This window comes from Ammospiza caudacuta, chromosome 20 (genome assembly GCF_027887145.1).
Source record: "Ammospiza caudacuta isolate bAmmCau1 chromosome 20, bAmmCau1.pri, whole genome shotgun sequence".
Classification (NCBI taxonomy): Eukaryota; Metazoa; Chordata; class Aves; order Passeriformes; family Passerellidae; genus Ammospiza; species Ammospiza caudacuta.
This window is the reverse complement of record NC_080612.1, coordinates 11,036,070-11,105,642: the sequence shown is the minus strand read 5'-3', so window position 1 is coordinate 11,105,642 and position 69,573 is coordinate 11,036,070. Positions and strand designations below refer to the sequence as shown.

The 69,573-nt window shown below is 51.7% G+C and overlaps 3 protein-coding genes across 7 annotated transcripts; all 3 read right to left on the bottom strand.

Annotated features, from left to right (window-relative positions):
* Positions 1-21,883: 21,883 nt before the first annotated feature.
* Positions 21,884-29,733, bottom strand: MRM1 (mitochondrial rRNA methyltransferase 1). The gene is made up of 5 exons (XM_058817940.1): positions 29,078-29,733; positions 28,234-28,327; positions 27,621-27,741; positions 22,484-22,603; positions 21,884-22,336 (listed from the first exon to the last, which is right to left on the bottom strand). Exons 1-5 carry the CDS (start codon positions 29,731-29,733, stop codon positions 22,287-22,289), a joined length of 1,041 nt encoding a protein of 346 aa, XP_058673923.1. The 3' UTR covers positions 21,884-22,286.
* An 853-nt stretch (positions 29,734-30,586) lies between these two features.
* Positions 30,587-51,241, bottom strand: DHRS11 (dehydrogenase/reductase 11). Its single transcript, XM_058817863.1, has 7 exons — positions 51,110-51,241; positions 41,474-41,683; positions 35,586-35,680; positions 34,958-35,087; positions 34,239-34,331; positions 33,597-33,662; positions 30,587-33,122 (listed from the first exon to the last, which is right to left on the bottom strand). Exons 1-7 carry the CDS (start codon positions 51,239-51,241, stop codon positions 33,081-33,083), a joined length of 768 nt encoding a protein of 255 aa, XP_058673846.1. The 3' UTR covers positions 30,587-33,080.
* Positions 51,242-52,167: 926 nt separating this feature from the next.
* Positions 52,168-69,207, bottom strand: GGNBP2 (gametogenetin binding protein 2). 5 transcript variants are annotated; one of them, XM_058817820.1, is made up of 14 exons: positions 69,133-69,207; positions 68,331-68,458; positions 64,505-64,585; positions 62,585-62,838; positions 61,881-61,979; positions 59,292-59,405; positions 57,515-57,724; positions 56,400-56,574; positions 55,304-55,498; positions 54,669-54,819; positions 54,304-54,429; positions 54,071-54,222; positions 53,441-53,689; positions 52,449-52,792 (listed from the first exon to the last, which is right to left on the bottom strand). In XM_058817820.1, the coding sequence occupies exons 2-14, from the start codon at positions 68,421-68,423 to the stop codon at positions 52,589-52,591; spliced, it is 2,103 nt and encodes a 700-aa protein (XP_058673803.1). In that variant the 5' UTR covers positions 68,424-68,458; positions 69,133-69,207; the 3' UTR covers positions 52,449-52,588. The 5 variants fall into 5 exon arrangements, with proteins under 5 accessions (XP_058673806.1, XP_058673803.1, XP_058673802.1 ...); XM_058817823.1 differs by lacking the exons at positions 52,449-52,792; positions 69,133-69,207 and adding an exon at positions 52,168-52,442 and having other exon boundaries at positions 68,331-68,498; XM_058817819.1 differs by lacking the exon at positions 69,133-69,207 and having other exon boundaries at positions 68,331-68,494.
* Between the last annotated feature and the right edge of the window lie 366 nt (positions 69,208-69,573).

Genomic DNA, 69,573 nt, shown 5'->3' with positions numbered 1-69,573 from the left:
AACTGATCACCTTGCCCCCAGAGGAGGAGGAGGAAAAGGAGGGAGGCGGGAGGTAAAGAAAGGAAGGAAAAACAGTTTAAATAAAACTGGTGAGATTAAATTAACTGATACATACATTCGCAGAGGTAGATCGTTTGCTCTGTAATAAATATGGACTCCTATCTCCCCTCCTCGCAGACAGCAAGGAAAGCAAAATAAAATTAAAAGATATAACAATAAAAATTATAAATGCATTGCGGGCCCGCAGACCAAGAGCCTGTAATGAAGCTGCTGCTGCTGCGAGGGGGGAAGCTCCTTATCTCTGGGGATCATAAACAGGGAGAGGCAGCAGGGTGAGGGGCCAAAATCCCCCTCCCAAACTGCAGGGACACGGGGAAAAGTCAACTCCATCCGTTCCTGTTCTCCTGAAAGTGGAACTCGGGATGAAATTGGTCCCAGCTGTACAATTGGGAAAATCCTGGTGTCTCCCACTGCCCCAGGGATGCTCTAAAGGCAAATTTGCCTCTGGGGAGAGAGAAGAATCTCCTCCTCTCCTCAGGGGCTGTTCCTGACACAAGGACAGCTCAGGAATTCAGGAATTTGGGTGTAAGATTTAGTGCAATACAACATTTGGGAATTGGGGAATTCGGGATTTTGGGAATTGGGGAATTTGGGATTTTGGGAATTCGGGAGATCAAGAATTGGGGAATTCAGGAGTTCAGGAGTTGGAGAATTCAGGATTTTAGGAATTCAGGATTTCAGGAGCTCAGGATTTGGGGAATTCAGGATTTCAGGAGTTGGGGAATTTGGGAATTCCTGTGCCATCTGCCCTCGAGGGCACACAACTTTTCTACCCCTTGCCCTCTATTTCAGTACCAACCAAAACAACGTTTTTGTTTAAAACCAGGCACGTTTGGGGATCCCTGAGGTTGCTTCCCTTTGTTTTGTTGGATTTTTTTTTTTTTTTTTTAATACGGGGAAACCCCCCCACAGAAGATGCTGCTGGTTTTGTCTCTCTCAGATATTCCAAATCCAGGGCTGGAGCAGAGCTGCCACCATCCCAAAGAGTCCCTGAGCCCTTCCCATGAGTGCCCCAAACTTTCCCCTTCCCCTGCTGTGACACCAGAGCCAGCCCAGGCTCCTCATCACTCCCAATTTTGGTAAATTCAGCTTCATTTTGGGTGAGTTTCAGGCACACAAGGAAGCACCAAGGGCAGGAAGGTGCAGGGAGGATTTTCCATGTGCCCACAGTGAGGGGACATGGGGAGGATGTGGCACCAAAACCCCCGAGAGCCCCCAAAACATTGAAATGGGGCTCTGGTGCAGGAACAGAAAGGTTACAGCAAATAAAGCACAAGGTTTGTGCAGAAATGGGAGAAACCCCACAGAATCTGTCACTGCCCAGGGAATTCAGCTCTCAGCCCCCTCTCCATCCTTTCCCTCAACCCCAAATTCACCCCACACAGTCTGAGCTCAGCCTGGAGCCGATTCCTCATTTTCCAGGGGGGTTTTGAGAATCCCACACTGGTCTGGGTTTGGAGGGACCTTAAAACTCCTGGGCAGGAGCACCTTGCACAGGTGACCCAGAGCTGCACCAGCTCTGATGGCCCTGGCACTGCCACCAGCCCCACCCTCCACGGGATTTAATCAATCTGAGGAAAATTATGAAGTGCCATAAAGCCACAGGTCTCATAAAAAGTATAATAAAATTGAGAAAAGCTATTAAGTTATAAATACAACCAATACATGCAGCGTCACTCAGATGGCAGAAACTGGCCATAAAATAAAGTCATTTTAAGCCATTATTCCACAAGTTACCAAGTGTCTTAATTCAGCAGCCACACATCCCTTTATGGCACCCAGTCCCATTGTCTGTACAAAGCTTTACAGCTTCCACCTTCCTGCACAGCTAAAAATGCTCCTGCCCTTATAGGAAATGTAGGAAAAAGGATTTGGGGCCTCTTGCAGGTTCTCAGGGAGAAATTGTGCAGATCACCTGGTGATTTCTCTTATTTAACCAACTCCCAAAGTACCTGGCACAGGCAGAAAACACCTCTGGAGTTATTGCAGGATACAGCAGAAAGAGGGAAATAGAGGGACTCCTGCAGCCAAAATCCTGTGTTTTTACCGAAATCAGTGATGAAATTTGAATTTTGAGCTGCAGCATCAGGCTCCAAATAAATATTTCTTCTTTTAAGCTATTCTAAACACACCTGCATCCATTGAAAACAAATTATCCTCTAATAAGTAAGAGTTGTATTCATTTCCTAAAAATACATAATATATAAAAATAAATAAAAATGTAAATATATGCACCAAGGATTTACAGTGCAGGTGTATTTCATTTTCCTCCCTCAGTTTAAATCTTTGCTTATCACCCTCCCAACTGCTGTAGAACAATTTCCTCTCTTTATTTCCTCTAAGGGTCCTGTACATTATGAATATTCATTGAAATAATTAAGCACCCTGTTCACAGCTTGTTGTGTTTACTGTTAGTGCAATAAAACCCAAACAGGTTAATGATGATCTTTAATTTGGGAATTTAATGTTATTTCACCTCTGTATCTGTGAAAAGTTTAACTTCCCCTTTAAGCCTCATCAATTTAGGGAAAATAAGTAACCACCATAAAAAGCCACTGCAGACTCAGAGGTACAAACTCCTGTGGTTTTGTCTGTTGAATTTCTCATTTTAGCTCCAGCATTGGAGGAAAACTGAGGTGTGGGGTTTTTTATTTTTGTCAGAATTGTTCACATCACAGCGATTTTAGTGCAGCTGGTCAGTGGAAAGCAAAAACACCTTTGGGATGCAGCAGCCACTGGGAAAATGCATTTATCAAAGATCCTGGTGGGGAGCAGTGGAACCCGCGGGTGCAGAGGCTGGGTTCACCCACAGGAGCCTCCCAAGGCAGGGCTGGCACTCCCTAATTAACCCTTAATCAGCCCCATTAGCTGTGCGGAGCAGGAGCCAGGGCCCCGCAGCCAGAGCAGCACAAATCAGGGGGGTTTATGAGGATTGCTCACATTAATTTCATCCTTTATGGGCAATAAACCTTTGCTGCTTCATTACTGGGCACTGCTCTGTTTTAGAGGAGATTTTCAGGGTGCAGGAGGGGACCAGGGCTGGGGCCAGTGTGGGCTGGTGGCACAGGGACGTGGCCAGCACAGCCCTGGCACTGCTCACAGCCTCCTGCACACCCCAGAAATTTTTTTTATATTTTCAGGAAAGGTGAGCTTGCCTGGTGAATCCTCTCCTTTCACCCCAGAGCTGCCACTGCTCCCTGAGCATCTGCACCATTCCCAGGACCCCTGGCTTGTGGCTACCCCACAGACCAGACAAACCTCATTTTATTTATTTATTAATGCTCAAACAGCCAGGAAAAGCAGGCACTGTTAGACCAGACAGAAATTACAGAGCAAAATCTCCAGCTGCAAAAAGGATACAAAAAGAACCAAGGCGGGAAATAAAAGAGAGGGGAGAGCCCTGCCCAGGGCTGAGCAGCACCAGCCCGGCTGGAGCCTCTCCCTTGAACACTGCAGAAATATTGTTCTCAGAGCTACCTGAAGCTTTATTTAATGCAACAAAAGCTCATTTTCAATAGGAATTAGCCCTGGAAGAGATGGCTATTAGGAAATACCAGGTGATGCACAGCTCAGCCCCCTGGACCAGGGAGCTCCCAAACACCTGCACAGCTCCAGGGGGCTGATGCCTCTCTGCCAGAGTGGGGCTTGCTGGGTAAACAATTAACAAAATATCTAATTTAGCCCTGAAATTAACGGGGGGCTCAGTATTTACACCAGCTAAGCAGCATTTCCTCCACTATTCCTGGTTAATCCTCTCCTTTTTCAGGTTTTCACACAGGCCAAGCTCTTTGCCTTTTTCAAACCACTCCAAGGAAATGAGAAACTAAACCCAAACCAAACCCACGTCCCCCACCCCAGCGAAAAGCAGAGGTGTCACCTCCCTTACAGGGCTCCACGAGGCATCTCCTATTAATAGAATTTTAATAAAGTGCAGGAATTCAGGGCAAGGAGAGCAGCTGGAGCCAGGGTCTCAGAGGTATCCCTCCAGTAAAATGGCTTTTTGCAGGAAAAGAGGAGGGAGAAAGAAAAGGGGAAGGCAGTGGAACAAAACCAGGGGAGCAGAGCCCAGCCCTGCCTGCACCAAACCTGGAATTCCCTTCAGGAGGCTCCGAGCTGAGGGCAGGACACCAAATGCAGGAGTGAGCCTGATTTCAGGAGTGAATCTGCATTTCAGGTATTTATAACCCCCACAATCCCCACCTGGAACCCGGCTGGGAATGAGGCTCCCAAGGAAAACTCCCCACTCTGGTAACTGGGAGCAGCTGAGCTTCCTCAGGGGCTCTCAGGGATGGATTCAGGCACCAATTCCTTCAGAAATCTTTGGTTTCTCTGCAGTTTTATTTCACTTTGCAGTGGTTCCAGCACACACCCCCAGCAGCAGCCAGGGCAGATCTTCACAAGCTCCCTGTGATGTTTCTCTCTGTATAATACACAGAATATTTCTCCATATGTGATGGTGAATATCCCTAACCCCACTTCCAGCAGAAAGCAGGGAAAAGGAGGAAAATGGAGTGAACTGCGTTTTGGGGCAGTTTGGGCCGGAATTGGGGTGTTTGGGGCTGCTGGAACATCTCCTCCCACCCAGCTCTGGGCAGGCTCCAAGCTGAAATCCAGAGATCCAGAATGGATGGTGAAAAGTGAAGGAGCCCAGGCAAGCAGCTCCCCTGTGCCATGGAAATGCCAAATCTGCTGTGTTTGTCCTTTTGGGATGCTGCTCCCAATAAATGAGTGAGGGAAAGCTGGGATGGGGCTGGTGGCAGGGACCAGGGCTCCTTGCAAGGACAGTGACACCAGGGCTGTGCCACCCCCTGTCCCCCAGGGCTTCTCTGCCCCTTCCCTGTCAGCTCACAGGGCTCCAAAAGGAGAAACTTCCAGCACCGTTTCCAAACTCTGCACCAGCGCCAGGAGTTTATTCTGCGAGATCCCATTTTGGGAATAATAATTTTTTTTTTATGGGGCAAACAATAACAGCTGTCGCTGCACGAATAAAAACAGTTCCAAACGGAAGAAACCCAGTATAAAACAAAATTACTTTTTTCATTTAGCACTTGAGCTGCTCTCAGGAGGAACAATCCATTTCAGGCAGGAGCAGTTTCGTGCTTTTAAACACCAGCCAGCAGCGTCACCGCCACCCATCCCCAGAAAATAACCCGAGGGGGCATTTCCCCATTTCCTCAGCACCGGGATGTGCCAGGAGAGCCCTGGTCCCTGTGTCACTCACAGGAGGGATGTGGCTGCAGAGATGGGCACAGATGGGTCAGAGATGCGTGCCAGGACAGGAGGGATGTGCCAGGACAGTCCCCGATCCCATTTCCCAGCCCTGCCTGCAGAGATGGCCACAGCTGGGCCATTTTGGACTCTCCAGACTCCTGTGGCTCCCCCAGCTCAGCAGCCAGAGCTGCTCCCATCCCTGCCCAAGGGCTCAGCCCTCTCCCAGTCCTTTTCCAGTGCCCACAGCCACAAACCCCCAGAGCAAAGCGATTTTCCCCAACTCCAACTCTGCCACCCTGGCACTCAGGGTTTCCCCTCCTGCTCCTCCCATCATTTTGTCCTTCCATGGATTCACCCCCCATGCCCAATATCAGAGCTCCATCTAGCGCTGCTCACCCCCTCCAGGGCCAGGGGGAAGGAGGGGGGAAAAGGGAAAGAAAAAAAAAAATTAAATATATTAAAGGTGTTAATAAGCGACTTATTTAAACGGAGTATCACATATTGAACATTAATCACCTTGCAGTAAAAGTGTAATTAAGGAGTCACTCTGCCTTCTGGGGAAGGCTCGCTTGGAAGCCGAGAGAAAATGGTCTCTTTATTAACACAAATTATTTTATTTGGCTAAAGGTAATAATTCTGAGTGGGGTCAGCGGGCCCCGCGCTCACGGCGGCGGAGCCGGGCCCCGGCAGCGTTTCCATGGAGACCGAGCCGAGTTCATCCTCCCGGTGATGGCTCCGCTCTCCCCGCTCCGCCGGGAGGGCAGAAACACGGCCCGGGCTCCCGCAGGGGCTGCGAGCCACGGGGAGAGACCCCCGGCCTTCCTGGGGCTGTGGGGGCACGGTGAGAGGGCGATGGCACTGTCCCCTCCCATGGCACTGTCCCCGCCCATGGCACTGTCCTCACCAATGGCACTGTCACCTCCCATGGCACTGTCCCCTCCCATGGCACTGTCCTCACCAATGGCACTGCACTGTCCCCTCCCATGGCACTGTCCCCTCCCATGGCACTGCACTGTCCCCCGCCCATGGCACTGTCCCCGCCCATGGCACTGTCCTCACCAATGGCACTGCACTGTCCCCTCCCATGGCACTGTCCCCTCCCATGGCACTGCACTGTCCCCTCCCATGGCACTGTCCTCACCAATGGCACTGTCCCCTCCCATGGCACTGCACTGTCCCCTCCCATGGCTCTGTCGCCTCCCATGGCACTGTCCCCTCCCCATGGCACTGTCCCCTCCCATGGCACTGTCCCCTCCCCATGGCACTGTCCCCGCCCATGGCACTGTCCTCACCAATGGCACTGTCCCCTCCCATGGCACTGTCCCCTCCCATGGCACTGTCCTCACCAATGGCACTGTCCCCTCCCATGGCACTGTCCCCTCCCATGGCACTGTCCCCGCCCATGGCACTGTCCTCACCAATGGCACTGTCCCCTCCCATGGCACTGTCCCCTCCCATGGCACTGCACCCTCTGGGGGTACTCCGGGTGGGAATGGAGCTCCAGGAGCAGGAGCAGCACCTGGGGTTGGGTTCTGGCGGGTTTAGGACATCTGCAGGACAGTGGTGAGATGGTTGTAGGGTGGCTGTGAATGCCATCCCCACATGGTCAAGCTGGGGGGATTTTCCCCCATCACCTTCCCCCAGGGCTCTGTGTGGCCTCACCTCTCCAGGAAAGCTGCACAAGCTGCAAACCCACCCCAAAAATGGAGTTTTGTGCCCAGATTTTCCCTGTTTGCCTCCTGGTTTCTGCTCAATGCCCACCCTCAGCATCCTCATGGCAGTGAAACCCCAGAGCCATTCACGGCCAGCAGCAAATTTAAAAACCTCTCTGATGTCATCAAACCAAACTCCAGCACTGGTGAAAACAAGGACAAGCCTCATTTAGGGGTTGGGGCTGGAGCCCCCTTTGTCCCGGGGGGATAGCACACAAGGTGTGTTACTGTGGCTGGCAGGAGGATGCTCTGAGCCCAGCAGGGATTTATTTATTTATCTGCCTCCCATGCCAGGTCACCCTTTAGAGGCAGCCCTGGATGTGGAGTACAGCAGGAACATTTCACTGTTATTCTTACATTTCACTGCTATTCCTACCTTTCCATGCAGAAAGATAAGAGTGGAAATCTGGGAGACAGGGGACGTGGCTGTGGATGCTCCTCCTCCTCTTCCTCCTCTTCCTCCTCCTCTCTCTGCACTCCCAGGCTCCGTGGGGACAATTCCACTGCCCAAATGTGCTCTGATCCTTCTCCAAAAATAAATCCAACCCTTTTAACCAACACCCCTCATGGTCCAACATCCCTCCAGGCCAGGGCTGCAGCCACAAACAGCCTGGCCCCAACTGCTGGCCAGGCCCAGGGAACTTATTAACACCTAGTCAAGATTAATCAAGCAGGGAGAGCTAAAGCAGGGCCCTAATTAGTTGCTGATGATAACTATATTTGTCATCCTCTCCCCAATTAGTCTACTGTACGTTTCGGAGTTTAATTGCACCTTGTTCTTCATTTAAATGTCATCATGTGCATATATTCTCCTCCTTCTTTAGCAAATTTGAGAAAAATTTGACATTAAATATAGATTATCTTTAGATTTTCATAATTAACACAACTGAACTGCCATGAGCCCAAATACATCTCCTCTGCAATAAATCTGCCCTTTCTTGGGTGGGTGCTCCAAAGGGCTGGGGGTGTGGGATGTTCCCCTGGCACTGGTGGCACTGGGGACAGGTGTGGGTGGCACCTCATGCCCAGGACACGGCCTCGAGGTCCCCCTCAGAAGGAAGGGATGGAGCAATCTTTGGGATTTTCTCCCTTTTGGGGTTTCTTTTCCTGGCCGTCACAGCTGATGATGATTGGGAGCGTGGGGTGCAGGCACTGGGTCAGATTGTGCCTGGGGAAGGACGAGGGTGAGGAGATTGTCCCCATGTCCCCTTCCCCAGGGACAGCCCTGCCCAGGCAGCCCCTGAGCCCTCCCCTGCCCCAGCAGGGCCAGCACAGGGAGCTGTGACTGTCCCCAGGCACAGGGGGGCTGTGGCTGTCCCCAGGTCCTCCCCAGTGCCACTGATCCAGATTAGCAGATATTCAATATATCGATGGACAGAGAGAGCTGCAGGGAGTGACCTGTGCCTCTGCATCCCTTTAACCCTTCAGCTGCTGCCCACAGCTCACACAGGACCCTGTGCCACCCGGCAGAGCTGGCCCCAGGGCTGGGGACACCCAGGACCCATGCCAGGGAAGCTCAGGGGCAGCAAACCCTGGGGAATGGTCGATCCTGAGCCATTCCCTGCTGGCACCAGCGAGCCTGGAGCTCCTCTCCTGACACAGCTGATGCTGCCCAGCCCAGCCAGGGCCTGCTGTGCCCCCTGAGCCCCCAGCCCAGCCAGGACCAGACTCAAACTGAGGCTGCTCCCAGCCCCCAGTGCCCACCACAGCCCCCTGCCCACCCTCTGCTGCCTCCTGCAGTGGTTTCCTGCAGGAATTCTGCAGTGTTTTTCACCCAGCCAGCTGATGTGGCCAACAGCTCTGCCCACAGCAGGGCTGGCACTGAAAACACCCAGAGGAGGGGAAGGGGAAAAGCCAACTGGGATGCTCCAGGGACACTCCTTGTTATTCCTTGGTAAAACACAGCCAAAGCTGAGGCAGGGATGGAATAAAGGAATAAAGCCACACTGGTGGTGAACCTCAGCCCTTCCCACAGCCAGCAGCAGGAGCAAAAGCAGCTTTTATGTTGTTTTATGTTGTTACTGCACCTGTTTCCTGAGGAACCTTCCCACAGCTGGAGAATCCAGCTCCACGTCCCATTTTCCAGCCAAAGCTTGGGAACAAGCCCAGTCTGAAAGGGAAGAGGCTGGGAAGCACCCAGGGGTCTGCAGGGCCCCTTGGGGGCATTCACAAGCACACACAGAGCTTTGGGTGCCTCAGATTTTAAAAGATTTATTTATAAACAGATTTATTTATAAACAGATTTATTTCTATGTACATCCCTCCCTGCAGTTTTCACTGTTGACTTTCCAGCCGTCTCTCCTGGCCTTCTGAAGTTGTTTTGGCTTTTTTTTTTTTCCCCTTTAACCTTGAAAATTAACCTAAAACACAGGGTGCTGTACACATGACTTGCTGAAATAAATTGCATCCTTAATTATGAACACCCTGGGCTGCGCTGTGCTCCAGGCCACGCTGCCCCAGCGGACACCCCCCTCCTGATGAGTGCTTATTGAACACGGGAACAACAATCAACACTAATTAAATACTCAGCTGTGGAGAGGAGACAATGTTTATCAAAAAATGCAAGAGGAGGGGAACTCATCCTCTGTTTGCCATAATTAGTCAGCGACGCTCCCCAGGCGCTCTCGGAAATCGAACTCGGGTTTGTTCACATCTGCTTGGCACAGGCACACAAAGGCCAGCCTGGCCCTGTCCCTGAGTGTCCCCCACCCTCCTCTGGGACATTCCAGGGCAGCCAGGCCCTGCTGGCTGCAGGGATGCCATGCTGGGCACTCCAAGGGATGTCCATGGGGTCCCTGTCCCCAAACCCTTGGGCACAGGAGCTGCTGGGGCTCAGAGAGGGGGGAAAGGGAAGGGAGAGGGCACAAGGTGCCCACACAGTGCCCTGCATCCCATCAAACCCAGCCCCTCAGCAGGAGCATCATTTGAATGCAAATTGGTACCTTTTTAATGCTTTGCTGGAATTCTGCAGTGGTTTTCAGCTGGGGAAGGGGCAGGACAGGGCCGTTCCTTTCCCTCTGTTCCTTTCCCTCTGTCTCACGTCATTCCCAGCTCAAGGATCTACCCAGCAGCAGAGGACAGGAGTTAAAATTCCCCTGAAGGAGGGGAATCAGTGGATTACTGGGGGCTGGGGTTGGAATGCTGGGACAGCTCCAGATGAGCAAGCACCAGTTCCAGCTTGTCCATGAATGAAGAACAGGAACAAAACCCCTCTCCATCCCAGTCCATGTTCCAACATCCATCCAAGCACTGCTGAAGGTCCCTGTCCTGTCCATCCACACCCACATTCCCTTCCTGTGTGCTGCTGGGGGGACACACCAGCCCTGTGGTGAAACCTTCATTATTCTTTCAGTGAAAAATTTCTTCCTAATATCCAATCCGTACCTTCCCTAGCTTGGGACTGTGTCCCCTCCTGGAATTAATCCAGGCTGCCTCCCCAGGAGCCAGAGGAGGACTGGAAGCCTCTGCTGAGGATGGCTGGGGAGGGGTGACACCAGGACAGGGCCACAGCAGAAGCTGCTGCTCCTTCCCAGCCCAGCTGTGGCCTCGGCACTCCAGATTAAATAACCAGGCTCAGAAATCAGAGCACTGCCCTTACCCTCCCATCTACCCTAAATACCTACAGCATTTCTGGTAGCAAACAATCTCCAAGACTCATCTCTTGGAGCAGCAGCAGATGGTCAAGAGCATTTCCTGAAATTGAATATTGTAATGAATTTAGGATCGAGAAAATTTACATAATAATCTGGTTTAGATTCTGATAGTGAAGAAACCTACATAGAAACTGCTTCTTTTCAGCTATTTGAATTAAAGTATAAATCTCCAAGTATTTTAATTATAAACAAACTTCTTGGTCTTCCACATCCTTGGAAGAAATTGAAAAATTAACTACCCAGGGAGGCTGAAGGCCACACATCAGGTTCAGCTCAGGTTTGCCTTTCATGAGCCAGGGGCTGGAGGGGGGTGTTTGGGAGCCTGGTGTGCCAGAGGGGACTCACATTTGGCTGATCCTGGTGATCCCTCCTCAAACTGCACCAGCCCAGACTGGGAACCTTGGAGCTGCCCAGGGAAGTCAAAAACTCCTGGGCTGGGGGCTCTGGGTGTGCCCCCACAGCCTGGGATGGATGGGGATATGGGGATGGGGATATGGGAATGGGATGGGGATAGGGATGTGGGGTTGTGGGGATGAGAATATGCAGATATAGGGACATGGGGATGGGGATATGGATATGGGGACCTGGGGATATGAGGATGGGGATACAGGGATATGGGGACATGGGGATGATGGCTCCCATGAGAATCAGCCATTCCCAGATCCCAGTGAAGGATCCAGGATCCCCCATGCTGGGTGCACACACCCCACTCCCCACCCTGCTCAGTGCCACAAGGCACAGGGGGAGGCTGGGAACTCCCTATTCCCTTTTGGGGCCATCTCCTCCCCACCCCTGGCACAGCCCCGTGCCAATCCCATTGCCAGGACACCAGCGCTGGCACAGCCAGGGCTCCCTCCATCCGCATCCTCCCTCTGGACCACAGGAGAATTCCCCTCCCCAGCCTCGTGCCAGGAGATGCAGAGGGCCCTTTCTTCTCAGAAAAGCAAATATTTAGTCTAGATAAAACCCCCCCGAGCGTTTTCCCCAGGTAATACTGGTAACTAAAATAATCACATTCACTTTGCTGCTTTAATTTTATATTTCCATTCCTACCTTATCTTTTTTCTGCAAGCATCATTAAACCACACCATAACAAAAATACATGAACTGTTATTCTTTCCAGAGAAGCCATAAACCACCTCAAAGCTTTTCAAGTTTATTCTTATCTCGTACATCTTCCTCTGGTTGGGGTTTTTTTTCCCCTTCATGCATTTCAGAAAGGTAGTTTTCCCTAATGTTAAGAATAGTTGCATTGAAAATGAGATGCTGCCTCTGAAAAGCCCCTCTGGAGGATTAAATAAGTAAAATACAGCCAGAAAATAACCTGGAACCTCATTAAAATAATTTTGCAAGGAGAAATCCTACCCTACAATAGCTTTTCAATATCACTTAGAAAATTCTTCCAGTCATATATATATATGTTCTTAATTCAGGACCTTCCATTAAAAAAGACATTACAGAGGGAAGTGAAAGGCCATTTAGCACCCTTGTTTATATAAAAATGCATATTAGGCACGGATGCAATATCCAGCAGAAGGTTGGGATGCAGCAGGAATGAGCTGTGCCCGGCTGGGAGGTGCTAATGACAGCTGGCAAAGCTGGGAGGCAGCACCAGCACCTCCTTATCCTGCTAGGGAATTCAGCCACTCCTGCATCCCCCTTTTCCTTACCTGTTCCCACCTCCTGGCCTCCCTGGGCTGTCAGGTGCCCACCCCGAGGTGGGTTTGTGGCACCAACCGGCTCCATGCTCACAGGCAGCGATGAGGCTCTGCCAGAGCTTGGAGCAGGGATGAAAACTGCTCAATTCACCCCAAAATGCTGCTCTGGGATGGAGCTGAGGTGCCAAGAAGGATCCCTGGGGAAAAGGGTGACTGTCAGTCCCAAATCTTGCCGTAAGTGTGCTCTGCTGGGGGACAGGGTGCACCCAGGGGATAGGCACATCACTGCTCAGCTCCTAAACCAGCCAGGTTTAGCTTCCCATCAATTCCCAGCACTTTGTTACAGTTTCAAAGGGTAAAACTCCTGATCAGGGGTGAAGCAATCACTGCTGCTCTGCTGAAAGAAGTGCCAAGAAGCTATCCCTGACCTGGCAGGGAAAAATTCCTGAGGAGGCTCCTCCAAGTGAGGCCCAAAGGCTCTCCAGAACAGAAACGGAACCAATAACAATCTGCTGGCTGTGGAGTGTGGGCTGGAGATGGTTCAGCAACAGGGGCAGCTTGGATTGGTCTCCTGTGCATTGTTTCTACTTGATGACCAATCATGGTCCAGCTGTGTCGGGGCTGTGAGCAGCCCCAGGTTTTTATTATTCATTCCTTTCCAGCTTTCTGATGTCTCCTTGCTCTTTTAGTATACTTCTGATATCTCATTTTCTTTTAATATAATAGAGATCATAACATAATAAATCAACCTTCTGAAAGGTGAAGTCAAGATTCTCATCTCTTCCATTGCCCTGGGGACCCTCAAACACCACCACAAGCACCAGCTTGAGCTGGTCTGGGCAGCACCAAAAAAAATAAAATAATAAGCTTTAAATAAAGAAAAATTAAAAATTAAAATTAAATTTAAAAACTTAAACTTTAAAAAATACTAAATTTAAAAAAACATGGAAAAAAAAATGAAAACCAGGAAGTGCTGTAAAGTGCCATAAAATTTCCATAAAAGTGCCATAAAGTGCAATTGACGTAAAAGGCGCCATAAAGCAGCACTGTCGTAAAAGCTGCCGTAAAGCGCGACTGTCGTAAAAGCTGCCGTAAAGCACGACTGTCGTAAAAGCTGCCGTAAAGCACGACTGTCGTAAAAGCTGCCGTAAAGCAGCACTGTCGTAAAAGCTGCCGTAAAGCACGACTGTCGTAAAAGCTACCGTAAAGCAGCACTGTCGTAAAATCTGCCGTAAAGCAGCACTGTCGTAAAACCTGCCGTAAAGCGCGACTGTCGTAAAAGCTGCCGTAAAGCACGACTGTCGTAAACGCTGCCGTAAAGCGCGGCTGTCGTAAAGCGAGCCGTAAAGCTGCACTGTCGTAAAAGCTGCCGTAAAGCACGACTGTCGTAAAAGCTGCCGTAAAGCGCGACTGTCGTAAAAGCTGCCGTAAAGCGCGACTGTCGTAAAAGCTGCCGTAAAGCACGACTGTCGTAAAAGCTGCCGTAAAGCGCGACTGTCGTAAAAGCTGCCGTAAAGCAGCACTGTCGTAAAAGCTGCCGTAAAGCGCGACTGTCGTAAAAGCTGCCGTAAAGCGCGACTGTCGTAAAACCTGCCGTAAAGCAGCACTGTCGTAAAAGCTGCCGTAAAGCAGCACTGTCGTAAAACCTGCCGTAAAGCGCGACTGTCGTAAAAGCTGCCGTAAAGCACGACTGTCGTAAACGCTGCCGTAAAGCGCGGCTGTCGTAAAGCGAGCCGTAAAGCAGCACTGTCGTAAAAGCTGCCGTAAAGCGCGACTGTCGTAAAAGCTGCCGTAAAGCGCGACTGTCGTAAAACCTGCCGTAAAGCAGCACTGTCGTAAAAGCTGCCGTAAAGCGCGACTGTCGTAAAAGCTGCCGTAAAGCACGACTGTCGTAAAAGCTGCCGTAAAGCACGACTATCGTAAAAGCTGCCGTAAAGCAGCACTGTCGTAAAAGCTGCCGTAAAGCACGACTGTCGTAAAAGCTACCGTAAAGCAGCACTGTCGTAAAATCTGCCGTAAAGCAGCACTGTCGTAAAACCTGCCGTAAAGCGCGACTGTCGTAAAAGCTGCCGTAAAGCACGACTGTCGTAAACGCTGCCGTAAAGCGCGGCTGTCGTAAAGCGAGCCGTAAAGCAGCACTGTCGTAAAAGCTGCCGTAAAGCACGACTGTCGTAAAACCTGCCGTAAAGCGCGACTGTCGTAAAAGCTGCCGTAAAGCGCGACTGTCGTAAAAGCTGCCGTAAAGCACGACTGTCGTAAAACCTGCCGTAAAGCGCGACTGTCGTAAAACCTGCCGTAAAGCAGCACTGTCGTAAAAGCTGCCGTAAAGCAGCACTGTCGTAAAAGCTGCCGTAAAGCAGCGCTGTCGTAAAAGCTGCCGTAAAGCGCGACTGCCGTAAAGCGCGACTGTCGTAAAAGCTGCCGTAAAGCAGCACTGTCGTAAAAGCTGCCGTAAAGCGCGGCTGTCGCAAAACGAGCCGTAAAGCAGCACTGTCGTAAAAGCTGCCGTAAAGCACGACTGTCGTAAAAGCTGCCGTAAAGCGCGACTGTCGTAAAACCTGCCGTAAAGCAGCACTGTCGTAAAACCTGCCGTAAAGCAGCACTGTCGTAAAAGCTGCCGTAAAGCGCGACTGTCGTAAAAGCTGCCGTAAAGCGCGACTGTCGTAAAAGCTGCCGTAAAGCGCGACTGTCGTAAAAGCTGCCGTAAAGCGCGACTGTCGTAAAAGCTGCCGTAAAGCGCGACTGTCGTAAAAGCTGCCGTAAAGCGCGACTGTCGTAAAAGCTGCCGTAAAGCAGCACTGTCGTAAAACCTGCCGTAAAGCAGCACTGTCGTAAAACCTGCCGTAAAGCAGCACTGTCGTAAAAGCTGCCGTAAAGCAGCGCTGTCGTAAAAGCTGCCGTAAAGCGCGACTGCCGTAAAGCAGCACTGTCGTAAAAGCTGCCGTAAAGCAGCACTGTCGTAAAAGCTGCCGTAAAGCACGACTGTCGTAAAGCGCGACTGTCGTAAAGCTGCCGTAAAGCACGACTGACGTGAGGCGAGCCGTAAAGCACCACTGTCGTAAAAGCTGCCGTAAAGCAGCATTGTCGTAAAGGCTGCCGTAAAGCGCGACTGCCGTAAAGCTTGCCGTAAAAGGCGCCGTAAAGCAGCACTGTCGTAAAGTGTGGCATAAGGCAGCACTGTTGGTCCCCGCCGTCCAGGCTACCGTGGGCCCCGCCCCCCACCCCGCCTCTCGGAGCCCGCCCACCGGCATCACTGCGGCCATGCCCCCCCCTCCCCGCGAGTGCGGCCGCTCCTGCCGTTCCCCCACAGTCGCCCTCGCCCCCTTTGCCGGCACAGCGGGGCCGGGGCTGGCCCGAGTCCCGTCACTGCCGCGTCTCTGGAGCCCCGGGCGGCTCCGGCTCTGCGGTGCCGAGCGCGGCCGCGCCGCGCCCCCAGAGCCCTCTGTGCACACTGCCCCCCCCCCCCCCCCCCCCCCGGCGTTCAAGCGCCCGCAGCGCACCCCGAGCCGCCCACGGGCCCCGCGGCAGGGCAGACGCCCATGGTTAACCCTGTCCCTGCCGCCGTTTCGGCGCGATCCCCCGCTCCCGGCACGGTACCGCTTGCGCTGGGACCGGGGCGCCCCAGCCCGCCCAGCCCCCCCGTGCCGGCGGCGCGGCGTCCGCACCGGTGGCTGCGGCCCCTCCCGTGCCGGCGCCGCTCCAGCCCAGCCTCCCGTGCCTGCCGCCCCTGCCCGCCTGGCCGGCAGCCATCCCAGCCCACCATAGCCCGCCACGCTGCCCCCGCGGCAGCCTCCCGCCGCCTCCACGCCGCTCCTCCCGCCTCCCGCCCCCGCGGCCACCCCGCCGCCGCCCGTGGTCGCTTTCCCGTTCCTGCCGCCGCGGCTGCATGGCGGGCCGAGCCGCGCCTTCCCCAGCGCGGCCCCCGCTTCAGAGCTGCTGCATGGCGCGGCTCCGCCGCCTCCCGCAGCCATGGCCGTCCCGTCGCTCCCTTCCACGGCCGCAGCCCCGTTCCCGCGGCTCCGCCGCCTCCCGCAGCCATGGCCGTCCCGTCGCTCCCTTCCGCGGCCGCAGCCCCGTTCCCGTTCCCGTTCCCGCGGCTCCGCCGCCTCCCGCCCGCCACGCGCCCGCCACGCGCTGCCACAGTGACGCAACCGACGCATGCGTAGTCGCTACAACCGCCGCACCATTATCACTCCGCGCCGCCTCATCCAACCACGGCCCTGCTGCCGGGATCAGCCGCACGCATGCGCACTTCTATCTCCACGGCCCCGCCGCCGCCGCCAGCCCCACTGCTTTGGCCGCAGCTTTGGCACAGCCCGGTCCCGGTTCCGAGCCGCTGCATGCCGCTGCCCGGCCACAGCCGAAATGCCCGTGCCCTGGCACGCCGCTTCCGCCGCCACCGGGTCCGTACACGGCACCACAGCAGGCGAAAACTGCAGCGACTTGCATGTATCCTTCCGCGTCTCTCTCTCTGCCGGAACTTGAGGAGCCGGGCACATCACGGAGAGATCCCTCCGCAGCGCGCGCTGCACAACCGTTATCTGAGATCCCTCCGCGTTTTCGCCTTCCGCACTCCTAGCACCGAGCGGGACTACTTTGTGTCACGATTCGTCCGCACAGCCGCATCCACGCACACAAACCGTGTAACGAGGAGGGGGAGGCTGGAATGTGACAGCTGCTTTCATAAATACAGCACAGACAGAGAGTTGTTTTGCCCCTGCAAATGCCAACCCTTTGATCCCAACACAAAAGCATTTCGAAAAAGAACTGTTCCCAAACAGCTCCAGAGTCCCCACAGGGTTTGGGAGAGATTTCTCGACCCAAAAAGAGACACTAAACCCTGAAAATTCGCCAGGATTAATCCCAAATTAGAAAACTCACAAAAATCTTTTGATAATTTTCGACTAAGAGACTGGCATGAAGTCAGAGGCCAGATTTGCAAAGAAGAATAAATCCTCTAGCTATGCCTGTGCTATTCAGCCAGCAAGCCGGTGTTCCTACAACACGGGTGGCTATCCCACCTCATGAGATAAAATTGTGAAAAGCAATAAGGGACAGTGGGATCTGCTTCCCATATTTTAAGCAACTGCTGAAAAGAACCCTGGAAGGACATACACACACACCAAGTAAAAATCTTGCTAGTATAATTCTCACAGACTCAGCTGAGACCCAGGTAATCCAAGCAGCAGAAGGACAATGTGGCGACGATATAGCTCACCCAATAATGATAAGGGATATTATTGAGAATAATGCCAATGCAGAATGTAAAAGAGTTATCAAAGCCCTAGGGAAAGAAAAACCCGCAGTGCCTGAAATGATGGATGCCTCTAACAAAATTGGGAGTCCACAGCAAGTGGCAACTGTCCAGGCAAATGAACTTGGAAAAACTCTAGGAGAAAAAATGGAAAGGGCTCTTACAGCTCAAACAGCACAAACAGAAGCTTTACCTGTAAATCAACCAAAGACGAACGCCTGGGTTGCTTTAGCCAGGTCTGCAGGCTCCCATACCATCTGTCTGTCTGACACAAGCCCTGACAAACCTTTTCCAACCTGTCCACTTGGAGTTCCTTTCCTAAAAGGGTTTGATAATGTTACTCCTGATAAATATTGACCGTACGATTATCACTCATGTCCAACTCCCAGCCAGAAACACCAAAATTATATTGATTATATAAGTTTTTATATTATATATTATTGGTTATATTGGTAATTCTAAAGTTGATAAATCTGACCTCCAAGAGCTAGAACTGCTAGGCTCATTAACTATGGATACCTGTTACTTCTGTCATTTCCTAGCAGAAGATGGCCCTCATTTAAACGTTCCCCATATCACACAGCTGATAGCAATGTGACTCCTTGGCGTAATCAAACTGAGCTTCTTACCTCTGACCAACCTCACGTGTAATTACTGCTCCCTGCCCACTGAAAGCATGAGAACTTCCAGCTCCCATCATGTTGAGCTGAGCCTTGACACAGCTGTAATAATTAGAGGATAATAATAATAATAATAATAATAATAATAATAATAATAATAATAATAATAATAATAATAATAATAATAATAATAATAATAATAGCAGGAGATGGGATGAGATGAGCTCTGAGCTCCCTTCCCAACCCAAACCACTCAGGATTATTCAGGGTGGATACCCCTGAGGCCCAGGGAGGTTAAAGGATCCTGCAGGAACTCCCCTGCACTGACCACCAGATCCCACGCACGTTTGGGCAGGCAGTTTTGTACAGAATAAATATCACACTCCAATTTCATGGTAACTTAGGAGGGTTTGCTGGCAAATACCATGGCTTTTACATGGTTCTACCAATTACTGAGCAATTACATGTCACCTAGATCTGGAGGACACACAGCAGCCTTGTAATGTATTCCTCTCTGCTAGACAAGAAGGCAGTTATAGAAAACACTCTCTATTTTTATTATTATTTTAAACTACAAACCCCTCCACAATATTCCTGTGTGCCATTATTAAAACTCCACGTCGATATCAAACCCAAAGCAAAGGCTGCCATCCCTTTAACACATCACTTGTGGGATGATCGATAAAAATTTACCTTAAACTGCACCATATGTTGCTCCCCACAAAGTTTTATTATTCAGATTCATCAGTTTGTACCTCAACCCCCGTGCAGTTAAATCCCATTTAGCAGCACTGACCTTCTGATGTGAACCCTTCATTCCTGCAGCTGGTTTGGAGTTTTAACAGCACTTTTAAATAAGGGAAATGCAAAATGTCTGGGAATTAATGGAGGGGTGGGGGGAACATTCCATGGGGCAATCCATGGAAAAAAATAAAGGGAAAAAAGCCCCAAAGAGTGCCAGCCCACTTTCCTGTGCTGCAGCCTATTTGTAAACATCGTTAATCACGGATTAGCAGATGGTGATGTTAATTGCACCTGTGGAAGGAACAAGACCTCGAGGTTGATTGCATTCACAAACGGGATCGGGGCTGTGCGTTCTGGGGGTGCCCCGTGGGCAGCAATCCCAGCTCCTGAAGCATTCCCATCCTCAGCAGCATTCCCATCCCCTGCCACCAGCCTGGCCTTTGCAGAGGGAAAGGCGTTTGTTCCCTGTCCTGGAGCCATTCCAGCCTCCAAAACATCACTGGGACCCAGCGCTGAACTGGGGGAATGGGATTTCTCCAGCTGGACTGGGGGGAATGGGATTTCTCCAGTTGTATTGGGTGGAATGGGATCTCTCCAGCTGGATTGGGGGGAATGGGATCTCTCCAGTTGGACTGGGGGGAATGGGATCTCTCCAGGTGTTGGATGGGGTGGAATGGGATCTCTCCAGTTGTATTGGGGGGAATGGGATCTCTCCAGGTGTTGGATGGGGTGGAATGGGATTTCTCCAGTGGTGGGGACACCCTGAGCACAAAAGGCAAACGTGGGGCAGGAGCTGAGCTGCTCTCCCAGCCAGACTCCCAAGGGTGGATTTTGGGAAATGGAAGATTTGTGTTTCCCCTGGCTGAGATAAGGCAGTGCTGGTGCTGAACTCATCCTGTGAATCCAGGACAAATATTTTGCCACTGTGCTTAGAGACACTTTGATTATTGAGAAATCATTCTGGAAGGGCAATTAGTAAATTTTAAAATGGATTTGGTAAATAAGCCTCTGAAAGGAATCCATGACAAGCAGCAGGGAGGGAAGAATTGACTTTCAAATTACACACACGCACTTTATTCATATCTAAATATCAAAGAGACTCTATGTACAAACAGAAGTAATCAGGGAACGTGTTTTGATCTTGCTGATGTACACAAGAAATGACAATGTCCCCCTTTATGATATAAAGCTGGGAGTTTTTTACAGTTACATTACAGGGACGATTATACTCAAGCTTAGGGCTAAAAATAATGAAAGACTATAAAAACTACATTTTAACATTTAAAAATATCCAGGAAATTAACTGGAGAAGCAGGCAATGATCCAATTAATGGATTGCATTTATTAGATCGGGGCAAATGGCACAGCACAGAGCTCCAGCACCAAAGGTGGGAGAGAGCAGAGGTCCCTGAGCTCCTCAGAGCCTCAGGATGGGGCTGGGACAGGAGGACAAAGCATCAGCTCCATCCAAAAGGCACTGCAGGTGGGGAAAATGGGGCTAAAACTCACCAGAGAGGGAAATGGGGTCAGAGGGAACAGCAGAGCCATCCAGAGGGGGACTCAGTGCCCTCACAAGCAGCAAAGTCTGAGCTGCAGCCCGAGTTATGCTCTCAAATCCTGAAATTCAAGCTCAAGCAACCCCCAAAAGCCCTGTCTGCTGCCCCAGTGCCAAAGCAAGGAGTTCCATGGATGCAGGAGTGGGAATTCACAGGAGAGAGGAGATGGAGGTGGCCAAGCAGGAGCTTCTCCTCCCACTCCAGTGCACACAGAGGTCCCAAAGGGTTTTGGGAGCCTTGCAGGAGCAAAGGAGCTGCTGCAGGGCTCCCCAGCTGCCTCCTGGTTGGAGGGGCTGAGCAGATGGCCAGGCACAGCCTGACAGAGCCCAGCTTCCCCAGGCACACAGAGCCAGGAGTGCCTCCCCACTGCGGGGACAAACCTAAAATAGAGAAACAAAACGGGAGAAACAGCAGCTCCTGTGAGACGGGAAATGAATGCACTTAGCTGCAGGTGAGGGCTGGAGAAATGGCTTCACCCTGATCCCTGCTGCTCCAGAGGAAGGATTCAGCCAGCCCAGTGCTGGATCCTGGAATCTTTGCTCTGGAAATGAGCAAATCTGAGCCACGGGCCCCCTCTGCTGGGGCACCCTGGGCTGCTGAGCAGCTCCTCTGGGCCTGCAGCCTTTCCCTCTCAGCTTTAAACCAAAAAAAGGCAAATTCAGCCCCCAAACTGCACCAGCTCTCAGCCACAAGGCGCCAGCTCAGGGCTCTCCTGCTCCCTGTGGGTTTGGTCACACAGCCCTGTTTGGATGATGGGGTCACTTCAGAGGGGTTTGGGATTTGTCCTTTCCTCAGGACACACCCCAGGCACCCTCCTCTCCCTCACAGCCACAGAAGGGAGCCCTGGAGCTCCTGTCCCCCATCCCAGACACCTGCAGTGTTCCCAGTGCCACCAGGGACACAGAAAACACCCCCACACCCCCAGACCAGGGCTTACAGACTTCATTTAGCTCAAAAAAAAGTCCTAATTAGTCACTCAGAGTGATTTACTTATTCATTTGGAAGTGGGGAGGGGACAGGCTGAACGGAATTGTTTGAAATTATCCCTAAAGGGCACTGTAAATTAAGTGTTAATGAGGAATCCTATGCAGAGGGCCGTGGTAGCTAAATAAAATAATTAAGGTGCTAAGTGATAACATTCTTTTGGCTCTCAATAATTTAGCCAGCCTGGATTTTCAAGCAGGAGAGCTGCAAATGAAGCCACCAGCAGGACACTGGTCCTGGGGCACCTCAGCCCCAGGAGGATCAGTCCAGCTTGGAAAGGAAACTTCCCCAGAAGGCACCGAGCTCCAGATCCCTCTTCCCACCTGAAGGACCAATCACACTCTGCATTTACACGACACAAAATGGATTAATTTGAGTCTACAACCAATCTTTACAAAAGCTTTATTTCCACGGGCTCCATTTCCCCCCCGCTCCAGACGTTTGCCAGCCCTTGGCAGGGCTGCACACCTGGTTTACAACCAAACACAGAAAATCCAGCTCCAGAGGCTCCCAGGCACAGCTGGGGAGGGCACAGGGCTCCTTCACCCACAGCCCAAACCGTCCCCACAGTCCAAGGGATGCACAAAGTCCGCAGGGCACAGGTGCTGGAGCCACCCCTGGGTGTTCTCCTGCTCCCAGACCTGCCTGCCTTCCCTCAGCTGCTCCTCCCAGCTGTTACCCACAACATCAGGGATCTATCTGGTGGCTTCTGCAGCAGCCAAAATGCAGCTCAGGGCTCTGGGCTCTCCCTGGAAGTCACAGTCATGGTGGAGACCCTGGGAAGAGCATTTCCATACCCACACTGAGCAGCTTCCTCCACAAATAAAGAGGATTTCAATCTCCATGCCTCCGTTTCTGGCTGCAGATGGAGTGCAGGAGGATACCTGTAGGAAAACAAATATAAATAAATATTATAAAATAAATATTAAGGGATTTTTTTTTTTCCAGACCACAAGAAAACCATTCGGTGGGCCTGGATGTTAAGTGCAGAAGCTGAGGGGTTGGTACCTGGTGCTCAGAACTGCTCTCACCTGCAGCCACAGAGACGTTGAGGGAGTCGATGCCGGGGTGCAGCGCCCTGCCAGGGGGGATGGCCAACATCTGCTGGCACTGCAGCTGGGTCTGCAGGGAAATGCCCTCCCCTTCACTGCCTGCAGGACACACACACACTGCTCAGCTCAGCCCCAGCACCTCCCTTCCCCTGCCCACTGCAGTTCCTGTCACAGTTCTCTGTGTGTGACACTCTCCCCAAGCTCAGCCACCTCAGCAGCTCCACACAGCAGCTGAGCCCCAGAGGGAGCCTGGCACCTTCCTCCCTGCCCTCCTCCCTGCCTTCCTCCCTGCCCTCCCAGTGTCACCCCACATTTCAAAGAGAAAAGCAAGGCACAATTCTTCCCAAGAACATTGCTGGGTTTCACAATCTCTGAACATCAGAGAAAGAAAACACAGTTCTTATCTCATTTGCTCTGCCTGTGTTTGTGCCACAGTAGAATGCAACGTGGAGATTGTTTACCCACAGTGATGGGGCTTTGGTTCCTTGGCCTGTCAGGGCCAGGTGTGTGTGTTTGTGTGTCAGGACTGTTGGCTGACAGTCACAAGATCAGTGCAGTGTGTGCAGGGCTGAGTGCTTGGCAGATTCAGTTTAGATGTATAGAATAATACAGTATAATAAAGTAATTATTTAGCCTTCTGATATCAATGGAGTCCTCCTCCTCATTCCTCCTTTGTCAGGCCCTTCTCAGTACAGCTAAATCCCTGGATCTGTTCCCCAGCATCTGAAGTGGTTTTGAGGAATATCCATGCACCAATCTGCACAGAGATCCCACAGGAGCAGAGTGCCAGCAGAGAGCTCCCCGTGGGCACAGGGACAGGGCAGCCAAGGGGGCACAGGCCAGCTCTGCCCCAGCAAACCCCACATCCCAACTGCCAGAGACAGCAAACCCCACGTCCCTATTGCCAGTGACAGCAAATCCCACATCCCAACTGCCAGAGACAGCAAACCCCACATCCCTATTGCCAGGGACACCAAACCCCACGTCCCTATTGCCAGAGACACCAAACCCCACATCCCTATTGCCAGTGAGAGCAAACCCCACATCCCAACTGCCAGTGAGAGCAAACCCCACATCCCTATTGCCAGAGACACCAAACCCCACATCCCAACTGCCAGTGAGAGCAAACCCCACATCCCTATTGCCAGAGACACCAAACCCCACATCCCTATTGCCAGGGACACCAAACCCCACGTCCCTATTGCCAGGGACACCAAACCCCACATCCCAACTGCCAGGGACACCAAACCCCACATCCCAACTGCCAGGGACACCAAACCCCACGTCCCTATTGCCAGGGACAGCTCCAGCCTTCCCAGCACACACACACACACACACACACACACACACACACACACTCCATGGGCTGGGTGCAGCTTGTGCATGCAGACAGTTTAAGCAGAGGCTTCAATTGATTAGTTGTTAAACCAGGCAGCAGCCCTGATGTGTTTGGGCTGATACACTGGTGAAACAGAGTTGAAATCTATCCCAGGTCATTAGTAGTTGTTTGACTCACACTGTCACAAAGGGAAATGGAAAGGGAGAGGCTTTAAACAATGCTGTGTGCAGACAGGTGAAAATGCAGAGGGCCCTGGACCTCCCAGCCTGCCTGGCTCCCCAAAGAATTCTTCCACATTGTTATTTAGAGCAGCACAGGCAGCTGCAGGGCTGCAGGGATGGCCAGCTCATCCCAAACACCTCTGGCAAACAGGCCCAGCATGTGGCACCCCTCCAGCAGCCCTGCCCTGCCTGGCTGAGCCTCACACCAGGGTGGGGTGGCACTGCCAGGGCACCCTCATCCCCCTGAGCACACAGGGATGGAACTGCCATCATTCCCCTGAGCACACAGGGATGGAACTGCCATCACTCCCAGGTGGGTTTTTATCCCTGAGCACACAGGGATGGGGACTGCCATCACTCCCAGGTGGTTTTTCCCCTCATGTTTTACTGGGCTGCACTTTGGGTAAGAAGAGGATGCTCTGGGTAGTGCATCCTGCATCACCTTCCCAGATGGAACCAGTCATGGCCAAAGCCCCGTGGCTGGGCTCAGTGAGCCCTCAGAAGCCCCAGACCCCATCCTGACCAATCCTTCCCTCCTGCTGTAACAGCCAGGAGAGCACACAAGGCCTGGAGGACGCACCCAAGGTCCCAGGGTGACACCAGCAATCAAAGCCAGGCCTCCCATGGCCCTGCCTGTCTCCTCACCACTCCAGGGATGCTCAGAAAACCAGAAATACTGTCCTGGAAAGGTTTTACACCTTACCTCCTGAGCCTCTCCAACCATACTCCCTCAGGACTCTCCAACTGGGACAGCAGCAATGGCTCCTGCAGAAATCCTCTCCTGTCCCTAAAAAGGGTCTTACAATTCCCAATAAAGGCACCAATTTTGCCTCCAGCTTTTACAAAGCTTTTTATGGCCCTGGCTGCTTAAAATAATCAGGAGAGATAAATTCAGGGCAAAAAGACTTGCACAGTGTGACACAAGGGGGGGAGTATTGACTGAATCAGATGAAATCCTCGTTTAGACTGGTGACCAAAACACTTCCCACTTCAGATCTTTAACTTTCACCTCTCAGCTTCGTCCCTCACTGACAGAGCTCAAAGACCAGAGCTTGGAGAAAACACAAAACACATTTCCTGCCCCATTTACAATTAACACCACTCACAATTGCAGTTCCCAGTGCAGGAAATTCAGAGCCAGCAGCAGAAAAATATACAAAATTAACATCTCCATAAAACCAGCAGCTCTGTGAAGAGCCTTAAACCCCGAGCTAAAGACTGAAGGTCTAAGAAGAACAAATTACCCAGAAACTCTTCTTACTCAGCCATCTAAGTGCTCCCAATCTGTTCCTTGTGCACCAGGCTCCCAGTTTGAGCTGTCTGTCGCCTCCAGCAATGACTCCAGTGCAGACAGCATTAAGCTGGACTGTCCAAATCACTCTCTGCCAAGGCAGAGGATGCCAGGAGGGGGAACTGCAGCCTGCAAATGCTTAACTTACAGGACAATCTGTGTGGTGCCAGGGAGCTCAGTCCCAGGCTGAATTATCTCTGCTGCTCCCTGCAGCTGCAGCAATGCTCCATATTCACATCCAGGACGTTCCTCCCAACCAGCCCAGCACCAGGCGACCGTAATGTTCAATTTTCTTTCCAGCCAAGAGTTAGTGCTCAGCAGAGAGTTGAAATCATTACTGCTGCAAGGTCCGGGAGCTCTCCTCATGCATCTACCAATCAGCCTCCAATCTCCCCTGACAAAAGGATATTTGGGCTTTTTCCTGGAGAAATCTCTCATAACTCACGGTAACGACGCCGCTGCCGCTCCCAGCCCTGCCTGTGTGCGGGTGCTGGCGCCGTTTGTGGGATGCATTTCTTTGTGGGCAATCAGCAGAGCTGCCAGCCCCCCTGCTCCCCCTGGAATACAGCTCCACACATCTTGTAGAGATGCCAGATTTGCAGCGTTGTCTTGTCAGTGTTTCCAGGAGCTCAATAAACATTTTAATTAAAGGAATATCCTCCGAGCCAAGGCGGCCCCAGCACGGGGCAGGATTGCAGCCCCTCCCTGGCTCCTGGCCAGCAGGACTCTGTGTGAAAGCTCCAGCCAGCTCCTGTGCCAGGTGCCAGGTGCCAGCAGTGGGGGGCATGGCACGGCCACACACAGGTGCCTGGAGCTGCATTCCTGGGGGAATTTCCTTCTCCAGCTGCCACAAAGCTGCTGCTCCCCTTCCCTTCACCTTCTGGGAGGCTGCACAAGCCCAGACTGTGCCTACAGAAGGTGAGAGTGGGCAGAACTCCCTGCAGGAATTGCCCGGCTCGGTGCTCTGGGAAGTGGCAGCCACTGCTCCAACAGGGAGGAGATTCCTCTGCTCCTGCCCCACAGGCAGCATCTCCTGCCCTCTCCCAGGTGTGCCCTGACTGCTCTCAGGGGTGGCTGCAATGCCCAGCTCTGTACCCACACCATGCCCAGCTTTGCACCCAGACCATGCCCAGCTTTGCACCCAGACCATGCCCAGCTTTGCACCCACACCATGCCCAGCTCTGTACCCACACCATGCCCAGCTCTGTACCCACACCATGCCCAGCTTTGCACCCACACCATGCCCAGCTTTGCACCCAGACCATGCCCAGCTTTGCACCCACACCATGCCCAGCTTTGTACCCACACCATGCCCAGCTTTGCACCCACACCATGCCCAGCTTTGCACCCACACCATGCCCAGCTTTGCACCCACACCATGCCCAGCTTTGTACCCACACCATGCCCAGCTTTGCACCCAGACCATGCCCAGCTTTGCACCCACACCATGCCCAGCTCTGTACCCACACCATGCCCAGCTTTGCACCCACACCATGCCCAGCTTTGTACCCAGACCATGCCCAGCTTTGCACCCAGACCATGCCCAGCTTTGCACCCACACCATGCCCAGCTTTGTACCCACACCATGCCCAGCTTTGCACCCACACCATGCCCAGCTCTGTACCCACACCATGCCCAGCTCTGTACCCACACCATGCCCAGCTTTGCACCCACACCATGCCCAGCTCTGTACCCACACCATGCCCAGCTTTGCACCCAGACCATGCCCAGCTCTGTACCCAGACCATGCCCAGCTTTGCACCCACACCATGCCCAGCTTTGCACCCACACCATGCCCAGCTCTGTACCCACACCATGCCCAGCTTTGCACCCACACCATGCCCAGCAACAGCCCCTGGTGGTTCTTCCCAGCCCAGACATTCCTGGTTTTTAAGGGGAAATGTGGCACAGCTCTCCCCGAGCAGCTCTGTCCATGAACAGCAAACACCTCTTGGGGCTCACCACCACAAAAAATCCACACCTGGGGCTCCAGCACACATCAAAACACAGAACACAAAGCAAACACCACCCTGTGACTGGCCCAAAACTGCCCCCCAGACCCTGCTCAGCTGCTGAATTCTGAGAGCATCCACAGACTGCTCCTGCTGGGAGCCCCCTCAGCTCCCCCCGTTCCTCCCAGCCCCTGCTTCATTCACAGCCACACCATTCCAGGATTCCCTCTCAGCTTTTCTTTTCCAGACCTGTAAGAACCCCTGGAGTTGTTCCCATCCTCCCCCCAGCCCCCAGCTCTGGGAATGGCAGTACCTATCACCACAATGAGGGGTTTGTCCCACCGGAATTCCGAGCAGCTGATGACAGGAACACCTTCCACATCCTCAGGCCTGCTGGCTGTTCCCACCACTTCCCAGCCTTCTGCACTTTTAGCCTAGAAAAGGAAAGAAATCAAGAACTGCCAATTACTCAAGCTTAAAAAGAACTCATGTATGCAAGCACTCTATTTTTCACATTTTCAGTTAAGCTGTCTAGGGTTTTTTCTTTTGGCATGCCTTCAATTTTTACCTGCAAAGGGCTCCCTCTCACACCTCACTGCATAGGGAGAAAAGATTCCCAGCAGCTCCCCCCAGCCCTGGTTCCTCCTCTGTTCCCTGCTCCAAAGGCTGCCCAATGCTGCCATCGTGTGCTGGGCCCCGGGATGCTGCTGTGCCACACATCCCGAGGAGAAGGGAGACAAACCCCGGCATCCCCAGAGCTGCAGGATCATCCTGGTACCTCCAGCTCCCAGAACAAACAGCCACCCTCTCCCCCTACCCTTGGAGTGGGGCTGGGGGTGTCCCAGCACAGACACTGCATGTCAAACCTGCCGTGTTTGTTTTCTTGAAAAAAAGAAAAAAAAAAAAATTAAAGTGTCTCACTGTACCTTCAGAAAGGCCGGCAGATCATCTGTGCTGTACACATCAAAGACCTCCATGGTTCCAGCACTGGCTTTGCTCACTATGGGAGTCAAGGGGCAGCTGCAAGGGGAAAAGAATGGACAAGTGTCACTCGAGAGGAAATGCAGATGAATTTTCAGATCCCGCTCACTACACGGATGCGTATTCCTACAGAGAATAGGAGGGCTCAGGAATTCACCCAGGAAACGGGTCACAGGAGGGACAACAGAAACACAAAATGGGTTAAACAAGGAGAGTCCAGGGAGAGCCTGGAATCCCACACCCCACAGCCTGCCTGGGGAGCAGCAACATCCCAAATCCTGCTCTGGAGATCAGCCCCAGAAATCTCCCTAATCTCCCTAAACAACAGCTGAGTGATGCAGGCGGGAAACCTGTCGGGGAGGAAAAGGGGGTTGGAGGAGCCTGTACTTTCTGTGGCCTGTACCTGTTTGTGTGTCTCACACCTGTTTGTGTGTCTCGTTACCTGTTTGTGTGTCTCATCTGTTTCTGTATCTCATTATCTGTTTCTGTGTCCCATACCTGTTGCTGTGTCCCGTTGTTTCTGTGTCCCGTACCTGTTCCTGTGTCTCATTATCTGTTTCTGTGTCTCGTTACCTGTTTGTGTGTCTCATACCTGTTTCTGTATCTCGTTACCTGTTTCTGTGTCTCATTATCTGTTTCTGTGTCTCTTACCTGTTTCTGTGGCCCGTACCTGTTGCTGTGGTCCCTTATCTGTTTCTGTGGCCCGTTATCTGTTTCTGTGTCTCATTATCTGTTTCTGTGGCCCGTTATCTGTTTCTGTGTCTCATTATCTGTTTCTGTGTCCCGTACCTGTTGCTGCGTGTCGCCACCACTCTGTCCACCCCCAGGAAGTACGCGGAGCGCAGCAGAGCCCCCAGGTTCATGGGGTCCTGGATGTGCTCCAGCACCAGCCACAGCAGCTGCCGCTCCCCGCTCTCTCCATCTCTCTCCTCCGCGTCCCGCAGGCTCCTGAAGGGCAGCGGGGCGGCCTCCAGGCACACTCCCTGGTGGGGCCGGCCCCGGCACAGCGTGTCCAGCGCCCGGCCCGGGACGTGCAGCACGGGCACCCCGCGGGCCGCGGCCTGCAGGGCGAGCTCGGCCCTCAGGGGCCGCCCGGGGCCGCCGCGCTGCTCCTTGAGGAACAGCCGGAACAGCGCCCTGCGCGCCCGGGCCAGCGCCAGCCAGCACGGGGCCACCCCGAACACGATCTCCGAGCCTTTGGTTCTCTCCAGGGCCGGCGGCGCCTTTCGCCCCAGCCCCTTCCCCGTGCCGGCCCGGGGCGAGTCCTGCTGTGCCCGCCACAGCTCCCGCCCGGTGCGCGACCCCCGCCCGGCCCCCGAAGCCTCCGGGGGATCGCTGCCTCGGGGCGCTCCTTGCTCAGCCCCGCGGCTGGAGCGGAACCGGAGCGGGGCCCGGCACAGCCGCAGGGCCCGCGGGCACAGGAGGGGCAGCAGCGCCCGCTCCATGGCGCGGGGGGAAACAGCCAGCCCCGCTCCGCAGCCGGGGCACGGACGGGGCCGGGCGGGGATCCCGGCGGGGCACCGGAGCCGCGGACACGCGCGCGGGCCCCGCTCCTGTTCCGGCGGCCCTGGCACGCCCCGGCCGGCAGCGCCCCCTGGCGGCCGGCGGGAATACCGGGGGCGGAGCATCCCAGAGCCCCGGGAACGGGAACGGAGAACCCCAGTGACCCCGGGTACCGGGAACAGCCCGGGAACGGAGCATCCCAGAGCCCCGGGAACGGGAATGGGGAACCCCAGTGACCCCGGGTACCGAGAACAGCCCGGGAACGGAGCATTTTAGAGCCCCGGGAACGGGAATGGGGAACCCCAGTGACCCCGGGTACCGAGAACAGCCCGGGAACGGAGCATCCCAGAGCCCCGGGAACGGGAATGGGGAACGCCAGTGACCCCAGGAACGGGTACGGAGCATCCCAGAGCCCCCGGACACACCCCGGGTACCGGGAATGGGGAACCCCAGAATCCCTGGACAGACCCTGGGCACCGGGAATGGGGAGCTCCCATGACCCCGGACAGACCCCAGGAATGGGGAACCCCGTGAGCCCCGGTACCGGGAACCGCCCAGGAACGGAGCATCCCAGAGCTGTCCCCAGCCAGACCCCCACAGGTTACCCCCCAAGACAACTGGATGCTGTCCAGCTCTGCAAAGAAATTCTGGCTTTCCCCATAAAGACCCCAAAGGGAAGGATTCTGTTTGGGTCGTTCCCCAAAGAAAACTTTGGGTGTGAACAGTAAAAAGGCTGTTCAGGTTTAACACAAAAATAACAAAACACGCCACAGACAAGCCACAGTGTGCCTCTCTTTTTATTCTTTATTTTACAGTTCACAATAGAAACCTACTGATAAATTACACAGGTCACTGATCCTGGCGTTTGAGGGGTGTCACTGCCTCGGGGTGGGGTCCCATCTCATCCCAAGGAGGTGGCAGGAGGTGCCACCAAGGCCACCTGAGGAGCCCTCCTATGGGGGAGGTTAGCAGGCAGCAGGGATGATCCCCTAAAACCACACTTCAAATGGAAAAATACACTGCACATCACCTCGAGGTGACTTCAGAGATTACAAATGTTGGGGGAAAAAGAAAAAAAACTTCCAGGGCTGCAGGGCTGCCAGGTTGTATTTGCAGGGAGCAACTACCTGGACAAACCCTTTGTCAGGGTTCTGCATCTTCAGCAATTCTCTCCAAATCCTCCTTTTACAGCACAGGGAGATGTGAAGGCCCTCCTCAGCCACACATTGCAACATCTGTGAACTCTGCACACAGCTGCTGCCACCATTCCACGTTTCACCACTGCTGCCCACATCCCTGCTCAGAAGTTCCTAATTTTTCCATTTTTTCTGGTTTTTTTTTTTGGCCTCTTTAGTAGCTCAACCACCTTATAAAGATGGCACACAGGGCACCGGCTGGGAATGCACACAAAGGCACCACCTTGGCATCCTGGAGCAGGGCAGTGCAGGGATTTCACTCACCATAAATTAAAAAGCCAAATCCAGGTGCACTTGTCAGTAAAAACTGGTGAATGGACAGAACAAACCATGTGTTAATAAAGGGGGGAAAAAGGGGCAAATTGCCTTTTGTTTTTGCCATCATGAAAGGAACGTTATGCCAGTTTTCTCCTTGTATCCTCCTACAGCTGCTCACCTTTGGCACAAGGAATTCTAGGTATCACAAGGTTTAATTCATAACAATACTTCAACAGCAACACTCAGCACTTACACAGCGCTTGTCAAAGTGCTTTACAAAAGCTTGTGAGTCCTCACAACACCCCTGTGAGGTAGGTGAGTGTCATTATCCCCATTTCCAGACGGGGAAACTGAGGCAGAGAGGTAAAGTGACTTGCCCAAGGCTGTACAGGGAGCTGAACTCGTGTCCTGGTGGCCCAGCTCTGCTCTCCCCTGCGCAGGGCTGGCACAGATGAACTCCCAGGGCTCTTCTGGTGTAAGCCAAACAATCCAACCCCAATCTCCCAGCTCTCTGTCCTCTGCTCTGACCATCCCTGACCTCCTGGAGCCCAGCAGGAGCTGGACAGGGTCTGCAATCTTAAGGCAACGTGCCCAGGAGCTCCCTGGAGAGCTGGGCACACACAGACCTCCCTGCAGAGGGTCTCCAGACAACTCCAGCTCTGCTATGGGGCCAGTTCTCCTCTCCCTCAACTCAGAGTAAACCCAGAGCCAGACACTGGGGCTGCACCAGCACAGGATCTCAGCCAGACCCTTCTCCTGCTGCTTTCTGTGGCCAAAAGGCCCCTGCAAATCTGCAAATCCCTCCTCGTTCCAGACACCTTCAGTAGGGCTTGTTCCACTCTATCTCTCTCTCTCTCTCTCTCTCTCTCTCTCTCAGAGTTTGTGTCTCTACATAAAAATAAACTTCCACCATTTCCAGCTCCTCAGCACCAGCATTTCAACAGCACCAGAGCAATCCACGTTTGCAGAAAAGTGTCAATGCATGCAAATATCACACACAGAACATCAAGAGTGCTGGGAGATGATACCAAGGATAGAGGTGGTCACAAGACAGCACACGTTTAGTTTTTATTAAAAATACCAAACAACTCACTCTTACTGTAACTATGCCACTTAGATTATCATCCTAACCTGCACAGGGACAGGTGCTTTTCCTCCAAATATTTACCTACCTAGAAAAAAAGAGAAATATCAAGCACACACATTTATACTTGCTCAAACTTGGCAGGCATGAGCCATGTGAAGGGGAAAGGAGGGCTGGGGGAGGTTGTACACTGGGGTTAGGGCAGTGGAGTACAAAAGAAAAGGAAAATATCACCTGCATCACCACCATCAGTAATCAACCTGATGAAAATAAACTCAGAGTGTTAGATGGATTCATGTATCATGTCCACTGCAAATCTCAAACCCTAAGCACACTGAAGCTGGCAAACATCTTGTGCCACTTCACCTAGGTCCACACACAGCATCAGCAACGAAGATCAAACAAACCTTGATAAGAAAGCAAAATGAAGAATAAACCAGCCTGGAGACAAACCATCTTCCACAAACCACTTCCCTGCATTACTCTCAAACACATTTTTACTCTCAAGCAGTTCCAGAAAGGAGTGGGGGAGAAAGAGACCCACTACGAGTTTGTGGTTCTTTTTTCTTTTTTCAAACTGGCTCAGCACCAGCACCAGCTCAGAGAGAGGGAGAGAAAAACAATTCTTCAGACATGATCCTTGGTACTTGATTAAAACGCTGCCAGCCAGCTGAGGGAAGCCTGGGCTGCCAGAGGGCTCCAGGTGGAGTGGGCATGTGCTGCTCATGGTGCTCCTCATCCTCCTGCCCTGCTACGAGATCTGCTCCGTGGGCCTCATCTGTATATCCCCAATCTGCAAGAGAGCAGCGTGGCATGGAACAGGAATCCTGCACTGGAATCCTGGGATCCTGCACTGGAATTCTGCACTGGAGCCCTGCACTGGGCACTTGTACGCTGTGACCAGGGCTGAGCCTGATGAGCTGAGCAATCCCACACCCTGAGCAATCCCAGATCCTCAGCAGTGCCATCCCTGAGCAATCCCACACCCTGAGCAATCCCAGATCCTCAGCAGTGCCATCCCACACCCTGAGCAATCCCAGATCCTCAGCAGTGCCATCCCACACCCTGAGCAGTGCCAGAGCCCCAGCAGTGCCAGAGCCCCAGCAGTGCCAGAGCCCCAGCAGTGCCATCCCAGGGCTGGAAGTGTAAACAAACGTGATCCCTGCTAATCCCCAGCACAGGCTCCCTAAGCTCCCAGCTGATCCAGCAGCAGATCAGCCAGGCCAGGGCAGCCCTGGGCCCCTCCCCAGCCCCAGCCCCAGCCTACCTGGACATGAGGAGGGGCACTGAGGACATAGATGACAGCGTTGGCCATGTCTTCAGCCTTGAGACACTGCAACAACAGCAGAAGGGCTCTGGGTCAGAGGGCACCCCCAGAGCTCCCCAGGAGATCCCTCCTCTCCTGCCCATCCCTGATGAGCTCTGACAGTGTCACTGGGGCACGGCCAGGAGGGACAAGCAAGCAGGAAATACCCAGTGCATTGGAAATGTAACAGAGGATGTGCCTGGTGCTGATAATCTGCTGAGGATAATCTCACTGCTGGCACAGGGATTCTGCCACCCTTGTCAGGAATTCCCACAGAAAATCCCCTGCCCCCTGCAGAACACTTCTCCTTGTGCTGGCACCTCTGCTTGTCCCATCTCCTCTGCAATGAAGAAGTCACAGCCTGCAGAATGGCAAAGCTGAATGACACTGATTTACAGAAACATCAAAATAAAAGGAAAAACGGAAGGAGCTGGAAACTGAACCCAAATGGAAACCTACACAGTTTGTAAATACCAGTGGAAAATGTGAGGTTTGAGGGCTGAGACTGGAGAGCACTGGACACTCCCTGGAACCATCAGCCAGGAGAAGTGATCAATTATAACCAGAGCCACTTCCCTCTGCTCCCACTCCCCCAGGTCCTACCCGAATGCTCTCATACGTAGCAGCAGCTCTCTCAGGGTCATTATCATGGAGTTTAAAAGCAAATCCTGTTTCTACCAGTCCTGGAGATATACACTGGAAAAAAGCAGAGCACATCCTAATAGGTTTTGTAATTCCCCTTCAGTAAAAGAATGAAAAAAAAAAATTATTTTTCTGTTATTCTCCTTTCCCACCCATTTTAAGGGACCAGTTGAAGTGAGAAGACCTTACTGATTGTTGTGGCAGGTACCTCTGGTGGGCACCTCCCTCCTCACAGCCCAGAGGGACAGAGAAGCAAAGAAAAACATGGAAAAGTTCTGACTGAGCACCCACAGCCCAGCTCAGTGCCTCCTTCTATTGATGTGACCCCATCCAACAAGCAACTTCCCACTCTGTGCACCCCAAAAATCCCTTCCCAGACCTTCTGTGCCCCCACCTGCCTGGTACAGAGCACCACAGGATTTCCTGACCATTCCCAGGGTGCTGAGCCCCATTTTCACACCCCAGGGCCCTGGCTCTCACCGTGGCTCGGATGTGGGTCTGGGACAGTTCCCCAGAGGATTTCCTGACCATTCCCAGGGTGCTGAGCCCCATTTTCACACCCCAGGGCCCTGGCTCTCACCGTGGCTCGGATGTGGGTCTGGGACAGTTCCCGAGAGGATTTCCTGACCATTCCCAGGGTGCTGAGCCCCATTTTCACAGCCCAGGGCCCTGGCTCTCACCGTGGCTCGGATGTGGGTCCTGGCCTCACGCAGCTCCTGCCGCAGCCCCTCGGTCAGCGCTGTCACCGCGTACTTGGTGGCACTGTAGAAATGCACCACGGACTGGGGCACCACGCTGTGCCCGTTCATGCTGGGGACAGAGCACAGGGCACGCTGCTGGCAGCTGGCAGGGACCCCAGGGCACCACAATGAACCCACTGGGGGCTGGCACGGGGCTGCAGCGGGGGACAGGCACAGCCAAACCTCCCTGAGCAGCTCCAGAAACCAAATGCCAGCCCTGCCCCATCAGCAGGGGTTGGTATCACCCTTTTCTCCCTGGTTTGGGGTATCCTTTCCTCCCTCATTTAGAGTATCCTTATCTCCCTTGTTTGAGGTATCCTTATCTCCCTGGTTTGGTCTTACTCCCTTTAAACCAGCAAAGATTAAGTTTGAAGCATCAACCCCCACAATCCTCAGGAATCCCCATCAGCACCACAGCAAGCCTGAAGCTCCAGTGCTGAAACCCTTCCTGTAAGGCAGGCAGGAGGAGAAAGCCCAAGGCTGACCCCAGCCGGTGCTTAAATCCTCTCTGTGCTGCAGGGAGGAGCAGGAAGGGCCCCAGGCTGGCCCCACAGCCCCCTTTGTTCACCTGTTAATGTTAATTATGTGCCCATCGTCGATGTTTCTCTCCTTCATGGACTGATAGGCCTCCCGGGTGCAGATGCTCACGGCCATCACATTGACCTGAGGGGGAGAAAATAAGAAATGAAGGCCAGCAGTCCTGCCTGGCACCCCCTGTGTGCCCAAAATCCGGGATATCAGCTCCAGTCTCGTCCCCAGGCAATTCCCAGGAAAACCCAAAGAGGGAATGGCTCATCCTCACACCCCACAGCTGAGCTGGGGGCTGCAGCCACAGGGCCAGGGGTGCACAGACACCCAGAGGGAGCAGAAATAAATGGATTTGGGTGTTTTAGGGGCAGGGGTGAGGGTAAAGCCCAAGGAAGGAGAGCAAAGCCCTCCCCAGAGCAGCACTGCAGGCAGGAGCCCGAGGTGATTCACTGAGCACTCCGGACAGCTGGCAGGGCACTCACAGCAGGTAATTAGGGCAGCTCGTTAACGAGGAAATCCCCAGCTCCTGCCTGTCACAGCGCCAGCAGCTCACAGGAGGCATCAGCAGCTCCCAGGCACGGGAAGCAAGGCTCACTCTGTGCCACAGGGAACCCCAGAGTGGGCAACTCAGCCTGGGGCTGTGGGAGCCACCGAGCTTTCCCTGTCCCTGTCCCTGCCTGGTGACATTGCCCCAGCCCAAACTGGCGATTCCCCAGCCCTGCAGGACCCAGAGCACTCCAGGCCCCTGCTCTGTGCACCAGCACCGCCCTGGATCGGTTAAACTCGTAATGCACAGCATTCCAGCCCGTCCTGACCATAAACACTGAGCCAAAGCTGCTGGGAGATAAAGATGAGGAAATTCTCCCAGCTGGAATCCAAAGGGCCCGGAGGTGCCGCAGCAGTGATGAGCAGCAATCCCAGCAGCCGCGCTCATTGCTCAGGGGGCTCAGATTTGGAAGGGTTTTGCTGAAGGCCTCCAGGAAGGATGTGACCATCCCCTGGCAGGTCCTGTGTAACAGCATGTCACTTGGCCAGCTAAATGAGCAGCCCAGAAGGGTCAGAACACACTGCAATCTGCAGGAAGAAGTGATTTTCTGATGAATCAGAAGGCAGGTGGAGCAGCAGGAACAGTGAGGGATGGAGATGGGAGAGGGCTGGGATCATCCCTGGGGAAAAAAAAAGAACAAGAATGGGGCAGAATAACTGGGACTTGCTGGCACAAAAGGACAGGCAGGAGAGGGATGGAGCTGGGAGATGCAATAATTGAGCAGCACAAAGAGCAGCAGGGTCAGATCCTTGTCACTGCTTTTGTCTGGTCCTTATTCCCCACTCACTGCCAGGCCATCGCTGAGGGGTTTGTCTTAGAGATAAGCAGAGATAAGCAGGGCTTTGATGTGCCCCTGGGAGTGCCCAGGCGGCACCAGGAGCCACCACCCCCAGCCCAGTGCACTTTGGCCGGGCAGAGGCACTGCTGGCTCCTCACCATCACACCTGGGCTGCAGAGATAAATCTTTAACCTGGGAATCCACCTGGGCTGTGCCAGGAGGAAAAGGAGCAGAGAGGAGACACAAGGGCCCCTCAGCACTGGGGTGGAGCCCGGAGCAGGCAGGGCACAGGCAGGATTGGGGATTTCACAGCAGGGATTTCACACAGGGTGCTCAGGGAAAGCAGGAGCCACCCTACAGCCTGACCCTGGGCTTTGGGATATGGACCTGGGCACCTGCTGGTGTAAAACCCCCATGACAAACAAATCCTGCCTCCCCCAGCCCACCAGGCAGCTCCTCCTTGGAGCAGCCACTCCCAGATCCCTCTCCAAAGGCCACTAGAGGGTAACATCACCCCAAAGTGACTCACAGAGCGGCCTGGGCAAGGTTACAACATTCTGACAGCTCCTGGCAGAGCCAGATCCCAATCAACAGCACATGGGAAAGTCCAGAGCCCTGTGATAAAACCCCACGGTGCAACAAAACAACTGGCTGGAAGGCAGCTGAGCTGGGATGGCCTTTTCCCACCAGCACAGACTGGGTTTGGGGTGAAATCCCATTTCAAAAGGTGCAGCAGGCACTGAGGAGGAAAATGAGCAAGTGTGTGTGACCCCGAGGCTGTTGTTACAAATACCCACATCAGACATTTTTCTGCCTCATTCCTATTTTAGGGAGAACAGGCTCAGAGGTGCCTTACAAGGGTGCCCAGCACACCTGAGTGTCAGCAGCAGCTCTGTGACAGCCACCACGGTGCCACATTAACCAGCCCCGGCTGCCAGGTCAGAGAACACAAAGGATCCTGTTCCTAGAAGTGCTCAGCATTTCCCTTTCCCAGAATCAGCCTCTCCCAAGGCTTCCAAAGGGGTGTCCCAGCCCCAGAGCACACATGGAAGCACAGCTCACAGCAGACATATCCCTGCACAGATGGCTGGGAAAAGCAAGAAGAACAGAGCCTGGCTTGTCAGTGAACAATGCCAAGAATGAAACCCATGCTGTGTCTAGAGGAGTCAGGGGATGTGCCCTGAGCAGGGAAAATGGGAAGTTCAGCTTGAATTCCTGGCTGGAAAGGTCAGTGGGTGAGAAGTGAAGGAGCTGCTGCAGCCCCAGAGGCTCAGAGTGTGCACAGCAGCTCCTCCTGCACACCAGGACTTTGCTCCAGCCTCAGAAACCAGGGAGGACATGGGGGAGGATGGGCTCAGAACCTGCCTGAGGTGACACCTTCCCTTCTGCACCCACAGCACATCTTGGCAGGGCTCTGCAAACCAGCACATCCCTCATTCCAAACTGCCTGCGGAGGAGCAGCTCCCACCCTGGGAATGAACACCAGACAATGAAGGACAAGAACATTAGAAAAGGAGAGGAATAAGTAAATTATAATGTGGTTTTCACTGTTAGATGGACAGCAAGGAGGAGGATACGGAGAGTGGAATCTGGAAGGAAGGAGCCTCAAAGCTCATAAAAAATGCATGGAAGCAAAAATCAATTTACCAAAAAGGAAAAAAAAAGGCCTTTAATTTAAGGATTTAAGGCCCTAATGCCTCCTAAATCGATGGTTGATGGCTGTTGGGAAACTTTTCCCATCCTGCAGCCCAGAGGTGCCCTGGAATTGTCCAACAGCATCTCCCAGCTCTCCAGGGAAGCTGGGGAAGAAGCTCCCTGCTGCCTGCAAACCCAGTGGAAGGTGCTGGCAGCCCTCCCTGTGAGGGACAGGAGCCTGGCCTGGCCCTGGGGTGCCCTGGCAGGGGGGGCTGGCCCTGCAGAGCCCCCCAGCCCTGCCATGGCGCCTGCAGACAGGGACAGTGCCAGGGAACGCTGCCAGGGGGGACACTGCCACTGCCATGCAGCCACAAAGCAGGGACACAGAACAAAAGGGAGAACTGCACTGAGCTGTCCCCAGCCTGAGCAGCAGCATGGAAAGCAAAGCCCAGCCTTGTCAGGCTGCCCAGGCCAGGCTGGGTGAGGCTCTGGGCTCTGGAGCATCCCAGGGCTCTGCCTTTATGCTGCAGGGCTGTTCCACGAGCACAGAAACGAGCAGCCAAGGCAGCAGCTGCTGGAGGATGGGGAGAGGGAAATGTCTGCTGGGCTGGCTCAGGCTGCTGCAGCAGCATCTCTGCCAGGCACTGAGAGAGCAGGGACAGCCACACAGCCATCCCTGGGAATAAAACATCCCCCAGTGCTTTCCTGACACTGCCATTGTGGGGTCACCTCTCTTCCCCCCATCCCAGCCCAAAGCAGCCCCCACAAGCAGGGGGACCCCAAACTTTGAGCCACTGTGAACACCAACACTGCAGTGTCCCATACAGGACAATCCCACTCCAAAATCTTTCTCCCTAAAAGTGGTGGAAGGGAGATAATGGGAGCACTTCCAGCTGAGCAAGGGAAGGGAATATGGACTGGGGAAGCTGGAAAAGCCACAGGTCCCCCCAAGCCTGCCCAGCTGTTAAAAACAAAGGACATGCAGCATCCCTGAAGCACCCACACATCACCCAGCCCCAGGGACCAGGAGAGGGAATTTCCAAGGCCCAGGTGACCCCCAGGGCCTGGCAGCGCCCTGCTGGACAGCAGCTCAGCTCAGCTCAGCTCCACTTCACTTCATTTTCTTTAAAGCCTCCATGGCAACGGGGCTGGGAGATGCGGCTGTGCAGTGACCCGGGCTGGGAGCCCACAAAAGCCTCTCTGGGCACACAAAGCTGGGCTCAGCTGGCCTTGGCTGCAGCCACAGCAGCCAGCAGGCTGGCCAAAATCCTAACAAGAACTTAATTAGGCAGGATATGGCAGCTCTTGGCCTGGCAGCAGGAGCCTGAAGTCTCAGAGTGCTTCTCTTTTACACAGAGCACAGAGCAGCCAGGGGAGCTGACTCCACTGCTGAGGCCCTGGGCCTTCAAAGAGCTCCTCAGACATCTCCTCCCCTTCAGCAGGACAAGCTCCCAGAGCTGCTGGAGGTGCTGCCAGCCACGGCTTCCACTCCTGTTCCTGCGAGGAAAACGTTTCTGTGCACAAGGGAAGGCGGCACAGGAGGGGAAATCACACCAAAATCCAGCACCTCCCTGGCCAGAGGAGGGGAAATCACACCAAAATCCAGCACCTCCCTGGCCAGAGGAGGGGAAATCACACCAAAATCCAGCACCTCCCTGGCCAGAGGAGGGGAAATCACACCAAAATCCAGCACCTCCCTGGCCAGAGGAGGGGAAATCACACCAAAATCCAGCACCTCCCTGGCCAGAGACACTGCAAGGACACCCAAACCATCCCGAGGTCCCACAGCTGTGGTTCCCAGTGCTATGTGCAGAGAAAGGGCCCCCACAAAATGACAAAAATGGTGAAGTCACAGAAGGTGCCCAGGAGAAGTTGTAAATGGGATGGGCCATGTGCACAGCTCCCATTTCAGCACATGAAACACTCCCATTCACACCCAGCCCTAACCAGATTATGGGCGGAAAATGAAGCTGTAAAGACAAAAAGCATTACAGCTTTTTAAGCCAAAAAGAATCTGCCCATTTCTACAAACCACTGCCACAAGTAACAGGATTAGCCGCAAACCCCAGCGCCTGGCATTCCATTTCCTGCTTTATTGAAGGAATAAAAGAAAAAAAAAAAAGAAAAAAAGAAAAAAAAGGAGAAAAAAAGAAGGAGGAAAAATGGAGGGGAAAAAAGAGGGGAAAAAAGAGGAAAAAAGAGGGGGGAAAAGAGGAAAAAAGAGGAAAAAAAGAGAGGGGAAAAGAGGAAAAAAAAGGAAAAAAGAGAGGGAATAAAGAGGAAAAAAGAGGAAAAAAGAGGAAAAGAGAGGAAAAATAGGAAAAAGAGAGGAAATAAAGAGGAAAAGAGGGAAAAAAGAGGAAAAAGAGAGGAAAAAGAGAAGAAAAGAGGAAAAAGGAAATAAAGAGGAAAAGAGGGAAAAAAGAGGAAAAAGAGGAAAAAGAGGAAAAAGAGGAAAAAGAGGAAAAAGAGGAAAAAGAGGAAAAAGAGGAAAAAGAGGAAAAAGAGGAAAAAGAGGAAAAAGAGGAAAAAGAGGAAAAAGAGGAAAAAAGAGGAAATAAAGAGGAAATAAAGAGGAAATAAAGAGGAAATAAAGAGGAAATAAAGAGGAAATAAAGAGGAAAAAAGAGGGGAAAAAAAGGGAAAAAAGAGGAAAAAAAGAGGAAAAAAGAGAAAAAAGAGAAAAAAAGAGGGAAAAAGAGAGGAAAGAGAGGAAATAAAGAGGAAAAAAAGAGGGAAAAAAAGAGGAAAAAAGGAGGCTCTTCATCCTTCAGAAAGCCAGCGAGCTGAAGGAAAAATGCTGCTGTGTTTCCATCCTCCAAGGTGGGGGCTCAGCAGGGCAGGATGTCCTTCCACCCGCCAGGCAGCACAACTGGGCTGTGTCAGAGCAGGCTGGGGAGCAGATCCTCAGCTCTGCAATGAGGACAGGGTGGCCAGGAGAGACAGCAAACGGCCCAGGAATACTCACATCGATCATGGTCCTCCAGCCCTCCGTCCTCCCCGAGAGCAGCGGCTCGGGCCGCGCCAGGCCCGCGTTGTTGATGCACACATCCACCCCCTGGTGAAGGGTCCTGATGGCAGAGAACATGGACAGGATCTCCTCCTCGTTGGACAGGTCACACTTGTAGGGGATCAGCGTGCCCGGGTAGCCAGCGCTCTGGCACTCAGCTGCCAGCTTCTGGGGGAGACAGAGGCAGGGGGGAAAAACAGCCATCAGGAGGGGGAAAACAGCCAGAAGGAAAGGGAAAAATAGACAGCAGGATGGGGGGAAAACACAGAAGGATGGGGGAAAAACAGCCAGCAGAGAGGGGACAAACAGCCACCAGGAGGGGGAAAACAGTCATCAGGAAAAACAGCCAGCAGGATGGGAAAATACAGCCTGCAGGAAGGATGGAAACAGCCAGAAGGAAGGGGAAAAACAGCCAGAAGGAAGGGGAAAATACAGCCAGCAGGAAAAACAGCCAGCAGGAAGGGGGAAAAATACCCAGAAGGAAGGGGGAAAACAGCCAGCAGGAAGGGGGGAAAATACCCAGAAGGAAGGGGGAAAACAGCCAGCAGGAAGGATGGAAATACAGCCAGAAGGAAGGGTGGAAAGAGCCATCAGCCCACTCTCCCCACAGAGCAGCTCATGCAGCCACTTCCTGAAGACCACACCTCAGGGCTAACACAGCCTGCAAAGCAGGCACTGGGGAAGGATCAGTGTGATGCTAATTAAGAAAAAGGAGATCTCAATATCCAGAAGCTGAGAGCTCCAGCCTCTCAGTTCTGGAGCTGAGGACAGGCTCAGTGCTGTGCTGCTCCTGCTCAAGGTGAGCAGCACACACAAAATACAAATCAAAACCACAAACCAGTGCTGCCCTGGCACCAGGCTGGCAGTCTGCCACACTGGCAAAGGACAATTCCTCGTTAGCCACGGCCAAGGATGACTCCAAATACCCCAAGCTTTTGTCAGGCTGGGTGACACACAGCCAAGGCAGGGCCAGGAGCTGCTGCCAGCTGCCAGCACAGCTCCGAGGGTGCCCTTTACCCCTGACGCTAATGAGAAGCGGCATCTCCTCCCCGATGTGTCACAGCAGTGACAGTGACAGCTCCCAGCGCCAGGCAGGAGCCACATGATGTCTGGCTCCTGAGGGGAGATGGATTCTGGCTACAAATGCCCACCAAATCCCCGGGACACGGGGCCGTGGCGGTGTCACCGCCAGTGACATTCCAGCGTGTGCCACACAGCCCTGTGCCTGCCAGCTCCTCCTGCACTCCAGGCACTGCAATTCCCAGCCTTTCGGAAAGGGAGGAGCGAGGGCCAGGGCAGCAATCTCCTGCAAGTGATGGCACATGGAGGCAGCTCCGAGCTCCTCCCCAGCCCTCCCTGCACCCCAAACACGTCCACTTGAGGCATTTTGGTAAATGAAGCACTCTGGGGCTGTCTGGTAAATGATTTTCAGCCTTTCCCAGTAGCTGAGCCAACCACAGAGCTGGACCAAAGCCCTGAGCAGGCAGCTGCAGCTTTGCTGCTTTACCTTCCCCAAACCCCAGCAGCTTCCATGGACCACAAGGCAGAACCAGCCCAGGGCAGAGCTGTGGTGCAGGAGCTGCTCTGCTGCCTGGCTCCCAGCTCAGGGGAGGCCCTGCAGAACACAAGAATGATCATTATTGCTCTCACAGCTCAGGCAGGGAGGGCAGGGACGTGCTGAGCTGAGCTGGAATCGATCCCTGCCAGCAGCATCCCCAGAGAGCCCCTGACAGCATCCCTGCCTGAGCAAAGCTGCCCTGGCACTGAATCCCACCCCTCTGTGCCCTGCCTGAGCAAAGCTGCCCTGGCACTGAATCCCACCCCTCTCTGTGCCCTCCTGGGGCTGCCAGCACCTTGCCATGCAGGGAACCTTGTTGGTGATGTGCTGGTAGGAGTGGGAGAATATTTTCCTTTTCACCTTTGGAGCACACGCTTGAATAAACAGCGAGGGGAGGGGAAATGCCTGCATCCCTGCAAGAGCAGCATTTAGCAAATTCACAGCAGCAGGAAGGGCTGCTGCAAGGTTCTAAACTGCTCCAGGGATGGGGCCTTGTTCCTGCAAAGATACAGGAGTGGAAAAGGGCAAAAGGACCATGAACTGGTGAGAGAGTGAGAATCAAGCAATGCCAAAGATGTCCAAAAATGAGAAACACGAGCACAGGGCAATGGGAGGAATCTCCCAGAGCAGGAGCCGTGCCAGGAGAGCTGGAGGGAACAGGGACCCAACATGGACACGGAGGGACAGACAAGCTCACTGACAGCCCAGGGGGACACAGGGCTCTGTGTCCATGTCCAGCTGCCACTTCCACCCTCCCCTGCTCAGTGCCAACCCAGGTGAAGGAGCAGAGGGAACAAGGGCTGTGATTTGCCCTGGGATAATCCTGCTGCAGCAGGGAGGCTGTACCACAAGCCCCACAGTGGTCCCTCCAAGCTGAGCATTCTGGCTGGAGCTGCCCCTCCTCTGCTCCAGCTGCACCAGGAGAATGCCCTTTCACTTCTCTTTTCAGCTTCTCTGCCACAACTGACCTGGGAAATCAAATCTCCCTCAAAACCTTTCCCTCCCCGCCTGGTGTCTGGCTGCCTCCAACACAGATCCTTTCATCTCTCAGGCTGTACTTGTGCTAACAAATTCTCTTTGAAAAGCAAGTGCTGAACACTGCTGACACCCAGGCAGGGCTGGATTGTGCTCCAACCATCTACAGATAAAGAGTCATCACAGGCTCTTCAAAGAAACATCAACTGCAGGCAAGTTTGCAAGAGATTTTTGAAAAGCAGCTCTGAGCTGGAGCTCATGGAGGGTTTTTTTTCAGAGCATCCATTAAGTCACTCAAGTGATGCTCACTCCACTTTGAGCTCACCCCATGCACAAGGAGGAAAGAAAAAAAGAGAAAAAAGCTGATTTTCCAGATTTCATAAACAATTTGAGAGTGACCAGGTAATGCAACTGCAATACAGGTGAGGGCAGTGCAAGTCCAGCAGCTGGAGATGGAAATCTGAAATAAGAATGGTTTGGGTTGGAAGGCACCTTAAAGATCATTCAGTTCCCACCCCTGCCATGGGCAAGGACACCTTCCACTGTCCCAGGTTGCTCCAAAGCCTGGGACACTCCCAGCATCTCTGCAGCACAGCATTATCTCTGGATGCCTGAAAATGGACAGCCAGTCTGAAAGGATGCCTCTCATTTATGGGATGGGTTTGCCGTGCTCAGAAACCTCCAGTTCTCCCCTGAGAGGGTTAATGCTCTTTGTGCATATCCACACTCAGTCCTGGTGAAATGGTTTTACAGAACCAATTGATATAAAATGTTAAGGGGCTCTAAAGAGGGGGGAAAGAAGGAAGGAGTCAAGCAGGGCTTTGTTTGGCACAGTCTCCCATTAACTTCAGACACGTTTAGCTCAGAGAGATGGAAGCCAGGAGAAGCCATTGGGTGATTTTTAATCTCACCTGCCATTCACCACAGGAACCTGTGTCCTACTGACTGAGCTCCTGCACCAAGAAACCAACTGGAAAAGCACCAAAATCACCCCAATCACTTTTGCTGCCTGAAGGAAATGAAGGACAAAAACTGTAACAAACAGCTCCACAGCTGTGAGAGACAACTGGGGGCTTACAAACCCTTTCATTCCATGATTGGCACGTCTGAAGCTGCTTTTAATTAAGATTTAATAACAGCATAACAGCATAACAGAGAGGTACAGTGAATAAAGCAGCAGGGTGAGGTTTGTTTATTTATTTATTTATTAATTTCCACTGTGCTCTGTGCCCATGAGTGGGATTCAGAGCTGTGTCACATGGAGAGAATCACACTCTGAGCTCTGGGTACCTTTCGGCCCATAAGATCCAAGGATAAATATCATTCCACATTTCCTCCCAGGCTCCTGCTAAGCTGGGTCTGGCAGAGCCAGAGCTGGGAGATGAGCTCCCAGAGCCACGCTGCTCCTTCCCAAGCCTCTTCTGCTCCCTGCACTTCCCCAGCAGTTCAGCATCCCAGGAGATGCTTTCCTCAGCTCACTCAGTGTTCAATTTCCATTGTCACACACAGCCAAAGGCCCCAGAGGTCCCTGCCACCTTCAGGCACTCACCCAGCCCCTCCCCACTCACGTCAAGGCACTTTGAGTTTGTCACTCCTTGCTCCAGGCTGGCGAGGAGGAGGTGACACTGCTGTCACCGTGACAGCTCATTAGAGCAATATCCCTGCCTTCCTCTGAGCCCTGCCTGTCCTAAACCCAGCCCCACAGAGCTCAGCCTGTCCTAAACCCAGCCCCACAGAGCTCAGCCTGCCCTAAACCCAGCCCCACAGAGCTCAGCCTGCCCTAAACCCAGCCCCACAGAGCTCAGCCTGTCCTAAACCCAGCCCCACAGAGCCTAACCTGCCCTAAACCCAGCCCCACAGAGCTCAGCCTGTCCTAAACCCAGCCCCACAGAGCCTAACCTGCCCTAAACCCAGCCCCACAGAGCTCAGCCTGCCCTAAACCCAGCCCCACAGAGCCTAACCTGCCCTAAACCCAGCCCCACAGAGCTCAGCCTGCCCTAAACCCAGCCCCACAGAGCCTAACCTGCCCTAAACCCAGCCCCACAGAGCCTGCTGGGACTGGGATCACTGGGATCACTGTCAGGACTGGGATCCCCAAGGAACCCACAGGCACCCAGCTCATGGGGCAGAGCTGAGCCTCAGCCCCTGCCTGACACCCCCAGGTCCTGGCACCTGCCTCCTGTGTCATCTCCGCCCAGAAAAATTGAATTTAATTAAAGCAAACCCCACCTAATTTGCAGCAGTGATGCCCTGACAACGTCAGGTGTGCTCAGAGTCCATGGAAAGCAGCACGTACCCACCACCCCGAGTAAAACAGGTACCCCCAAACAGACACCCCAAATTCAGGTGGCAGGTGCTGGATTTTATTCCAGCCCAGGTTTGGAGGAGGCTGCAGCCCATCCCTGCCAACATCTGCAGCCACTGCAGCCCAACCCCAGCTGAGCTGAGCCCAGGGCCTGGCAGGGACAGGAATCCAGCACTTCACACAGCCAGGGTGCCACAAACCCACCTGGGCTGCCCCAGGAATCGCTGCCAGCCAGGAAATCCCCCTGGCACTGCCCACAGGACACGGGAGAGAGGGAAAAACCGCACCTGGGCACAGCCACTGCGTCCTGCAGAGCTGAGGCTGCTCATACAGCCCAGGAAAAACACAATTGTGTTTTCTTCACAGCTCTTTTCACACCCCCCTGCCCTGGGCTCTCTCCTTAAACCCAAACCCAGCCAGAAAATCCCCTCTGTGTCCAGCTCTGCCCCTGCACAGCCCTCCCACCCTCCCAGGACGGCTGCCAGGTTTTACACAGGGAAACTGAGGCACGGCACAGCCACCTGACACAGCACACATCTCCATCCCAGCTCCAAAATCCAGGAAAAGCTCAGTTATTATTTCTTTTTGGGGTTCTGAGCGTGGTATTGCTGCTCTACTGCAAACCCCAGGAACAGCAGAGCAGCAGAGGAGGGGGGGGTTGCTGCAAAGTCACATTCTTAAAGCACATTTTGGGGGAGAAACAGAGGAACCCAGGCTGGTTTAAAGTTTCAAGGCTGAGGGAATCCATGAGCACAGAGAAGTATTTGTTCCCAGCAATGATGGGATCTCTGCTGTTTATCAGACAGGATCTGGTCAGGGACAAGTGGCAATAAAAGCCCTTCAGAGGCCTTGAGCCCACCATCCCCAAACACAGAACAACCCCTGCCAGGGGCCAGGGGGGCTCCGAAGGTCACTCACACTCCACAGGCACCCTGCCTCGGGATTATCCTGCTCAGGATGGGGGAACCTGTGGGGACAGCCCAGGAAACCCATCCCAGCCGCTGGGCAGAGGGACAGACTCACCAGGGACAGACAAAACACCAAAATGGAACCAGGTGAGCTCTAAACCATCATCTGATCTGCCTGCAGGGAATTAAACACCACACTCAGCAACCAGCTGTTAATTACGCTGTTAATTACCCTCCTAGGAGCACCTGAGGGTTCCCTGAAGTGACCAGAGAGCCCAAAAATGGATGCTCAGGTCCCACGAGGAATTCTCAGCTCCTTCCTCCTCCTCCCAACAGCCTCCCCAGAGCCTGGGCTGCTCCAAGCTGCAATCAATTGCTGAGCTTATCAAAGGCTGCTCCTGAGCAAGATCTAACCTTGACAAAGCAGGCCCTGGTTATAAATGTCACCTTTGATCAATACCTGTCACAAATGCATTGGAATTAATTGGTTAAACCTTGTATCTTAAGTCACATTTATTGCTTCCTGCACGGCTCTGCTCTCGGCACGCCATCAAAGACAGGGAAAAATGGATTTCTTTTGGAGCACAGCATCCCTGGGCACAGCAGGGCAAGGCAACCGAGCTGCTGGAGGATTTCCAGCGAGCTGGAGCAGGGGCAGTGTCCCACGTGGAGCATCTCCCCCCAGTGACAGCCCCAGCCACGCTGCAGATCAGGGCTCTGACACCGTGCATGGAGGGGGAGCACCTGCCAGCACTTCTGCCATTCTCTGGAAATGGAAAATAAATCAATTTTCGTTATAAAAAAGCACAGTACCAGCACCACTGCAAACCCCTTGGAAACAGCTCCCTGCCTCCTGCTTTGCTGTGCTGCAAGGGAAAAGCTGCAGAGTCCCTCTGAGCCAGGAAAACCCTCCCAGCCTGGGGAAAAACCCTGCAAAACAAAACTCACACATCTCACTGAATAAAAGACCAGAGAGGGCTTTGCCAGCCGGGAGGGCAGGAACATTTTGTCCCATGCATGTGCAAATTCTCCCCTTTTCTTGTGCTGCTGCAAGGAGCCACACACCAAACACAAACTCCTGGAAAACACGAGGAGGAGCAGGGGGAAGTGAGGAGCACCCAAGTGGCTGTGGCTGTAAATCTCAGCGAATCTCTGCACCCAAGGAGCATTTTTCCCCAAAAAAACCTGCTCTTCCAAGCTGCTAAAAAATAAAAACACTTGGCTGCTTGGTGAGAGCTGCTGCCTTGGAACGCGTGGCGGTGTCTGGAGAGCAGCAAACGCTCCCTGAGCACACGCCAAGAAGTCCTTGACAGCTGTTAGTACCTCCAGGCTCTGCATTTAAAACAAGCCTTCAACCTGAATTACCTCCTGGCGTGCACAAGGAAAATACAGCCAGTTTAATTATATTTTATTCCTCGATGTCTGACTGTCTGAGCTCCGGTCGGATGACCCACACGAAGAGGCTGCAGCAGGGAGCAGGGAGGGAAACGTGGACAGTGGAGCCACTGGAAGGGAAAAATTAAAAAATATCCTTCTGCAGTTTTGGGGGTTTTGGGGCTTTTTTGTGAGCCATTACCATTTTTTATTTCAAAAGACAAATACTGTCACTGGAGTTGTGACAGGGGTTTAATGCCAAACACGCAACTTTGCAAATCCTTCGTTATCTTGCCTCAAGCCCTTATCTGATTTTCCAAGAGATTAAGAAATCTTGACATAGCATTTATTGCCCCAGCTGAATCCCCACCAGACAACCTGCTCTTTCAGTTAGAAGGAGGTTACAAAACCACCTTACACAAGGGTTCCAGCATTTCACCTTAAAACCAGCAACCTTCCTGAACTTTGATGAAATGTGATGGCTTTGTGTTACAGTGAGCTCTGCATTCCAGGTTTCACACCCTGCTCTTGCCCTCTTTCCATGCCAAGCTTCCCTGGAGCCCCCTGGGATAGTGGAGGGTGTCCCTGCCCATGGGGGTTGCAATGGGATGGTTTATAAGGTTCCTTTCAACCAAACCACCTGGGATTCCATAATTCTGTTAGCCGTGGCTGGGATACTCTGGCATCACCAAACCCTCAGCTGCTTCACATTCCCTTTCTCTCCTCCCTCCACCACTGTGTTCCAGCATCCCTCAATCCCCCCCAGTCAAATCCCCAAACACTTCCAAGTCTGGATATTTTCCTATTTCAAATCCCCTCTAATCAAATCCCCTCTAATCAAATCCCCAAACACTTCCAAGTCTGGATATTTTCCTATTATATTTTACATTTTTTTTAAGGAAAAGCCTCAAGGTGAATCTCCCGGAGGACAGCTCCATGAACAGCCCTGCTCTGAAGCAGGGCTGGGTACAAAGCTGGGTCCCACAGCATCCCTGGCAGCCAGGAGGTGACAGAGCTGTTCCCACAGTGACCCTGGATCCCCCCACGCTCCAGCACCTTCCCCCGCTGGGATTTTCTTGCTCGTTAAGGAAACAAGCTCGACAATAAATAAACCCAGAATAGCAGCGGAGCAAAACACAGTCCAGACACCCAGCAAAACAAATGACAGCCCTGCAGACACACTCGGGTCCCAGCGAGGGGACAAACATCAGCTGCTGCGGGAACACGTGTGTGACACAGTTCAGGACACCGGGGAGCAGCCCCAATCTGCAAACCCAATCAATTAATCAATTAATGATCAATACAGGAGTCATCGCCCTGGGGCGCACTCAAATCCAAACACAAAGTCTCACAGCACTGCTGGTTTTTAAACCCACGCTGCGTTTTGGCCAGGAAAGGTTGGGAAAGGAAGGAAACTCACGTGAACACTGAAGGAAAACACAAATTGCATTGATTTCTTTCCCAAATGAAAAGAGTCCAGAACAACATCCAAGATAAGGGCGCTGCTGGAAACGGCAATATTGGAAATAACTTTGTGGAGGGGAATGGGAAGCGACAACATCCTCTGCAGCATCCTTTGCCAGGCACATCCAACCAGCTGCAGGTGGAAAAGGCTGTGGAGAGCTCAGCCCTCCCTGCAAACCACAGCACCAAAACGCTGCAAATCCCAAATCAGCAGCAGCCCCAAAGGACAGTGCACTCAGTCACATTGGTGCTCTCTCCTCTCTGCGAGCAGAGCCTCCGTGATACGCAATGAAAAGGGGGAAAAGTTTGGCTTTTCCCGAGCATTTCTTTATCAACCCCGCTTAGCAACGCCACTGATGCCGAGCCTTGGTTTCCGTGAATTTTGGACCATTTATTCCCAGCACAGTCAGCTGTGCACAGCCCTTATCACCCCGGCTATGGAAACACAACCCTGGATATTGCACAGGTCCCCTTTAGCTCCAAACACCCACGATGGCGATATTTAAGATGACTAAAACTTAATTCCTCCCTCAGAGGAAACTTCCTAAATGGCAAATAAGCCCCTGCGAGGCACAGCTGACCCACACACAACAGGAATCCCGAGAAAACACTTCTTGTGAGCATCTTTATCGCCAAGCCAGCGCCATCAGATTTGTGAGGGGGCTGTGGGGATGCTCCTGGCAGGACCGAACCCTGTTTGAACACCAGGAGCGCCCAGCCTCCCGAGCAGCCCCATCCCGCTCTCGGGGACAGAGATGCTATTTTTAACCTCGATAAGAAGCGGCTCAAAACAAAAAAAAAAAAAGAAAACCTAAAACCGACCCCGCTCCTCGCTCGGGCACCTTCCCCCCGCTCCAGCGGCTCGGTGGGCAGGAGCAGCCGGGGCCGGGCATCCCCCGAGCGGTGTCAGCGCCCGGCCGGGCCAGGAGCGGCCTCAGGAGGGGAGAGGCGGCCCCGTGAGGGGAGAGGCGGCCCCGTGAGGGGAAAGGCGGCCCCCGCCCCGCCGGTACCTCGATCTTGTCGACGCTGCGGGCACATCCCACCACCTTCATGCCGTGCTGCACCAGCGCCCTCGCCACGGCCGCGCCGATGCCCACGGAGGCGCCGGTGACCAGCGCGACGCGGCCGGACCAGCGCTCCATGGCCCCGGCCCGGCCCCGCCGCAGCCGCCGCGCACAAAGCGCCGCCCGCCCGCCGGCCCCGCCCCGGGACACGCCCCTGGCCCCGGGGACACGCCCATAAGGGACACGCCCATAAGGGACACGCCCATAAGGGACACGCCCATAAGGGACACGCCCATGGGGACACGCCCATAAGTGACACGCCCTCCGTGCGCGGGGTTTGAGGGGCTCAGCTCCAGGTGGGAGCGGGGTTTGAGGGTTTCGTTCCCCAGCGTGGAAAGGCACGGGAGGGATGAGCGGAGCAGGATCCAGCAGCCACGGGAGGGATGAGTAGAGCAGGATCCAAGAGCCAAGCAGGTTTTAGAGAGGGATGAAATGGGCGTGGAGAGAGCAGAGGGTGAGCAGCAGAGGGAAGGGAGTGTTATCCCCCTCCCCAGGGCCAAGGATGCTCAAATAATTCTCCGAAATGCGTGAGGAAATGGATTAATTGGAAGAGGCAGAAGGGTAGGTATTGAATTGATGTAAAAAAAGGGTAGGATTTAACAATGCCCCCCCAAAGCTGCAGCCTCCAAAACCAACCCCCTTCCCAAAGCATGCTGCCCTTGGGCACAGCCCTCGGGGCAGGATTTCCAGCTCCTGGCCATCCCTTATCCCAGCTCCTGGAAGCAGAACAGGCACCTGATGCTGAGCAGTGCCAGGTTGGGACCGTGCCACGGACAGAGCTGGGCCCTGACGGTCCCTGCTGGGCTGGCAGCAACTCCACATCCCCACACCATCCCTGGAGGAGCACAGAGCCTGGTTTTCAAGGCTCTGTCCTTTCCCAGCCCAGCTTTCCCCACCTTACCCCCACCTCCACCCACCTGAAGCAGAGGAATCGAGCACTCAGAGTACAAACATAGACACTCACTTTTACTATGCATATTAATAAATATTCTTTATTTAAATTTTTGCACATTGCGCTTTAACATATTACATCCAAAACATTTTGCAAATGGATGTCTACTTTGTAAAATCTTATATTCAGCTCCTTGTCATTCTGTACAGAATTATAGGTACAACATTACTTTGCCACTAGTTTGCTTTTTGTAAGTCTCACAGGAAGAGAAACATTGAATGAAAAGAGATGGCTTAAATTAGAAGAGAGGCTTGCACAGCTACTCAACTAAAGATACAAGCCTGGAGAAAGAACAAAATTAAGGAAATCACCTCCACCAGCCTCCCCCTGGAAAAAAAAAAAAAAAAAACAAGAAAAAAAAAAAATCACATTAATTTAAGATAAAATTTTGCCGTAAGTCACTAAATTAAGTTTGGAAGGAGAAGGCGCAGTAGTCATCTCGAGTTTCAGTGACAGACAGAGTTGGATTGGGTTCAGTTGGCTCCAGCTGTGGCCAGCCAGCTGTTGCAGACGGGCCCCTTGTGGTCGTTGAGGCGACAGTACTTGTTGAACTTCTCCTTCAGGTGCTGCCGGTACTGCTCCCGGTTGCTGTAGAAAGACTTGTTGTTTGCCATGAATGATTGGATTTCATCCTGGGAGATGAACAGTTCCTCGTCAGAAGTGCACTCTGACTCATCCTGCAATGAGAAGGGGGATTTCAGAGCTCCAGCACTGCCCTCCTGGGCAGCACATCCGACCCCAGCCCAAAGCCCAGCTGGCTGATCCAGACACCGCACTCACACAGGGCTCTGCTGCTTTGGGGTGAGAAATAGCCAATTCAGTCATTAAACAAATCCAAATCTGCTTCAGTCTTAGCACATTCCCACGGGAAGAGGATTGATTTTATTAGCGGGTTTTGAGGAAAAGGCAGGGAAAGATAAAGGGGAAAAAAAGGAGAAAGAAAATTGAGGGGAGGAAAGGTGAAAAAACAAAGAAAAGACAAAAGCAGGGAAAGAGCAAAGGATCTAAATAAGTGGAAGGAGAAGGAAAGGAGAGAGATGAAAGCTGCCCAAGGAGCCCACAGTGGGAAGCCACATTTGAGGCCTGAAGGCAGCAATAATGCCCACTTCATGTTACAGAATAATGCAGCCCTTGACAATGAGCACTTGCAACACAAGTTCTGTCACTGCATTCCAGCGACTATTTCTCCTCCTCTGAAAAGCATTCAATTATAAACTTCTCAGGGAACATGCACAAGGAACTGAATTGAACACTGGGACTCAGCTCCTCACTGGGAGTTGAGCTCTCAGCCCCGAAAATTAAAGCAGGATGCAGCGGTTACTTACAAGGAGTTCCACTAAGCTTTTGGCACCTTTTCCAGTATCAGGGACAAGTGACATTTCTGTAGGTTCTGCAAACTGTGACACATTTTTCATATGCTCAAACCAAGGCAACTGCTGGCCACTTTTGTCTGCGCTACAGCAGCTCTCAGCGTGTGTGTCTTTGGTCTTGTCGCGGTGAAACTCTGTGTGCGTGAGATTTCCTGAGCTCTCTCTGCTACCTGCATCTGCCAGACAGCTCCCAAGCTTCTGAATCTGGAATGGAAAAGAGCCTGCAATCAACTGCCAGCAGTGTTTCATGTGGAATATTCGAGTTTGAGATGGAAGCAGAAGGAAAAGGGAAGGTTCAAAGGTGAGCGAGGGGAGGTATTTACACTTAAACACGTGCCTGGGGAGCTGGGGGTGGCACATTCACCGAGTGAGTAAAAGTGCACGTGCTCAGGAACACAGAAGAGACTCCACCACAACCTAACCTAGAGGAAGGACCTCAATTCCAAAACTTGGGATGACAAGGGAACAGGAGATCCCTGCTGTCCCATTTTCAGCATAAGTCTCAATTGGAATTTAAAATCCTTCTGTAACTACTTTCAAATGTAAGCACTTAAGAGAAGCATCTGGCAGAGCCATGTTCCTTACGTGGTCATTCTCACACTTCAAAGCTTTACTTTTCTTTTTCTTCTTTTTGTTTTTGCCTTTTGTGTTGCTCTCCTCTGCATTAGCCCAGCACTCCACACAGCTGTCTCCATCCTCCTCCTTGTCGTCGCAGCGATGGACACAAGCATCGTCCCCTGCAAAACACAGCCAAGTTTCCTTTGAGATGCTGCAGCTCTGGGGGCATCAAAGCATCATCGTCTTCTTCCCAAACCTACCATTTTCATCATGGTTGCAGATGCCCTCAGTGCAGGCCACGTCCGAGCCCTCCCGGGACCCCGTTTCGCTGCCCTCCATGCTCGAGGAATAGCCACAGTCGCTGCCAGTACAGTGTGGAGATAAACCTGAGACAGAGGCCAAAATTACTGCCATCTGTAGGAACTGCTACACATTCTTTAGTTATGCCTCTAACAAGAGAGAATTCAGAGAACCCAGACAGGTTTGGGTAGGAAGGGTCCCAAAAATCATCTCGTTCCACCTCCCTGCCACGGGCAGGGACTCCTTTATAAAAACAGGTGACCACCATTCACCCCATAAATGGCAAATGCTTTTTAAAAGTGAAAAATACTGACATTTAACATACCTTTCTTGATTTTAGGTGAGCCTAATAGGGTACCACTACTAGGACAAGTGCAAGAAGTGCTTTCATTAGTAACAATTACTTCTACACAGTTGTTGGCTTCTTCGGTGCTACCACAGGCTTTGCAGCTGCTTTCCGTGAAGTTTGAGTTCTCCTTCAAACAGAAACAAAAAACATTGCAGGCACTGGAAGCAGCTCAGCCAGCACTTTGTAAAGGATCCTCTTTCCATGAGAAACACCAGCTGACACTGACTGATAACAGCATTGCTTAGAATTCTTCACGAGTACAACACAACTAAACAAAACCCCAACCAATTTACCTTGACCCACAGTCACAGCCCATTAAGGCCAGCCAAGAGATCCTGAATAATAATTGCACTTAAAGGTTCCCTCTCTCCAAAAATCCAGTGGTAATTGTCTACAAGCAGTATTTGAATCCCCAGGTTCTGGCATAACCTGAACCTCAGATTTATGATTTTGAAAAAAACCCAGAAGCTGACTTTACAAAGACTCTGCTCATCTGAAAGAGCATTAAATTCTACCAAGGCCCAAAACACAAGAAAATCCCTCACAAATTCTACCATGGAACAGTGAGCTGATGGATGAAGCCCCAAAAAGCCCTAGCTAGCCATGTTTACCTTTGCCTGATTGATTTCCTTCTCTTCTGCTGCCTGCAGAGGAGCAGGGATCTCACACACACATTTATTTTTCCTTCTGTTCTTCCGCTTTTGGCGCTTCTTCTCTTGTTTAAGCTCTCTCACTCTCTCTTCTTCTGAAAACTCTTCACAGAGCTGCTCCAATCGACTAATGCCCTGCACTTTTTCCACAGCCATCTGTTTACAAGAAGTTAGATCCAGTTACAGAAGTCATCACTGTTCAAGCTTTTTCATTTATAAAACAAGAGAAGGAAAACAGCCAGGAATGAAATCCCAGTAGCACCACTATTGACTACAGGAGAAAAATGCCCACCAAGATGCAGCCACTTGGTTTAGATTGCTGGAAACTCATGTGTGAGGGAGCTCTGGGTTGCACCTATGGCCCAGATTTACGTTTTTCAGTGAAGAGTTGCAGATTTTAATGCATTGTTAGATCTGTGATCTCTGAGCCTGTGAGAGTAAACAAGAACTAACCAGCTCAAGGTTACACTATGATCTTTCCCAAAATTATTTTTCTCCTCCTTCTCTGGTGTTTTAGAGATTTTAGAGAGAACAGTCTTTATGAGGGAAAGATGAACATAACAAAAAAGATAACTATGTCATATACTTGTGATTAATATTAAGTATTGGTGTATGTTAAAGGAGCTCTGTCTAAAGCTCAGGATCCCACAGGAACAGAGTGCATTCAGAACAAGCTGAATACAAGAGCTTGCAATCACTTTCGTAATTCAAAACCACATCCTCCATTTTTGCTCATAGACCAACCAAAAACTGTTGTAGCCTGAGCTACTTTAAATGCAATCAGGTAGAAAAACAGAATTATTAACACAGAAGGTTCAGTGTAGTGGAACGGGCAGCTTGAAAGTAAAAGCAAGCCTCAATCTTTTCTATTCCTGTTTATTCCACATGGAAACACGCTCCAGTAGTGCTGTGCATGGATGCCACACAACTCAACAAGGGATTGACTGCAACACCCTTGACACTCCTTCCATCCCAGTGCTGAAAAGCAGAAAATGAACTACAGGGACAACAGGCCCAGCAGCTCAGACACAGGTTGGACAAATGTGGAGGTTTTTACCTCAAAGCTCTTGCGTAAAGCATCCACCCCCAGGTAAAAGAGCATCTGCCACGTCTGCTCCTCAGCGCGCAGCTTCTGCCAGATGCGGTGCAGCCTCTCGTAGAGGTGGATGCCCAGGCAGGTGAGAACCTCCTCCTGGGCTATGTCTATTGTCTTGGCGTGCCTCTCTCTCCGTCTGGGGGAAAGGGGAACCAAAGCACTGTTAGAGCAGCTAGGAGGCAACCAAGGGATCAAAGCAGGGCTCATGTGTTCTCTGAGGCACAGCTGCAGCTGTGTTTGCAGGAGCAGCCTGGCAGGGCTCTGCTGTGCTGCATGCAGATGCAAAATAGAAAGGAACAGGTCAAAGCCACCACTGTGAAGTAGCACTGCGCCTTCTCACTATGCCACCTCTGGCTTCGGGTGCCATAACCTGCTCTTCCTTTAGTTTAAATGCCAGAGATGCAATTCTTTTGTGTCCTAAAATTTGCTAGAAATCACAGCAATTATTTCACCATCAGTTAGCTCAAGCTGAACAAACACAAAGGGCATTTTGTACATTACTTACCGTGCAGAGTAAAAACATTTCAGTATTAATCTGTTCATTATTAATCTATTATCTAGAAATCTGGTCAATCTGTTAAGGTAAAACTACTATGAAAGGATTTACCCTCCTCATTAAACAGTTATAACTGAGCTTTAAAGGTACTGAGGCTGGAACTAGATGATCTTTAATGTCACTTCCAACTCATTCTATCATTCTCCAATACTGAGCTCAGAACTTTTCACTGGATGGTTTAAAGATGCTTAAAAAAAGGCTCAGAAATACACAAACTGCAACAAAACCAACTTGAATACTTGGCATTTGGCAAAACTCAACGAAGGCTCTCTTTCTATTTCGCATATTTGAACACCTCAGTGGACAAGCAGGCAGCTCAGGGAGTGAACAAGGTCACTCCTTCCTTCCAAAGCACAGCCGACACCTTCCAAGCGCTCTCTCCGAGCCTACACCGGTACAGATATCCACAACCACGAGTTCATCACACAGCAAAGAGGCAAAAAGCCACTTTGGGCAAAGACATTGGAGAGTCAAATAAAGAAGCAAAGCGCTAGATAGCCCACTCTAGCCAATTACATACTCATACCCTCCTGCGAACTCGGGCTCGGCCCGGCCCAAGAGGTGCGCGATGAAGTCGGTCTCGCAGCACACGTGGATGTGGCGCTCGTGGGGGCAGCAGCGCAGCCCCTCGTACAGGGCAGCACAGTAACCCTTCTCCTTGCTGCAGTCCAGCTCCCCAATCAGGATGTTGTAGGCACGCAGCACTTTGTTCTTGCAGTCAGTGCAAAATCTGGGGGGAAAGAACGGGATCAGGCTCGGTGCACCCAAACGCGCTGGGTGAGCGGTGATGTGTCTGAGCTGGGGTGTGAGAGAACTCTCCCTCCGCCTTCAAAAATGTAATTATAATAGCATTCTTATTATAGTAATTAGTATAGTATCTTCTGGCTATGATCCACCTAAATTGACCATGAATTACCCCATCTATTCTACATTACATACCCTGGATATCAAACTTCTGTCCTGAGACCCATGGAGTGGAGCCCACCCAGCGAATCCTTGATTTGAAGAAATTCCCACACAGAATTCAACTCAAAGATCAGAAATCTCAGCAGTGAGCAAGTACTGCAAACCAGGGCAAAATCCCTCTCTGAAGTAACACATACCACATTCACCTTCTAGCAATTCTTTCAAGTGTACTCAAGTGAGTGATAACAAACAAGGCAAAGTATCCTCTGGTGCCTGCTGTACAAGAGTGAACCTTGTTTCCACTACAAACATATTTTGAATTATTAGATTGCTGTGCTGATGGCCAAACGAGGGTTATTTATAACACAACGTACTCATTTTAAACATGTGACAGCTCATGTGTGACAGGAGTATACTTATAATTAAAATACAAGCAAATTAAGCTCATTCTGTGTCATAAGAGGAGTAACCTTCAAGAGGCTACCAGATCTCTTGCTGGATGACTCTAAAAATGCAAGTCAGACAAGCTGCTCACATTTCAGCTCAAAGCTGCCTCCCCATGCCAGCTCTGGATGGTGTTTTTCCCTTTCCTAGTGTCTCCAGCCATTTGACAGCATTAAATCAAACATATTTTGCTGTTAAACCTACGATACCTGTCTGCTTTCTGTGGTGGAAGGAGAGAAAACAGCAGTATTATTGCAGGTTAGCACCAGGAAGGCAGCCAAGGCAGTGTTTAATGTCACAGGAGATTAAAGTTATTTTGTTTCCAAAGTGTTATTTCCACAGTACCGCCACCCCCGCGCCCATCTGTGCCCCCACAGTTGATATCAGAACCTTGAGACTGCTGGAAATGAAAACTTTTCAATCAGCACGGCAGGTCCTGTGCACATGCAACTATAATTTAATGGTTTATTTCTGCCCTGCAAGAGAGACTGAACAGCACCAGGCACAAACAAGTGGTTTAGAACAGTGCTTTAAAGGCAACACCAAGCCCAAAATCTGCTTGCACTAGTGCAGTTTGCAGGATTCTGAAATGGCACACGCTCCCTGAAAGCCTGAAAACAGGCAGAGCCCAAGAGCAGTGAAAGAGTGAATGAGAACACACAGTTTCTAAACACTGAACTGTAAATCATAATGTAATCCTACTAAAAAAAATTAAGACAAGCAGCTGTGATTTCATCAGAGGTCTCCACATCTCCCCTTTCATGTAACACAAAGAACATTCCACCATCTTTGTGACATCAACCATCCCAGTGCAGCCTGGCAAAGTCCCCCATCACCACCAAGCTGAAATCTACAGTTTCACAAGAAAAAGCCCTCTGCATTTTGAGCATTCTGGCCTCACAAAGCCATGTATTCCCCCCAGGAAGGTGCCTGCTCCCCTCACACACCTGTGTTTCCGTAGGTAGGTTTCCAAGGTTTCTAGGAGGCAGCTGGAGTCGATCAGAACCACTTCATCCCTGCACTCCTGGGACATCAGCTCCCACACATCCATCCAGCAACCCCTGTGTGGAAATGACACCAAACTCTTCCTCACCCTGCTGGGAGGCAGCAAGGAAGCCCAGCAGAGCCTCATTCTTTACCTGACTGCTCCCTGGGAAGGTCCATAGCAGAAAATGATGCTACACTTGTTCTCTTTCCTCTTCCTGTCTTCTCTACTTTTCTTAACTGCTCTTAATTTCTTTGAACTGAGTCTGCTACTGCTCCTTTCACTGTCACATAGTATTACCAAACATTTTTCAGACCTATAACATATATATTATCAGCTAGTTATTCTTCCTAAACAAGTCCTATGGAAAATGCTGCTCTGTTCCTTAATTAAATTTGAATTCTTTATAGGTTAAGCCTTAATATCTATGAAAGTTTGAGTTAGAATTGAGATGCAGATTTTGCTGTCCATGTTTATAACCCAGACTCACCATGACTTTCTAATGTTACAGCTGCAAACCAGTTGTGATTTTCAGAATATCACTTTAAAGATAAACAAATACAAGTTTGAATCAGGTGAAGATGATTTGGTAAAACAGCAAAAGAAAAAAACAAAACAAAAAAAAAAAACACCAAACAACTTTCACTATAAAACACCCTACCCTAAATTTCAAAAATCTGTTAGAATATCAAATAACTTTACAATTCATATTTGGATGTGCTAAAAGTGACAAAAAATGGACTTTAAATAACAAGTCATGTTGCTTACAGGCTTGTGTACACTTGACACTTTATCAGAATGGTCATTTCTGTCTTATGGACACAACAGAGCAGGAAAATGAGAAGCAGCAGCCCTGTTTCCTAATTAGAGGAGCTCTGTGTGCCATTTCCCACTTTGCCAGGTCCTAGGGCTTGCATTTAGGAGAGTTTCAAATGCTCCTGAGCCCCAAACGGAGCTGAGGAGCCAAAAGCCAGGCCCAGAGTGAGGCCATCAAGTAACCCTGGAGTGGCATTAGCTGCTTACATAACCCCTCTAATTAAACACACTGCTCCAGCTCAAAGCCTTTTTGTGTGGAGGAAATGCCCAACAGATGCAACTCATCTCAAGAGTTTCTTGTGAAGATGTGGAGCAGGAGCTCCATGTTGGTAAATGAAGTTTGTTCTGTGACAGCTGAGTGCCTCCACAGCCCAGCCAGAGCCTGTGCCCACTGCAGGCAGATTTATTTGAATTTATATAAATGCTGATACACTCTGGGATTCAGCTGAGGAGGGGAGGGCAAGTCCTGCCTCTTTAGCAAACTGCTCTGCTTGTCCACAGACCATGTTCTCTGATAACCCCCAGGTTTCACCTGCAGAGTATAAATTATTGCTCTTCCTCATATCCCCTATTAACCTGCCAACATCCAAAGGGGGTTTATTCCAGCATGAACTGGGAAAATAAAAGCAGCATTTTCCTCTCTATTCATTCAGCTTCAGAATTGTTCTACCTTGCCCAAGTGCAGGTTCCACAGCATCTGTTCTCACACAGAAAAGATTAAGCTTACTAAATATAAAAAACCCCAAACCCACTTTCATGATGCTATGAATTTGCTTTAATTGAAAAATAAATGTATATATCTACACCCCTATACTCTAAGGATCTTGTGTAACACAAGCTTTAAACTAATTTTGTGAAAGGCCTGTAACCAAAATATAATAGAAGGTAATGATTAGTTCCCAGTATCCTCCTCAAGCAGCACAAGCAAAAATCAAGTGTCAAATTCCACATGCCTGCTATCCCAGGGGATTTAACTAAACCCAGGAGACTCCAATCTGCATAGAAAAATACATATCCTGTAACAGGAAACCATGAACAAGCTTTCACAGGTTGGAGGCTTAAGCAGCAGCAGAACACAGCTGAGTAAAAATGGTCCAGACACTCCAATTAAGCCCGAGAGACTAATTTATTGGTCATCATATGAAAAAAAAAAAAGGAGCCACCCCACAAACAAGAAACCTCCCTAAAATCCACAATAGATTTACAGGGAGTGTTTTTCTGCTTAACCAGCTGGAATAAATAATTTCAACTTCAAGACAGAGGCATATATGCATATTGTTCAGTGGTGTATTCAAAACATGCTGTCACTTTTGAGAAAATCTATTTTATGGAGTTCCAGTTTTAACCCTGCATCCAACCACAATAAAGCCCTTGGTTAACAGTTGTGCAAGGCATTTTTAATAATCCCAAGCAAAATGATGTATATTTATTTAGCATGTACCCTTTGACCTAAATGTGAGAAAATCTGCTGAGCAACCATTTTGGTCTAGAGCACAGAAACCAGTTTGTCTTTCTAATAGCATTGTTTATATCACAGTGCAGAAGCCATCCATGCCCAAAACTCCTGGTGCTTCTCTTCCTCTCCCCAACAACTATTTAGGTCTGCTACAATCCAACTGCTACTCTGGCAAGCAGATCAGAGCATAAAAATTGATCTCAATGCTTAAAAATAAATTAGTCTCAATACTTTGCTTCCTTAAAATATTTCAGTTGTGCATGTTAAACACAGACTTACCCCAAAGGTTTTGGTTTGTGTGTGTCCAGGGAGTGTAGCTGACACCTTTTGTTCTTCTTACTTTTGGGAATTGCATCAATCATGTCATTCAGTTTGGACCTATGGAAAAAAAAAAGTGAGGAACTTTGTATTCTGAAAACCACTGGATCAGGTTACACTACCTCACTCTCCCCACCTCAATCTCAACTCTGCACTAACCTTCCCTGCTTTTCCTGCTAACTGGAGCAAGAAGAACAAGCTGAAGCCAACTGGAAGGCCAAGACACACTGTGCTGAGCACTCCCTGTTTGCTCTGCTGACAGCTCAGGAACTAATGGCACTGGGGAATTTATTGTGCTCACCAAGCCCAGAAGGTTTCACTTTCTCAGTGTTACCTTTCTACCCAAGTGCAGCAAACTTTGGTGGAAAAAATTAACACTTTTATTTTTTTACAAGCCAGGTAATGAGGCACACACTCTTCTTCCAGAGACCACAAAAACCCCGCAGCGCCTGCACCAGATTAAGGACCAAACATTAAACATTGGCATCTTCCAACTGCAATCATGGCACCGCAACTGGTGCTACCAAAGATTAGGTTTGTTTTTCCCCCAGTTTAGGCAACAAGCAGCTGTAATTATGGATGTTGAAGAGGAGAATGTGCTGCGACAACTCAGCATCACCACGAAGGCGACGCAGAGAGCGAGGACGGCCCGAGCAGACACTGACCCATGCACGTAGAAGAGCGTGTAGAGCTTCTTGGCATCAGTCATGCAGCTGCGGGTGACCGAGAGCACCCCCTTGGGCCCCACGGTGAGGGGCTCCAGGGCAGGGTTCCCTGACTCCACCAGCTGCGAGAAGAGGCGCTCCACGCTGCGCCGGCAGCCCACGCACGGCACCAGCTGCGACAGCGCGCTCAGCACCTCCCGCGACGTCACCATCATGGCAATGTTCAGGTCCTGCTGCTTCAGCATGCTGTGTCTCTGCAAAAAAAACCACCACAAACATCAAATCATTCCTTATTCTCATTCCTATTTGCTTATTCTCTGGGTTTTTCTCCTCTTTGTTGCTTCCTTTCACCGCAAACGCTGCTTCAGAATAACCGTCCCAAGAATGGGATGGTCCCACAATAACCATCCTGTCCCAACTGGGAAATTCTTTGTCTCCACCTCAGCACAGATGTTGCAGGAAAAGGTCTCACACACACCAACTCCAAGTTTTCACCTTCTACTCACACTCCTTTTGTCTTTGGCACACAAATTCATAAACTCTCGTTGGCTTTTATGGAAATCTCATTTACAACCAGCTCGTTCTGCTCGTGACAATTTAGCAGTATTTTTCCTGGAAGGCTAAAAGCCATTTCCCATTACAATCCTACTAGCTGGAATTAAAGAAAGCACACATTACTACTCAGGGTGAAGCCTTTGACTTCAGTAGGGAACACCCAATGTGTGCTATGAATAGAACATTAATGAGAACACCTTCTAATATTGCTGACGTCAATAAACAATTGGAGATGTGTCTCCTGGACCCTGTGTCAAACACATCCAGGCACACGTCCTCACAAAAAGCACATACCCTTCTAGTCCTCACTGCTGAATTACTGCCTTGGCTTTCAGCAGCACTGGAGTGCCACCAGCAGAGCTGTGCAGAGCACAGAGTCCCTTCCTCATACCCCAACACACAAACACACACTTGAGTTGTATTTTCACAGGGATTGTCACACCACCAGAGAATTCTCTGTTTTATTGTCACATCACACCACTCAAACACTCTCCATGCACAAAGGACTTGTCACAACTCCTGGGAAAGGAAGAAAAGGCCACACAATACAGCAGAATTCCCATCCACTGAAAAGAGCAAGTGCTCTCAGCTCCTTCTATGCAATATGGAGAGCAGAGGTACCATCAGGTAACATTTAAGGTTTGTGCTCCTAGAGGAAGGCCCATTAAATCACTGCCAAGCACTCTCACTGTGCAATAACTCCGTTTCCTGTAATTAATTTCAGGAGCCACAGCAAAGCAGGAATGAGCTATTTTCACAGCCCAGCTGCACTTGGCATGCAGCACATGTCTGCACTGCTGCTGTCAGCCCTGAGAGAGGCAGCCCTGCAACTGCAGAGCTGCAACCTCTGCCCATCAAGTGGCACCACCCTGCAGCTGCTACAGGTGCCACAGTGCTACAGTTTTTGCCAGAAGTTGGCACATCAGTCTCTAGGATTAGTTTCTGGGTACCACAAAACCAATTCTCACTACTGATCTCTATAAAATCCACAAATTGGCACAAAAATTCCACCCTGGTATGGGCACTGATCATAATAACCCAATCTTGAGCAATCCACACTTCCACTTCAAAGGGTGGTTCAAAACTGCTCAGAAAAACAAAAATCAGGATGTATTTAGAAGCTGCAGCTCCCACTGTGAGTGCTGAGCTCTCAGACTTGCAGCAATTGCCTCCTGACAAGACAACGTGCAATAAATGCTGAGGAATCCAGAGCACAACTGAGCCCAGTGCACTTTGGTACCAAGGTGTGATTGCTCCCAGGTGCTGACGTGTCTGAGGCATTCCAGGAGTCACAACCTCCTGGAGAAGCAAAAAACACAAACCTGAGGAAAGCAAAAATCTCACTTTGTAGGAAACATGATTTACCTGGATGAACTGCTTCAGCTGTGTGCTGTTATTCTGATGTCCATCGAGGTTCAGCACATTATCAGGAAATTCCATCACCATCTATACAAGAGAGGAAAAACATTTTAAAGAGGAGCTTTCAGACAAAACAAATGAAAAAAAAAAAAAAAACCAAACAAACAGAGCATTAGTTGCTTTACTTTCTTGAGGGAAATAAGACTGAAATTATGTTAAATGCTCATTCTTTTCATATAATTACTGGAGCTTGGGAAAGGATAAAAGTAACTATTTCAGATAGTGAATGTCTCAGTAAAGCAATAAATGCTTCATTAATATAATGTTCTAGAGGCAGTTTATAAATGACAACTCTTAAATAGCTGTTAGAAAGCAAAAGTTGCTAAATGGACCATCAGTGTTTATATCATCATCTGCATGACTTGAGACCCTGCTTCAATTAAAAAAAAACAAAAACAAAAAAAACAACAACCCAACAAAACAACTTCAACATCAAATGGACCCAACAGCTTAACTCGATTTATAAAGCTCTGAGGAAACAGTCACAACAGTTTAATGACAGAGTCGACTCCTCCAAAGGCTAATTTCAAACCATATTAACCCAACAAGGTACTCCAAGGCATAGTTTGCTTTGTGTGATTGCAGCTGCGACTCTCAAGAGGCTCAAAGCAAAATGTTAAGCCTACAGAAGAATGTGATTACTTGTAAGTAATTAATAACATTTCTTATCAAATTACTGAAAAACAAAGAGGGCAATTTCTTGAGAGGAGGCAGAAATCGGCAAAGTAACTTTCAGTCAAAAATCCAACTGTGCAACCACGGAATAAAACGAAAGCAACTAGAAAAATGTGTAAAGCCTGGCTGAGCTCCCTTCCCTGTCCAAACTGAGAAACAGGGAACTTGTCAATATGAACACTGAAAGTTCACTTCAAAATCTGAAAGGCAAAACAACAACTTTGGTTAATAACCCCAATGCAAATGAGCACCAAATAAAACTGTCTGATTCAGCCCTTCTCCTCCCTGCACCTCCCTCAGCTGTCTGGGGAAGGCACAATTCCCTGCTGCCTGCCTGATCACCAGCACTCCCTCCAGAGCACTCCACGCTCACTGCTGCAGGCACCGAGCACCTCTCCAAAACAAACAGCATTTCTAGAGAACAAGGCACTGTTCTGCTGCCCCGTGTGCCCCAATGCGAGGTTGGCACAGCTGCCTCATCTGTGCGCAGAGCAGTGCCAATCCTGACCCCAGCTCCCTCACCCCTGAGCCATCCCCCCACCAGTTTCTGCTGCAGATCTGGAGGTTCCCTACACCACTAATGTGGTGTTTCTGTGGGCCAGGAGCTACAAGCAAAAGTAAAAGTTTTATCTGCTAATAACAGAGACAAGAGATAAATCTGCCCATTTCTCCCCCCTCACCTTCATCTCCCACTATCAGACAACACCCTGAGGTATTTTGTACGACAGAGCAAAAGAATCAAAGACTAAATTAATTCGTGTGTCTGATGAGATTTTATTAAGTGGTTAAACATCAACCACCATCACACCCTGAACTGGAAGGGGGAAAAAAAAATCCTGTAATACCACATCAAATGGAATGCCTTCTAGAAACCATAAAAGCTGCTTAAGAAATGAAAAGGGTTCAATACTGAAACCTCCTTTAATTTCTGGCTGAGCCAGGAGGAACAGGGAAGTGAGGAGGTGAAGAATCCACCCAGGGCAGCAGCATCTCCCTGCACCTGAGCTGCTTCCTGGCTACTACAAAGCAAATTCCAGATGAGGAGCACACGGGCCATTCACTCCTCATTTGCAATCACTAATCACTGATCCCACATTTAAGGCACAGATTAACTCTTTCAGCTGACTGCTCCCACTATTTTTAAAATTTGAGTTTTCAAAGAGGTAACAGAAGCCAGTCACTATCAATAACCACCATTAGTTTTTAAAGATAGTGCTGCAGATGTAAAATTCTGTTTCAAAGGCAGCTGCATGTCTTGTAATAGCTCTCATTAAGTATTTAAAAAATAAATTATAGATGACAGACAAGGAAGCTCAGAGTTCATTCACTTGCTGCTGCAGAATTTTTTTTTAATAAAAGCCTCCAGAAACCACCTAGAAATCCAAACACTGTAACAACAGTAAGAGAATGACAAAAAAAATGGACATAAGGTAAGATTTCTTCATGGTGAGGATGACTTGCACTTGCATAAATGCCTTTTCTCCAGATGGATATAAAACTGATTTACAGCTAGAGGACCCTTTCAATTGTGAGGATGGTGTAAAAAGCAGCAGGGCAGCAGCAACACAGTGCAATTACACAAAGTTTGGGCCTGGTATTAAATTCTGGCACTAAACCACAAATGGCATTCTAGGTTTGCTGAAGTCATCCACCTGGTAGAGCTGAATTTTCACTCTCAACCTATTACACACAACAAAAATAACAAGAGCATGGCAAGGCTACATGACACAAACGAATGGGTAATGTTTATAAGGAGTCCAGGAAGGATTAAAAAAAATAAAAAAAAAATAAAAAAAAAGGAGAGAAATCCAAGAGCTTAAAACCACATGGAAAATGAATGGGCAAAACAACTTTCAAGGTGTGGCCAAGACACCAAAAAACTCAGACTTTCACTATTCGTGCACAGTCTGGGTTTTCCAGGTCATCAGCCCCCCAGGAGAGGCAGATCCTGCTTTGGACAGCTTGAGAGGAAACTCTGAACACAGCTAACCAGAGAGAAGCCAAAACCAGGGATTGTATTTGGTAAATTAATAATATGCCACCATTCACATTGATCAAAACTAAAATACAGCAATAGGACTTCCTTCAAATGCTGCAAAACCAGACAGGGCCTGTCTGAGGACATTCAACACTTTTGTTCTGGAAGGTGGAAGAATGGTTTGGGTTGGAAGGGACCTTGAGGATCGTCCAGTTCCACCCCTCTGCCATGTGCAAGGACACCTTCCTTGGCTGATAAAACTCAGGGATTCTTCCATCCTAAACATTAGTTTAGGAATTTAAATCACTTGAAGTAACAACAGTTACTCTTCCACTATCATGAGAAATCAAATTCTAATCATTAAGATTCCAAGTTTACTAAGTGCAATATTATTTTCAACACATTTTGCTGCTTTAAGAATTAAAATAAAGAGCAACTGGCTAGTTAGAGATTTTTTTTTTTTCCATTTGCTCCGTGTTCTCCTACAATGCAATTTCTGTGTTCTCCTACAATGCAATTTTTGAACCTTCCTCTAAACTCACGAGGAGAAGGACCAGAGAACCTCCGAGCTGCATTTAGCTGATTTTTCCACTGAATCTTCTGGAAACGGCCAAACCACGTTTTCCAACTCCCAGCACCACCCTGAAACGGGAACTCTCAGATTTGTTACATTTCTGCAGGCTCGATAAGCCCGACTTCACGCCGAAGCTCTGGAAAACGCCTTTAGCCTTTTTCTTGCCTGTGTGAGAGCAGAACAATCGGGCGGTTTTAAGCCGGGTTTAACGTTAACATGGCTCCCTTCCTTCCCAGCAGAAAAATGGCTTTGCTCCACCCTTGAGCACCGAGCCACGCTCGTGGCTCCGGCACAACTTGTGCACAGGCCCCGGCACGGCGGTAACTCCCTCATTATGCGGCTCGCCCGCTCTCAGAGCCGGCCATCAGATAAAAAAAGTTGCCACATTGAGCTCTGCTAACCCCAAGTGTTGCAAAGTCCCAAAGATTAACGCCGCGGGAGCCCGAGGAGGAGCCAGCGAGGCCCGGCGAGGAGGAAAGGCCCGGCCCGGGGAATTGCAACACGCGGGAGGCGCGGGAGCAGCGGGACGGGCGGCGGGGACTCACCGTGAGGGTGTCATCGATGTAGAGGGGGATCTGCCTCTTCTCGAAGGGGAACTCCTCCTCGCCGTCCCGGCACACCGCCACCAGCCGCGCCATCGCTGCTGCTGCTGCCGCTTCCTCCCCGCTCCAGCCTGCGGGCGGCCCCGGCCGGAGGTAAACACCCGCCGCGCTTCCCCGCCACACTTTCACCAGCAGCCGGCACCCAGCCTGCGCTCCCCATCGCCTGATTCACCACGCCGAGCCCGGCCCACCCACCCCGCCGGGAGGGGACCCGCGCGGGCCGGCAACGGGCCGGGAATGCGGCAGCACACGGGCACGGCGCGGGGGGAGCGCGGGCAGAGCCCCGGGGAGAGGGGGAGGTGGAGATCACAACGGGGAGACGGAGCCCCGGGCGGGGATGGGGATGGAGCCCGCGGGGGAAAATGGAGCCGCCACGGGGAGATGGAGCCGCCACCCCCCGCCCGCCACCGGCCCAGCGCGGCCGCCGGGACCCGCCCAGCCCGGCGCGGCTCTGCGGCTCCTCCGCCGCCCCCGGCCCGCGCGGGGGGAGCCCAGCCCAGCCCGGCGCTGCCCCGGGCGCCCCGCGGAGCGGCCCCAGCGCCCGCCCCGCCGCCTCCCCGCGGGCTGCAGCTCGGCTGCCCCGGCAGACCCACCCCTTCCTCCCGTTGCTGCGCGGCCTCGCCCGGCTCCCCACGCGGGGCTGCGCTGGCGGGGAGCCGCCCGGCGCGGCGGGGAGAGCCCCATGCTGCCGCCCGTACCCTCGCCCCCCCCCCGGGAGCGCTGCCCGCGGCCGGCGGGCCCTTACCGGCTGCTGGCGGCGCTGGGCGGCCCGGGCGCTGTGACAGGCGGGCGGCACCGCGGGTCCCGGAGCCGCCTCCTCCCTGCCCGCCCCGGGGCCGCCCCGCCCCGCTCTCGCGAGAGCCGCGGGCACCGCCCGGGCCCGCCCCGGGCACCGGCCTGGCCTCGAGGCCGTGGGGCGCTGCGGCCGCTCCGGGCGGCCCTGAGGGACGCGGGGCTCTGCCCGGGGGCGTCGGGAACGGCTCCCGGCGGTGCCAGGAACGGCCCCCGGGCCGGCGGTTGGGCCGGGAGCGGGTGCCGGCCCCGGGGCGTTGGGGGTTACAACGAGCGGGGCCGGCCCGGGCGTTACCGCGAGTGCGAACGGCCCCGCCGGCAGCGCGGGCTGATAAAGCCGCGCCGAGATCAACGCTCTGAGGCACGGCCAGGGGCGGGTTTTGGGGTGTCCTGT

Excerpts from the sequence above, each read along its gene's own strand:
- MRM1 (XM_058817940.1), bottom strand. The coding sequence starts at position 29,733 with ATGGAGCGGGCGCTGCTGCCCCTCCTGTGCCCGCGGGCCCTGCGGCTG. Across the intron at positions 22,604-27,620 it reads ACCCCTCATTGTGGTGATAG|GCAGTGAAGGGGAGGGCATT; the intron begins GTACTGCCATTC and ends TGTGTCCTGCAG. Across the intron at positions 22,337-22,483 it reads CAACGTCTCTGTGGCTGCAG|GTATCCTCCTGCACTCCATC; the intron begins GTGAGAGCAGTT and ends GTTTTCCTACAG.
- DHRS11 (XM_058817863.1), bottom strand. The coding sequence starts at position 51,241 with ATGGAGCGCTGGTCCGGCCGCGTCGCGCTGGTCACCGGCGCCTCCGTG. Across the intron at positions 34,332-34,957 it reads GGACCCACATCCGAGCCACG|TGTATATCTCCAGGACTGGT; the intron begins GTGAGAGCCAGG and ends GCTTTTTTCCAG. Across the intron at positions 33,663-34,238 it reads CTACGTATGAGAGCATTCGG|TGTCTCAAGGCTGAAGACAT; the intron begins GTAGGACCTGGG and ends CTGTTGTTGCAG.
- GGNBP2 (XM_058817820.1), bottom strand. The coding sequence starts at position 68,423 with ATGGCGCGGCTGGTGGCGGTGTGCCGGGACGGCGAGGAGGAGTTCCCC. Across the intron at positions 64,586-68,330 it reads ACATCGATGACACCCTCACG|ATGGTGATGGAATTTCCTGA; the intron begins GTGAGTCCCCGC and ends TCTCTTGTATAG. Across the intron at positions 59,406-61,880 it reads CACAAACCAAAACCTTTGGG|GGGTTGCTGGATGGATGTGT; the intron begins GTAAGTCTGTGT and ends ATTTCCACACAG.